Here is a 72,089-nt window from a genome sequence, read left to right on the forward strand (position 1 = left end):
GTGATTGTATGTGCTTATTGCCTAGTTTTTTATTCATATATATGTGATTTTTGTTTGAAGCTTGTGGCTTTGCACCCCGAGGGTGTGCATTCTCAGGTATGAAGTTTAAATACCTTCCAAGTTATTTGGTTAGCATATATTGTTATGCTTATTTGATTTGTATGTTCTTAGAGTGGGAAATCACTCTTATATAAGTAGAATTTGCCTGTAGAGTATTATCATGCCTCCAAGAAGGTCTATTGAAAATCAAGATGCTCCGGAGAATGACGTCCCTACTAGCGCTGAGTTGGCTCGAGCTGTGACGCAATTGGCTCAGCTGACCCAGGCGTTGGGGGATCGGATGCTTCAAGATCCTCCTGTGAATGGCAACCGAAATGGTGGTGATATGGCCAAGTTAGTGGCAGGGTGAAACCCTCCCGTGTTCGCAGGACAAGAGGATCCGTTGGTCTTGGAAGAATGGATGCGGGTTTTCGATAAGCTGTTCGATGCTCTCGACTGCCCGGCTAACTGACGTGTGGATATAGCCGTCTACTACCTGCAGTAGCGAGCCGACATCTGGTAGGCTGCAGCCGGTCCTACCTTGCGTCAATCGCCAACTTTTGACTGGGAAGCTTTTAAGGACGCTCTGAGAGAGAAGTTCTATCCTGAGCATGTTAGGACAACCAAGTATGACGAATTTCTCCACCTGCGTCAAGGAAATCGTACTGTCCAAGAGTACTATGCTGACTTTATTAACCTAGCGAGATTTGCGCCTGCGTTGGTCCCTGACGAGCGTGTCAAGGCGGGCAAGTTCATTCAAGGACTCAATTTTGAGACTCAGAAGAGCCTGAGCGTGTTCAGATGCCAGACGTTGGATGAGGCATATGACAAAGCTGCCAGTCATTGTCTGGTGCAGCAGCTTCAGAGGGAGGTCACTGAGAAGGGCTAGAGGAGAAATGAGGAAAATCAGCAGTAGGGTGAGAAGAAGCCTAAGTATTCTCATCCTAGGCAGAACCGAAACTTCTAAGGGAAAGGAGGACCTAGGAACCACAATGGTTACCACGGTAAAAGGAATCAGAATCAAGGTCAGAGGAACCAGAAGGTGGACAGACACTACCATTGCAAGAGATGTGGCAAGGATCACCCCGGCGTGGATTGCCAGGGGAATGTGGTCAAGTGCTTTAACTGCAACAAGATAGGGCACCGTGCATTCGAGTGTTATGCCCGGAAGGACGGGAACGCTTCTGGTCAGAACCAGAACAAGAACGGAGGAAACAATGGGAAGAATGCTGGAGGATGAAATCAAGGCAACAACCAGAATGTAACAAGAATGGCGGGAACAACAAAGCTCCCAATGGCAATGGAGGAAATGGTGGACAGGGACGTATTTACGTCATGAACAAGGTCCAGACAGAGGCCAGTGACGTGGTCACATGTACCTTCTTTGTACACTTTGTACCTGCCTTAGTTTTATTCGATTGTGGAGCTACGAACTCCTTTGTATCAACTCCCTTTATAAAGAAAATAGGAGTGGTGCCGACCTCAGAAGTAAAAATAGTTGTTAAAACCCCTACCGGTAGTGTAGTGGCTTGTAAGTACGTACATAAGGACGTGCCAATAGATATCAATGGAGTGAACTTTCCTTGTAACTTGATTGAGTTCGAGTTGAAGGACCTCGACGTAGTATTGGGGATGGATTGGCTGAGTGCTTACAAGGCCAAAATCATCTATGATAAGCAGCAAGTTACCTTAAGCAGTGCTGAAGGTGATAGGGTGATCTATCGAGGAATCATCTCTAAACCTGGAATCAAGTTGGTGTCTATGCTGAAGGTTAAGAAGTACGTGATGAATAATCACGAAGCCTACTTGTGCATGGTTTGAGATCTTGACTCGATGGAGGAAACGCTTGATCAAATAGCGGTGGTGAGAGATTTTCCTAACGTCTTTCCAGAAGAGATACCCGGCATGCCACCAGAAAGGGAGATAGAATTTGCTATCGACTTAGTGCTTGGAACTGCACCAATCTCAAAGACGCCTTACAGGATGGCACCGAAGGAGATGCAAGAATTGAAAGAGCAGCTGCAAGAGTTGCTGGATAAGGGCTACATCCGAACGAGTGTTCTCCGTGGGGCGCGCCAGTGTTATTCGTTAAGAAGAAAGATGGTAGTTTAAGGCTTTGCATTGACTATTGGGAACTTAACCAAGTGACGGTGAAAAACATATACCCTTTGCCTAGAATTGAGGATTTGTTTGATCAACTAAAAGAAGCTGGAACTTTCTCGAAGATCGACCTAAGGTCTAGATATCATCAGTTGAAGGTAGCTGAGAAGGATATACCTAAGACTGCTTTTAGGACAAGATATGGACATTATGAGTTCACGGTGATGCCGTTTGGGTTAACTAATGCACCAGCGGTATTCATGGATCTCATGAACCGTGTTTTCCGACCGTATTTGGATCAGTTTGTGGTTGTCTTCATCGACGACATTTTAATCTACTCAAGGACCCCTGAAGATCATGAAGAGCATTTGAGAGTGGTTTTGCAAACATTAAGGGAAAAAAAGTTTTATGCGAAATTATCCAAGTGTGAGTTTTGGCAGGATAAGATTGCATTTCTTGGGCATGTAATCACCAAGGAAGGAGTAGCTGTTGATCCTTCAAAGATCCAAGCAGTAATGGATTGGCGAGCACCGACTTCAGTAACCAAAGTTCGAAGCTTTTTGGGATTGGTCGGTTACTATAGGAGATTTGTGAAAGATTTCTCCAAGATTGCAAGACCGATGACAAACCTAATGACGAAAATAGCTAAATTTTTGTGGGATGCGAGCTGTGAAGAAGCTTTTCAGGAGCTGAAGAAAAGGCTAACAACTGCACCGGTGTTGACTCTACCGTCCGGAACAGAAGGGTTTGAAATCTACAGTGATGCCTCGAAGAAAGGGTTGGGTTGTGTGCTAATGCAGAATAGAAAGGTCGTTGCTTACGCATCAAGACAATTAAGGACTCATGAGGTGAACTATCCTACTCACGATTTAGAATTGGCCGTCTTCTCCGGTCGGGGGCTCGGGTGAGTTGGGTGAGATTGAGGTCCTCGGGCTAGGTCTAAACCGGATGGATGGCCAGACTGGATACCCTAAGCTGCCAATCGATCGCCGAAGAAGCTCTGGAAGGATAACATAGGAAGATGAAAACTTGAGAGTGCCAATAGACATCTGTATTTAACGTCTCCAATTATGTGTATTAATTGTGTTTTATGAGTCATTACCCGTAGCATTAACTAGAGGATTTAATGTGTAACGATCCAGGAGCTTAGTATAAGAAGTTGTACGGATCATTTGAGGAGGATAGATTCAAACGGACGACTAATACTAAAAAATTGAGAAGTTTCGAGAGATTGAATTTTTTCCTTTTTTCTTGTTATTTTCCGGTTGTGTTGGCTCGCCGACCGATCACCTTAAGATCGGAAAACCATCACAACCGAAAGAAATAGATGAAGCTCTAAGTGATTTAAGCTGGATTGAAGCCATGCAAGAAGAGCTAAATCAGTTTACTAGAAATGACGTATGGGAACTTGTTCCTAGACCAAAAGATCACAACGTTATTGGAACGAAATGGGTCTTTAGGAACAAAGCAAATGAAGATGGAATCATTGTTAGGAATAAAGCGAGGCTAGTTGCAAAGGGCTATTCACAAGAAGAATGAATTGATTTTTGATGAAATATTCGCCCTAGTTGAACGACTCGAAGCAATCCGAATTTTTCTAGCCTATGCAACGCACAAGAATTTCACGGTCTACCAAATGGACGTGAAAAGTGCATTCCTAAATGGCCTATTTGAAGAGGAAGTCTACGTTGAACAACCACCCGGTTTCGAGGTAAAAGGTGATGTTGATAAGGTTTATAAGCTAAAGAAGGCATTATATGGGTTAAAACAAGCACCCCGAGCTTGGTTTGACACCCTATCAATGTTCTTAATTAGTTGTGGTTTTACCAAAGGCCTTGTTGACAAAACCTTATTTAGAATTCAAGAAAATAATCATATTTTATTGGTACAAATTTATGTTGGATGATATTATCTTTGGAAGTACTGATAAATCTTTGTGTGAGAAATTTTCTAAGATTATGCAGAACAGATTCGAAATGAGCATGATGGGTGAATTAAATTACTTCCTTGGACTACAAGTCAATCAATTAAAGGAATAAATTTTTATCAACCAAGCCAAATACACAAAAGATCTCATCAAGAAATTTGGCATGGAAGGAAAAGGTTCAGTCAAAATACCAATGAGTACTGCACTTAGACTGGACAAAGATGAAGAAGGCAAAGAAGTTGAACAAATGAAATATCGAGGAATGATTGAATCTCTATTATACCTCACTGCGAGTAGACCCGATATATCTTGCTCAGTGGGTGTATGTGCTAGATTTCAATCACAGCCAAAAGAAAGTCATTTTCAAGCTACCAAGCAAGATGATTATCCGTTATCTCAAAGGAACTATTAATGTAGGATTATGGTATCCCAAAGAAGGTAATTTTGAACTAACAGGATTTTCAGATGCAGATTTTGCAGGGTGCAAAATAGCCAGAAAAAGTACCTCAGGAACGTGCCAGTTCTTAGGGGGAAGATTGGTCTCTTGGTTTAGCAACAAACAAAACTTCATTGCTATAAGCACAACCCAATTGAAGTAGAATATATCACGGCAGGGAGTTGTTGTGCGCAAATTTTATGGATGAAGCAACAATTAAAGGATTACGGGATCAATTGCGATAACGTTAGTATTTTCTGTGATAATACTAGTGCAATTGCGATTACCCAAAATCCAGTGCTTCACTCACGTACCAAACACATCGACGTGAGACATCATTTTATTTGAGACCATATTGAAAAGAAGGATCTAAAGATTGAGTATATACCCACGGAAAGTCAAATTGCTGATATTCTCATGAAGCCTTTATGTGAATCAAGATTCATTACTTTAAGGCACAAGATGGGTATGATCGGAATGAGCTAAGTATCAAATTCTCTATCTCCTAAGCTCATTATTTATTTTAATTATTGTTGGTTAGACATGTTTTATTTTTCTACGTGATTAAGCTTTATGACTTATGTGCTTAATTTCTTATTTACGTACGTATATATGTCTATGCATGAAACTTTTGTGTGTTTTATTTACATATATTGCATGCATTCATATCTTATTTGTTTTATTTTATTGCTTAGATAATTGTTTAGTCAACTTATCCAATTATGTCTAATTCACGTGATTCTCTTGAGATATTTGTCAGATTATTATCTATTGTTTTGTCTCATCTATCCATATCTTGCAAGGAATCTTTGTTGCATGCATATAATGCAACTTTTAACCAAAGAGAAAAACGACTTTTGAGGAGGGAAGGTTGGAAATTGTGAACCGCCCAAACCATTGAATGGGCATTCAATGCTGGAAAGTTTCAATACAACCTTTCCCAACTATAAAAAGAGAGGCCTTTCGGACTAACACTTCATGTAGAAAAAGTTTTGTTTTGTATAGTTTTGCAGGCAACCATGAAGCCGAAGAGACAAGAGGAGAAATCCGTGAGACGCACGTCTAGGAGAATTGTCGAACATGCAAGAATGGAGATGTTAAGAGCAAGACGCATTGCCAATAGTGGACACGAGATCGGTGACACCTCCACCGACCCGATTGTTTTGGAAGAGGAGCAGTCACTCCCGTCCGCCGAGCCAACCGAAGGAGAAAGGAAGACCGATTACCCAGACAGAGACTACGTCCTGTTCCTTTTGAAGAACAGTGAGCCTTTAGAATCCCCACCGCAAACATCCGGAGCCACACACTACACGAGCTCGCTCGGATTCTGAAGAATCTACCATTGCCAGTCGTGTCTGTACCTCTCGCACCAGGACTACAGCTAGCCCGGCCACCTCGAACCTCTCGCACCAGGACTACAGCTAGCCCGGCCACCTCGAAGAAGAAGAAGTGAAGGAAGAAAATCATGTGTGAAAAAGCCTTATGTAGCGAATGAATTATCTAAATAAAAGGCTTTTTATTGTGGCTTTAATCTATGAAATAATTATTTCAATCTTCAAATGGCCTTTGGAATTCAACTTATTACGGATTTTAAAACACTATCTTAAATTGGTGTAAAATCCGTAACAAAGTCTCACCAAAATTCAAACACAATATTGATGGTGACATTATTGTGGTTGAGGCTAACCAAGGAGTTGAATTTCGTCACAAAATGAAGGTGACACACGTGACTTTGGTGTTAAGGCTGACCATGATGGTGAAAATATTGTAAGTGACAATTTTGTGGCTAACTTGGAAGCTACAAATGAAGAAGTTGAGGCTAACCCACGTGATGATGAAGAAGGAGAAAATGTTGATATTGGACAGGCTAGTACATCTACACCTAGACCTGTGCCAATAAATGTTGAAGGCGAATGCAACAAAATAGGGCAATTTTGAATTTGGCAATGGAAAATTCGAATGAATTGATAATTGCAGCACTCAAGGAATTTAAGGAAGCGATAAGCAGTACAGACAATACACTGTATACCAATTTCTTAAAATTATTTGAACAAATTGTAGGCATGGAACGTGGCGTGCACAGATTAAATCCAGTGATCAAGGAGGAATTAAATGGTTTTATTGCCAAGATGATGATCACATTGGAGAAGGAAAGGAAAGTAGTTAGTTGTGATACCCAAGAATTTTGCTTCCATTTCCATCTAGTTGAAATTCCAAAATTATCCCTAATTCTCTTCCAATATTCATTTGGTCCCTAATCCATGTTCATTGAAGTCTACTCTCATGTTCATATCCATTGGAATTACAAACTCTATTCATTTGGACCAACTAGTTGTTAAACTACCTAGTATATTATTATAATTATAATATTTCTTTTCTTGAAATATGTGGTATATATGTATAAATTAATTATGTTTTATCACTATATATACTTATATACGTATGTATGGTATAATGTATATATATATACACTATATAATTATGCATGTATTATGATATATGTAATATATATATATATATATATATATATATATATATGATATATATATATATATATATATATATATATACACTATATAATTATGCATGTATTATGATATATGTAATATATATATATATATATATATATATATATATATATATATATATATTTAAGTGTGAACCTATATATTTGTATTAATTATACAATTAATCTATACAAACAATGATTTATTTATATATATATATGTGTGTGTGTGTTATTGATACATATATATATAATCCATATCAAATCAAGATTCTTTATCCTATCAAATTATTATCTTTATTATTATAAATCTCTAGATTGAAAGTTACAAGAGAGTGATTAGGAGTTTTCAAATTTGTGATTATATCCTATTTATTCTCATTCAAAGGGGGGGAGTATTTATCTTGTCTTCCTCTCTCCTCCTTCTCTTGGCCGAAAACATCACAAAGAAAAAAAAAATCTTCTTCTTCTTTCTTCTGATTGAAATCCATCCTGGGAAGCAAAGTCTTGATAGTAGAGGTGGTGAATCAAACCAACAAGGGTTAGAAGAGGATTTTCTAGGGTGTACCTACAGTTTCCAAGTAAGTGGGTTTGTTCTCCTTTGCTTGCCCTTAATTTTCATGTTTTAGTAGAAAAACTAAAACCTATGTATTTGAAGCATGAATTTGATGTGCATCTTATTTGTGAAATTGATTCATGAAAAGTGTTGTTTTATCCATGGACTTTGATTCAAGAAATTGTTGATATGGCTATATAGATTATTTATGAAAATTTATTTGTTTAATTATATGCTAGGTACGTATGTATCTTTCCTTTAGAAAAAAAAATAATTTTTTGAATTATTTATATAAGTATGATACGTACATAGGTGTACATTTTCTCTATAAAAATATATATTTCTATATCTATGTGGGCATATTATGTGTGTAGATTATCTAGTATATATACTTATATATTGTACGTAAATATGTATATATATAAGTATTCTATAAACTGTATGAATAAGTATATATATTATATACTTAATTAGTATTTGTGTCTACTTATTTCAAATTATATACCTATATAGTATATTTTATGTATACGTATATTTATTTATTCATATAACCCGTATGTATATATATATTATATACCGTACGTATAGATATTTATATATAATATTTATATTTATTCACTGCACGAATATAGTATTTTCTGTATAAATATATATATTGGTGTATAAATGTTGTATTTGATTCTCTCGTAGAGTATATATAATTTTATTACTCAAAATAGAAATCTCAATTTGCACGAATTTGTATGTATGATAACTTAAATAATGAATGTGTTTGTTGGAAAAGTTGTGATATGTGCATACGTTATAATAATAATAATAAAATTATTTATTGTGTTTCATTGCTAATGTCTTACATATTAAAATGTTTATAGGTATTGCTTACCTTGCTTACGTATATATTAGACCGTATGTATGTATATGGGCATTGTGGTGTATTTGTTTTCCCTACTTGTGTTATGGGATTCATACTTATAAAAAAAAAATTGAAATTTGTATTCAAATATTTCCTATGTGTATAATGGTATTTGATTTTTGGAGTACAATTGTGGTTTTGTGTACTTTATTATTGAAGAAGTGAATTTTGGAACTTAAGGGCCATGATTTAAATTATGAATCATTTTATTTATTTATGAAAAAATATATATTTGAGGTATACTTAATATTTGAACCCAAGTGTGAGATTTTTGATGAATTGATTTTGGATCAAATGTGATTAAAGGATCTTTTCAAAAATTTCATTTTTGTAAGATTGAGAATTCAGGATTAACAAAAATATTGCCTTGCCAATTTATTTATGAGCAAAAGAAAAAGTTTTCAATCATAATTATTTTCAAGTTATGGAAGCTATGTGAAATTTGTGAGAATTGTGAATATATGATGTGAATTATTTTATGTTGAGGAGTGCCCGCAAGGAAACAATCCTTGGGTACTAGGACACTATGGTGTGTTCTTTTGAGGTGGGTCTATGTACCCCAATTTCAGGAGTAATCAGTAGAAACCTTATCCTGGCTACTAGGGCTGGTAACTTCCCGTTGAGGCTTGGAATCCTCATTCGGGGGTGTGCACACTTAAGGTTAGAATCCGATTTCCATTAGAAATGGGAAATGTGTCGAGTGTTCGGTTGTGTGGGAAGCACCGTTCACTAGGGCCTAAGAATAAAGGACCCTGTCCCATTTATGTGTGATTGATGTGCTTCCATATGTATTTTGTGGTGTGCCGGTGTGGCATAAAAATAAAGTTATAAGAAAATTTTATAAGTGATGATATTGTGAAAAAGTTCTAAATGTTTTTACTTTACCTAATATTTTTATTGAATTTTCTGAATTATGGCATTGCAGCCAAGCTTTGAAAATGGTAAAGTATGATTTCAAAATATATATATATATATTACTTTCGGGGCAAGCAGTCCCTTACTTAGCATGTTATGCTAACCCCTTACTTTCTTGTTATGTTTTGAAATCTCTAAATGAGTAACAGGTGATGTAGAAATATGGTGAAGTATGCTGCTATGAGAGCGATAGAACGTGATGCTTTGGAGGATTTAGAAATAAATGTTATGAACATTAAGAACTTTAATATGTGTTATGTTGTTAAAGACTACGTTGAGGATTGTAATTCTCTTTTGTTTTGGTTTGATTTAACTTAGCCTTAGCACTTAGGTATTGTGGTTGCCTAAGTGTGGCGGTAATGCCCTCAATAAGATTTTGAAAAGCTTCCGCATTCTAAGTTTTGTTTTAAGAATTACTTAATTAATTGGTGAAAATAAGAAAAAAAAAATAGGCCGTTTTTGGGGGTGTTACATTAGTGAAGTTATAACTGCTCACAAGGATGCAAATGATAAGAATAACCGTGTGGTGGATCAAAAGCTAAGATATATTATGGCCCAAGTTGAAAGTTTGAGAAGTGTGACTACACGGAGCAACTTGTCACATGAAGCAAGTATGGATGTCTTGCAACGTTGCCTAAACACTCTAGTCAACACCATGCAAGGAATGGAAAAGAAAATGGAGGAGATGGATGCAAGACATAGGGCCGACTCAATTTTTATCAAGGAAATGAGATTGCAACAAAAGGGTGACATGGTGATGTTTAAGAAAATTTTTTATGCTACCAAAAAGGGGGAAGGAAGGATACCCTCTCATTTTGGTGGTGGATCAGGAGCATCTACTCAGGGGGAAGAAGAAGGGGTACCACCTACTTTTCAGTTTGTTATTGATTTTTCAGGTACACCCGTATGCATTGATGAAGATAGAGTGATTAAAATGTTCAAGAATCACCTACCCGAAGGAGCAATACTCACCGAAGGAAGGACTTTGAAGGAGTGTGCCACATGGTACACTAGAGGAGTGTTCCTCACTAGTGATCCAAAGGAAGTCATCGAACACTACATGGAAGGAAGAGTCAAGGAGAAGTTCATACACGATGACTGTAGAGGTAACTTTACGAAGCTTAGAGCTAGAATTAATCACATGATTGGGCTTTATTGATTTCTAGCTTCTAGTATGTTATGTACGTACCACTATTACAATTTTTCACTATGGTTTGTTATTTTGATGTTGAATTTTATGGTACGAATTGTTGATTTTAGTGGTTATTTCATTATTGTTTATTGCTTTATTAATTGTGGACACAAGTCTTAATTTTGTAACATGCAATTTGAGGGAGAAAAAGAATTATTGAATAAGGTTAAAATTGAAATCAAAACCTCAAATATTGCAATCTTCTGTACGTGTCTAATTATAAAGCATGTAGGTCCAAATTATTGTAAACTCGTCAAATTGGCTAGTCAAAATAAAATTAGAAAAATGAAAAATCAATTTTTGATTGGACTAAGCCAAAATGTTTGAGTATAGGTTTTGATATCATCAAAAAGGGGGAAATTGTTAGGAATATATCGTAATTGTTTTGATGAACAAAAAATTGTAATATTAGACCCCCAATTTTATTTTGGGACTAGTATAGGATTACGCCGAGTACAAGCCTAGTCGATTAAGTGGAAATTACAAGAGTATAAATTTTAATTTATACTTGTAAGTCGTTCGTTTCCACTTTACAAATCGAGAAGAATTTGGAAGATTGATCAAGTCTCGTAGACATCCCGGAACGTGACAACATGGTTCGAATTGCACTCGTAGACATCCCGGAACGTGACAACATGGTTCGAATTGCAAGAATTAATTCTTTGGAAGAATTAATTAAGGTTCGAATTGCAAGAATTAATTCTTTGGAAGAATTAATTAATTCTCGAATTGCAAGAATTAATTCTTTGGAAGAATTAATTAATTCAAGATGAGGATGTTGCAATTAAAAGTCAAAATTGAAGTCAACCTCAAATGGGTTCCTTCACAAACATTTTAAAAGCTAACTCATGCAAAAGAATTATTTTGGAGATGAGGATGACCTCTTGGAGCAAAATGGCGTGGGCTAACATTGAGTAAGTTGACCGTGTGGAAAAATCAAAATGGAGGATGACTTGCTTTAAGAATTATTTGGTGATGAGGATGACTTACATAAATAAAAGGGGAAGGATGACCTTGCTCTTTAACATTGGTGATGAGAATTACTAGCAACATTAAAAGGAGGTTTGATGTTGAGCATGATTTGCTTTTGAAGAGGCTGACCGTGTATGCTTTGAAAGGTAAGGATGACTTAGCCTTTGGATGTTAAAAATGAGGATGAGGATGACTTGGTTTCAAGACTAAACAAAGATCCATACAAAAAGGTCAACCACATTAATTTTATGAAGAGGATGACCGTGACTACAAGTTCAAAGAGGATGACTTGCTTTTTGGAAGATTAAAATTGAGGATGAGGATGACCTACTCTTTTATCTCATGCAAAGAGGTCAACCTATTATTTCATGCAAGGAGGCCAACTATAGGATGAATTACGTATCATCCAAAGGGGGAAGGAACAAATTCATTTTTGAGGCTAAGTATAACGTGATCAAATAAATAGGATGATCTATTTATTTCCAAAGGAGTCCAACACTGCCAACAACACTTCTAAAAAGGGAAAATATTATTTTCCTAAATAAGGCATGATGATGACTCCTAAAAGGTGATTTCAAATATTCTTCCTACATGGAGCTGAAGATCATTTTGAGAAAAGAGAATGTACTTTTCAGTGGCATTAATTATGCTCAAGCAAGAGTCACCAAACAGATATACTTCAGAGCAACCTGACTTATGGATTATGAACAAAGTCAAGTGTTCACATTACTAAAGTCAAGGATGGATCGCTACAAGTTACAAGGAAAATTATGTCAGTGATTGAAGAAGAACGTTGGAGGATTATGAGAAGCAAATATTCAAATTCATCTGACAGAGCCATCAAAGTTGACAAAGAACATCTGAAGGCATTAAATGTTCTGAATATTCATAACGGGCAAATAGCTAATTTAGCTATATAAACCCAAGAAGACTTGAAGACAAGCACGGCACTTGAAGCACTTAAACAGACAAGGGTTGAGAAGAAAACAACAAGTGATATCAGATTAAGTAAGTGCTTAGTATTGAGCTAAACACGAGAGAAATCAAGTCTTGAAAAGAAATACTTTTATTTCTTGAAAGAAATGGTAGGAATGTAGCTTTGTGCAAAACACTTTGTTGAAAAGCTTTGTGCGAAATACTTGAAAGAGTGCAGCTTTGTGCAGAACACTCGGGAAGACAAAGTGTAGCTGGGTGCAAAACACTTGGTTGATGAGCGTAGCTGGGTGCAAGACGCTCGTGAACATAGCTGGGTGCAAGACGTTCGGGTTTGAGTGTAGCTGTGTACAAAGAACACTCGGAGTAGTAGAGTGCTAGAAGGGCACTGATTCACTATTGTATCTGGGTGANTATATATATATATATATATATATATATATATATATATATATATATATATATATTTAAGTGTGAACCTATATATTTGTATTAATTATACAATTAATCTATACAAACAATGATTTATTTATATATATATATGTGTGTGTGTGTTATTGATACATATATATATAATCCATATCAAATCAAGATTCTTTATCCTATCAAATTATTATCTTTATTATTATAAATCTCTAGATTGAAAGTTACAAGAGAGTGATTAGGAGTTTTCAAATTTGTGATTATATCCTATTTATTCTCATTCAAAGGGGGGGAGTATTTATCTTGTCTTCCTCTCTCCTCCTTCTCTTGGCCGAAAACATCACAAAGAAAAAAAAAATCTTCTTCTTCTTTCTTCTGATTGAAATCCATCCTGGGAAGCAAAGTCTTGATAGTAGAGGTGGTGAATCAAACCAACAAGGGTTAGAAGAGGATTTTCTAGGGTGTACCTACAGTTTCCAAGTAAGTGGGTTTGTTCTCCTTTGCTTGCCCTTAATTTTCATGTTTTAGTAGAAAAACTAAAACCTATGTATTTGAAGCATGAATTTGATGTGCATCTTATTTGTGAAATTGATTCATGAAAAGTGTTGTTTTATCCATGGACTTTGATTCAAGAAATTGTTGATATGGCTATATAGATTATTTATGAAAATTTATTTGTTTAATTATATGCTAGGTACGTATGTATCTTTCCTTTAGAAAAAAAAATAATTTTTTGAATTATTTATATAAGTATGATACGTACATAGGTGTACATTTTCTCTATAAAAATATATATTTCTATATCTATGTGGGCATATTATGTGTGTAGATTATCTAGTATATATACTTATATATTGTACGTAAATATGTATATATATAAGTATTCTATAAACTGTATGAATAAGTATATATATTATATACTTAATTAGTATTTGTGTCTACTTATTTCAAATTATATACCTATATAGTATATTTTATGTATACGTATATTTATTTATTCATATAACCCGTATGTATATATATATTATATACCGTACGTATAGATATTTATATATAATATTTATATTTATTCACTGCACGAATATAGTATTTTCTGTATAAATATATATATTGGTGTATAAATGTTGTATTTGATTCTCTCGTAGAGTATATATAATTTTATTACTCAAAATAGAAATCTCAATTTGCACGAATTTGTATGTATGATAACTTAAATAATGAATGTGTTTGTTGGAAAAGTTGTGATATGTGCATACGTTATAATAATAATAATAAAATTATTTATTGTGTTTCATTGCTAATGTCTTACATATTAAAATGTTTATAGGTATTGCTTACCTTGCTTACGTATATATTAGACCGTATGTATGTATATGGGCATTGTGGTGTATTTGTTTTCCCTACTTGTGTTATGGGATTCATACTTATAAAAAAAAAATTGAAATTTGTATTCAAATATTTCCTATGTGTATAATGGTATTTGATTTTTGGAGTACAATTGTGGTTTTGTGTACTTTATTATTGAAGAAGTGAATTTTGGAACTTAAGGGCCATGATTTAAATTATGAATCATTTTATTTATTTATGAAAAAATATATATTTGAGGTATACTTAATATTTGAACCCAAGTGTGAGATTTTTGATGAATTGATTTTGGATCAAATGTGATTAAAGGATCTTTTCAAAAATTTCATTTTTGTAAGATTGAGAATTCAGGATTAACAAAAATATTGCCTTGCCAATTTATTTATGAGCAAAAGAAAAAGTTTTCAATCATAATTATTTTCAAGTTATGGAAGCTATGTGAAATTTGTGAGAATTGTGAATATATGATGTGAATTATTTTATGTTGAGGAGTGCCCGCAAGGAAACAATCCTTGGGTACTAGGACACTATGGTGTGTTCTTTTGAGGTGGGTCTATGTACCCCAATTTCAGGAGTAATCAGTAGAAACCTTATCCTGGCTACTAGGGCTGGTAACTTCCCGTTGAGGCTTGGAATCCTCATTCGGGGGTGTGCACACTTAAGGTTAGAATCCGATTTCCATTAGAAATGGGAAATGTGTCGAGTGTTCGGTTGTGTGGGAAGCACCGTTCACTAGGGCCTAAGAATAAAGGACCCTGTCCCATTTATGTGTGATTGATGTGCTTCCATATGTATTTTGTGGTGTGCCGGTGTGGCATAAAAATAAAGTTATAAGAAAATTTTATAAGTGATGATATTGTGAAAAAGTTCTAAATGTTTTTACTTTACCTAATATTTTTATTGAATTTTCTGAATTATGGCATTGCAGCCAAGCTTTGAAAATGGTAAAGTATGATTTCAAAATATATATATATATATTACTTTCGGGGCAAGCAGTCCCTTACTTAGCATGTTATGCTAACCCCTTACTTTCTTGTTATGTTTTGAAATCTCTAAATGAGTAACAGGTGATGTAGAAATATGGTGAAGTATGCTGCTATGAGAGCGATAGAACGTGATGCTTTGGAGGATTTAGAAATAAATGTTATGAACATTAAGAACTTTAATATGTGTTATGTTGTTAAAGACTACGTTGAGGATTGTAATTCTCTTTTGTTTTGGTTTGATTTAACTTAGCCTTAGCACTTAGGTATTGTGGTTGCCTAAGTGTGGCGGTAATGCCCTCAATAAGATTTTGAAAAGCTTCCGCATTCTAAGTTTTGTTTTAAGAATTACTTAATTAATTGGTGAAAATAAGAAAAAAAAAATAGGCCGTTTTTGGGGGTGTTACATTAGTGAAGTTATAACTGCTCACAAGGATGCAAATGATAAGAATAACCGTGTGGTGGATCAAAAGCTAAGATATATTATGGCCCAAGTTGAAAGTTTGAGAAGTGTGACTACACGGAGCAACTTGTCACATGAAGCAAGTATGGATGTCTTGCAACGTTGCCTAAACACTCTAGTCAACACCATGCAAGGAATGGAAAAGAAAATGGAGGAGATGGATGCAAGACATAGGGCCGACTCAATTTTTATCAAGGAAATGAGATTGCAACAAAAGGGTGACATGGTGATGTTTAAGAAAATTTTTTATGCTACCAAAAAGGGGGAAGGAAGGATACCCTCTCATTTTGGTGGTGGATCAGGAGCATCTACTCAGGGGGAAGAAGAAGGGGTACCACCTACTTTTCAGTTTGTTATTGATTTTTCAGGTACACCCGTATGCATTGATGAAGATAGAGTGATTAAAATGTTCAAGAATCACCTACCCGAAGGAGCAATACTCACCGAAGGAAGGACTTTGAAGGAGTGTGCCACATGGTACACTAGAGGAGTGTTCCTCACTAGTGATCCAAAGGAAGTCATCGAACACTACATGGAAGGAAGAGTCAAGGAGAAGTTCATACACGATGACTGTAGAGGTAACTTTACGAAGCTTAGAGCTAGAATTAATCACATGATTGGGCTTTATTGATTTCTAGCTTCTAGTATGTTATGTACGTACCACTATTACAATTTTTCACTATGGTTTGTTATTTTGATGTTGAATTTTATGGTACGAATTGTTGATTTTAGTGGTTATTTCATTATTGTTTATTGCTTTATTAATTGTGGACACAAGTCTTAATTTTGTAACATGCAATTTGAGGGAGAAAAAGAATTATTGAATAAGGTTAAAATTGAAATCAAAACCTCAAATATTGCAATCTTCTGTACGTGTCTAATTATAAAGCATGTAGGTCCAAATTATTGTAAACTCGTCAAATTGGCTAGTCAAAATAAAATTAGAAAAATGAAAAATCAATTTTTGATTGGACTAAGCCAAAATGTTTGAGTATAGGTTTTGATATCATCAAAAAGGGGGAAATTGTTAGGAATATATCGTAATTGTTTTGATGAACAAAAAATTGTAATATTAGACCCCCAATTTTATTTTGGGACTAGTATAGGATTACGCCGAGTACAAGCCTAGTCGATTAAGTGGAAATTACAAGAGTATAAATTTTAATTTATACTTGTAAGTCGTTCGTTTCCACTTTACAAATCGAGAAGAATTTGGAAGATTGATCAAGTCTCGTAGACATCCCGGAACGTGACAACATGGTTCGAATTGCAAGAATTAATTCTTTGGAAGAATTAATTAATTCAAGATGAGGATGTTGCAATTAAAAGTCAAAATTGAAGTCAACCTCAAATGGGTTCCTTCACAAACATTTTAAAAGCTAACTCATGCAAAAGAATTATTTTGGAGATGAGGATGACCTCTTGGAGCAAAATGGCGTGGGCTAACATTGAGTAAGTTGACCGTGTGGAAAAATCAAAATGGAGGATGACTTGCTTTAAGAATTATTTGGTGATGAGGATGACTTACATAAATAAAAGGGGAAGGATGACCTTGCTCTTTAACATTGGTGATGAGAATTACTAGCAACATTAAAAGGAGGTTTGATGTTGAGCATGATTTGCTTTTGAAGAGGCTGACCGTGTATGCTTTGAAAGGTAAGGATGACTTAGCCTTTGGATGTTAAAAATGAGGATGAGGATGACTTGGTTTCAAGACTAAACAAAGATCCATACAAAAAGGTCAACCACATTAATTTTATGAAGAGGATGACCGTGACTACAAGTTCAAAGAGGATGACTTGCTTTTTGGAAGATTAAAATTGAGGATGAGGATGACCTACTCTTTTATCTCATGCAAAGAGGTCAACCTATTATTTCATGCAAGGAGGCCAACTATAGGATGAATTACGTATCATCCAAAGGGGGAAGGAACAAATTCATTTTTGAGGCTAAGTATAACGTGATCAAATAAATAGGATGATCTATTTATTTCCAAAGGAGTCCAACACTGCCAACAACACTTCTAAAAAGGGAAAATATTATTTTCCTAAATAAGGCATGATGATGACTCCTAAAAGGTGATTTCAAATATTCTTCCTACATGGAGCTGAAGATCATTTTGAGAAAAGAGAATGTACTTTTCAGTGGCATTAATTATGCTCAAGCAAGAGTCACCAAACAGATATACTTCAGAGCAACCTGACTTATGGATTATGAACAAAGTCAAGTGTTCACATTACTAAAGTCAAGGATGGATCGCTACAAGTTACAAGGAAAATTATGTCAGTGATTGAAGAAGAACGTTGGAGGATTATGAGAAGCAAATATTCAAATTCATCTGACAGAGCCATCAAAGTTGACAAAGAACATCTGAAGGCATTAAATGTTCTGAATATTCATAACGGGCAAATAGCTAATTTAGCTATATAAACCCAAGAAGACTTGAAGACAAGCACGGCACTTGAAGCACTTAAACAGACAAGGGTTGAGAAGAAAACAACAAGTGATATCAGATTAAGTAAGTGCTTAGTATTGAGCTAAACACGAGAGAAATCAAGTCTTGAAAAGAAATACTTTTATTTCTTGAAAGAAATGGTAGGAATGTAGCTTTGTGCAAAACACTTTGTTGAAAAGCTTTGTGCGAAATACTTGAAAGAGTGCAGCTTTGTGCAGAACACTCGGGAAGACAAAGTGTAGCTGGGTGCAAAACACTTGGTTGATGAGCGTAGCTGGGTGCAAGACGCTCGTGAACATAGCTGGGTGCAAGACGTTCGGGTTTGAGTGTAGCTGTGTACAAAGAACACTCGGAGTAGTAGAGTGCTAGAAGGGCACTGATTCACTATTGTATCTGGGTGATTGAAGATAGTGGAATCTCTCCTTGGAGGAAGGAGAAAGTGGAGTAGGAGGATTACATCACCTCCGAACCACTATAAATCCCTGTGTCCATTTACTTTATCTGCTTACATATCTGCTTGCATATTTATCTATTTGATCATCACATGCATACTTTATCACATTAAATATCATTGCAGATTGATTCACGTGACATCATATTTTCATGCAAGACATATTCCAAGCTCAACCTCATCCTGATCAAGTATATTTGTTGTTATACTACGAACCCAACTATTCACTGCTTAAACTATTTCATCTGGGTTTGATAGTTCCCACGGTGGCAACAACAGCCCATCTCCGGCATCCTTGACCGCAACGCCGTGAAACAAAAAACAACAGCGGCGACTGAAACGCGGAGCAGCAGCAACTTGATGCCACCGGCGTCAACTGAAGGTGGGAATGGCACAGCGACATCGCCGGGGAGTCTAGCTCCGCCGCCGCCGCATCTCCTCTCCGCAACGTTAGTGACAGCCGCCGATCACTCGTGTTCGCAACGCCTCTGCCCGTTGACGACCTCACCAGAAGAAACGACGCCATAGTGATGGCTCATCCGAAGGGAGAACATGGAAGTGCCGTCACTCCAGCCATCTCCAATGGCCGTGAGTGTCGACGCAGAACCCACAAAACGCCAACGACGAACAGGGCAATGAAAAGGAACATTAGTGAAAATTGAAAAATTCAAATGTTTTTTATTTCATTTTTTTTTCTTAATGCATGATAAACCAAATTTCCTGCCCAATCAATTACAAATAATTTGTTCTTGATGTGGATTTAACTCCAGCAATCGATATATAATTCGTCTGAAATATACACCAATTATTATATCAAAAACCAAATAGATATATGGATATTTCAAAGAATTAATGTACAAAATATATACCAAGAACTTAATGTATATAAAACAAATTTATTGTTGATTTTAAGCATAATAATTAACCGGATAGAGATTATAAAGGCTCTTATACCAAATGTTAGATATAAATAATCTAACCATACAGAATAATTTATGAGAAACCTGACCTTGTAATAGCGGAAGCAGAAGCAGTGTTGATCTCCAACCACAGTTGATGTGATGCCTCTTGAACGGTAAATCATTAGCCATATTTGTCTCATACTTGACTCAGAACCCTAGATGGTGTATTGGTGTCTACTGAACAGTATGAGTACCGTGAACTGTATGTGATATACAATGTTTGTCCTGTATCCCATCAATACAGGTTTATATAAGCATAGAGTCTAGTTGAATAACAACTACTAGTTATTTAGTCCAACCAAACTACTTAATAAGTCTAGTCAACTTGCACCACTTAATTAAGGCCCTAATATATATATATATATATATATATATATATATATATATATATATATATATATATATTATTAGGGAAATTCTTACAATTTCTTCGAGGGTTGAAGTGATTCACCAAGCCTAGTAAGTTTTATCCTATTTTATTTATATTTTATTGGGTATCAAGAGAAATTGGTTTCATGATTTTATGTGCTTATTTGTATTATATTCTTATGTTTATATATTGATTGGATGATGAGTGATAGAGTAGGAGACATTGAACCCTTGAGGGATTAGAGAAAAATTTGAAGAACTTTGAGGAATAAGCTTTAACGGTAAGTGGATTGATTTTCTGCTTACCCTAAAAACTTTTTGTTTGATTGTAGAATATAAGTATCTGTTGTGGTATAAGTTGTACATATTGATGGTTAAATGAAATTTGGATTCAATAAATTATTTTTCTAGTTGTGGGTATTTGTATAAAAATTTGTATTTTAAATTTATAGATATATACAAGAAATATATGTATGAATGTTTAATAAGATACATGTATATATATACAAATTATTTTTATTATTATTTATGTATAGATAGGTATATCCTTATACGTATGTGAATCTATGTATAGTATATGTGGATTATATTTTATTGATGCATTGAAAAATGTGTGTATATGTATATGAGTTTAAATAAGATATGTATATTCCTTATACCTGTGCGTATATGTATCATAATTGTTTATGTATGTAATTCCTTTTCATTATGTATTTATATAAATACATGTATGTAATAATAAGGTATATATGTGTAAATTAGGTGAATTAATATTTAAGTTGTATAAATATATATATTTGTGTGTGTTGTACGTATGTATATAGATTATATATATATTACAACTCCTTATATTTATAATGTATATATTATATTTGTATATATACGTATGATTATGTACTGCATGTGCCGTATGTATTTTATAGTATTTACGTACATAATACCGTATAAATAACTCAATTATATTTATTTTATTTTAGTTCATATTACTAAATTGCCATATGTGACAATATGTATAAAATAAGATGTATTGGTAGTATTTATTGTTATGTATGTATTGTACCGTATGTAGTTCTCTTTTGCTAATTGATCTTAGATCAAGTATAATTAAAAGTTTTCTTTTAATAAAATATTATTTTATGAAATTAAGGATTCAAGAATTTTGAGCAAAGTAAAGTTTTTAATTGAAATATTTCTTTACAAATTTTCATGAGATTTATAGTATGGAAACAAAATGATTTAAGAAATTATATTTTTTCTTAAAAATTGGAACCTATGTGAAATTGAGAAAATTTTGATAAGTGGTTGAAAAATTATTTAATGTTGAGGAGTGCCCATAAGGAACAATCCTCGGGTACTAGGACACTATGGTGTGTTCTGTAGATGCGGGTCTGTGTACTCTAAATTACAGGGTAGTCAGTAGAAACGTTATCCTGACTACTAGGGCTGGTAACTTCCTGTAGGGGCTTGGAATCCTCATTCGAGGGTGTGCACACTTAAAGTTAGAGTCCAGTTTCCAATTGAGAATGAGAGCTTTGTGAAGCGTTCAGCATAAGTTCTGTTCGCTAGGGTCTAAGTATAAAGGACCATTTCCGAATATGTATGTTATGCTTCCATATTATTATTTTTAGTATGATATTATCTAATTTTCTGAGCAAAGGAAATGCAGCTGAATTTTTCTGAAGTTGGTAAAATACTACTACCCCTTTTCCAAATTATTTAAAAGTATTATTATTATTTTCTTTAAGGGGTAGGCAATTCCCTTACTTAGCATGTTTGCTAACCCCATTTTCTTTGTTATGTTATTGTTGTTGCTTGTGTAAGTAGCAGGAAGTGATTGATGAGAGCTGCAGTGGCAAGAGCTGTAGAATGAGTTTGTTGAAGGCTTGGGGATTTAGCAAATAAAATTTATGTAGTTAAGACTTGTTAAGATTTCTTATTATTTTGAGGACTTGTGAGAACTTTGTTATTTTATTTTGATTGGTTTAGCCTTAGTACTTAGGTTTTGTGGTTGCCTAAGTGTGGCGGTAATACCCTCGTATAAATTTTGTATGCTTCTGTAATGATCTTAGTGAATTATTAAGAAAGAAAAAAAATTTAAGCAAAATTTGGTCTTGAAAAATGGGGGTGTTACATAAGCTAAATGATGCCTTGTGGGCCTTCCGCACCATTTACAAAGCTCCTACCGACACCACCCCGTACCAACTTGTTTATGGAAAGGCGTATCGTCTACCGGTAGAGGTTGAACATCGGGCATATTGGGCGATTAAGAAGCTTAATGAGGATCTATCTATAGCTGGAAGGGAAAGAACGCTCCAACTCAACGAGCTTGAAGAGTGGTGTTTGCTCGCATATGAGACTTTAAAAGCTTACAAAGAGAGGTCTAAGCTCTACCACGACATGCATATTAAGATAAACAAGGAATTCGTGGTAGGAGAAAGCTAAAGTCTAGATAGACCGGTCCTTACATGGTCACGAGAGTCTTTCCCTGTGGTACTTTAGAAATCTTGCATCCCGAGAAAGGAAACCTCAAGGTGAATGGGCATCAAGTCAAGAAGTATTTTGGGACGGACGATGTGCAAGGAGTGGTTAATTCTTGTGGTTTGGAGCCATGGGATGAGGAGCGATGAAAGGAGTGATAAAAGAAAAAGTGTAAAAGAATGAAAAAAAGAAAAAGAGAGAGAAAAATCAAAAAGATGGTCAAATTCGTCGAGCTAAAGACATTAAACGTAGCACTACTCGGGAGGCAACACGATGTTTTTATTGCTTTTGTTTTAATTTGGCATATTGTTTTGATAGTGGTTAGTTTTTTATTCCATGTTTGTTGATTTTGTACCCTTATTTGGTAGGTTTTGTAGCTCTAATTTGCAGGTTTTAAAAGTGCACAAGGCAAAATGAAGCAATTTTGAACCGAAGAAGGAAAGTGACCAAAAGACTGGTCCATGCGTGGACGCAGGAGTGGGACGTCTCTAAAGTTTTCCCACGCCTGTCCCACGCGTGGACGCCGGCGTGTGCAGACCAAGGACAAATTTTTTTCTCGGAACAACGGCATAGATGCTTGGAAGCTAAAGTGTTGAAATTCGGGATGCTTACTAGGTTATATACCTCTTATCCCTTGTTATATTGTTATTTATACCCCATTTTCTAATTCTAAAAGTGTGGAAAGGCGCTCAATGTGATCTTTATTAGACCTGTGCTTTCTTTTCCACCAATCTTCATGACAATATCGAGGACGATGTTTGGTCTAAAGTGTGAAAAGAACACATTGTGCTTTGAAATTGTTTGTGATGCTTAATTAATTGATTAATTGATTGGTTTTGTTGAATGGGTGTGTTCGATCTTTGGAGAGTGCGTCATTGTTCACATTATCTATGAAGAATGCTAAGTATGTGCCAAAAAGTTTTACTTTGTGAATAGCCATGGGAAGTACCCCTCTTATACCAAATTTTGTAAAAATTTTGTGTGCTTGCATGATGTTCACCTCTCATTTTGTGAAGACCTTAGTCAATGATCTCTCGAAGTGGGAGTGTGCACCTCTTAATTTTAGAAAGATAATTGTAAGCGAAGCGCATAATTGAACTAATCTTGGTAGGGCATGGGGCAAAAGGTGAGCCTTTGGTGAGAAATGTGAGTAAATCCAGATCCCTAAATAAAAGGCATGAGGGGTTGTAATGAAGAAGTTTGAAAAAAGGCTAGTTTTGGCCACTCCTAGAGATAAGATCCGAGGTGAGCCGTCTTGCTAGGATTTAGGGCAACCATTGCACCGTCTTCGAACAAGTGTAGAGCTCTGCGTGAAGTCGGTTATCCCAAAGGCGTAATCCTAGAAGACAAGAAAACAAGAGAGGAGGTGTGCACATCATTGCCACTAGGGGGCTCGGCTCGAAGGCCTTTGCACAATGAGAGGTAAATCAAAATTTGGATTGCATGCTTGATAATGTGAAAAATGAGTTTTGATTAACCAAAATGTGACCTCGGGGGTTTTGCTTCGTTTGTATATTCTTAGAGTGTATGGCACATAATTATCATCCTTTGTAAATATTGTGGCAGATATCACCCTCTCCGGTTGGTTACACCCTAGGCCTACTTGACCAATTAGTTGACTGGGTAGCATAGATACCTTTGGCACTTAAATGATATTTGGGTTCAATTGTGAATTGCTCGAGTACGAGCAACCTAAAGTGTGGAAACTTTGATAGGTGCCAAAAGTACCTATGTCTAGGGTCTATTAAGGGGTTGTTTAACATCGATTAATGCCTTTGTGTGAAACAATTTGTGGTATTTATGCTTTGATGTGCTAACACCTGTGAGAATGCTATCTTTAGAATGTTTTTTAGAGGAATCTAATAGGTTCGGGATCACGAAGAGGTCACGAGATGAGGTAAAGGATCAATTGGACGATGGACCGACCGTGGCACACTCAAAACCAAACCGCGCAAGTGAAAAAGCAAAAGGAGAAGGGTAACACCTTGTCCACACCTATCCCACGCGTGGAGACAAGCGTGGGACGTTCCCATAATGGATCAACGCCTGTGTCCACGCGTGGACGGGCCACTTAAAGGAGAGCGCGTTAGGGAGTTCCAATTCAGTTCAAATTTAGTTCAAAAGGGGGACAATTCAGCAAGTTAGGGAGTTCCAATTCAGTTCCAAACTTTAGATTTTGAGCTTAGAGAGCTTTAGGTTAGATTTTTAGAGAGAGAAAGGAGAAGAAAACAAGGATTGAAGGAGATCTTGAGAGGAATCAAGCTTAGATTGGATTGTAAACTTCAATTGGTAACACTTTTCATTTCCAAATTTTTAATCCTTTTCATTTCCTACATTGCAATTTCAATTACTACATTGAAGCTTTATCTTGAATAGTTTTCTTCTTGCCAGTTTACTTTTGGAATTGAAGTTGAGGTAATGTTAGTCTTGTTCATGAATGGTAGTGGCTAATTAGCTAGGATTGGATTGGGAGACCTAAACTCTTGCACTTATGAATTAATTTGTTGAAATTAGAGATCGAATTGACTTTGTTCTATCTTTGTGGTGAGTATATATGCTCATGCTTGATCTTGATGAATTGAGAGCCCTGATTGCACCAAGAGTTAGAGGTCACACACTTGGCGAGATATCACAAGTGTGTGAGAACCTAGATGCTCACAACTCCGGCCCTCTATGGGAGGATGACGTCCGGAGGAAACTCGTAGACAAGATATTTGATGAAATTTTTCAACTGAATGAGGATTGGGAGTCCGAGTGTGACGCCACTCGGTATGGTGCATATAGTTTCCTTAGGTAGACCAATTGTCATTTCGACTTCTACCATAGCCCGTAGAGTGCAAGAGTCAAGGAACCCTAATCTAACTCATTTACCTTACGCGTGTTTTAGTTGAATTGAATCACTTCCCGAACCAATGCCTTGTGACTACTTTATTCCCGAATTGTTTTAGTAGTTAAAGGTAGTTTCTCTAAACTCTCCAATTTGACATCCTTCGAGAACACGATACTCGGGGATTCCCTCTCCGTTTTATCACCTTCCACATCACCGCTAAAACTACTATTTCACTTTTCTATAAGGAAAAATATTAGAACATCTTTCCATATAAAAAGGGAGAGTCAATAAAGGATTTCTCTCTTGACATAAAGAAGAAGAACTACTATAAGAAAGGAGATTTTGTGAGTGATTTTGGAATGCTAAGAATAAGAAATGAGTAAGGTATTTATAGGTGAAGCTTAGGGTTAATCTTGTAAATAACCTCAAGTTCAAGGTATAATTAAAATCTACCCATTATTTTGTCATCCCATAACCTAACACACCATTGGTGTGGATATTATGTCATCCCTATATCACACACCATATATTTTATTCCAATAATAATCTCGATTGAACCATAATCCTGACTGGATTGCGTATATGAACTGGGCTACCATATTATCTTTATGGCCGTAATGCCATATCCAAAAGGCATATTCCAAATGAATTCGCAATGGCTTCAAATCCCATTCATTCTTTCCCTCATCATTTTTTTCTCTCCCACTCATTCACAATATTTTTCTCTTCCTCCTTTTCGAAGTCACCATTTTTCTCTCCCTCAAATTTATCCTCACTTTCCACACTACTTTTGTCAAACACAATGTAACCCTTTCATCACCACCCATTTCCTCTTCAACTTGGCCAAAAGATTGCACATTATCAAGGCACAATTTATCACACAATTCATCGATCACATTTTTCCAAGCAAGTATCCATGTATTTCAAATTCACATGCGGTTATTCATCTCATGTTCAACTTTATCTATTTCATGATCATCGTCACCTTGTGAGCATTCAAATCAAAACATTCATATAGGTTAATGTCCAATGTTTATATTTAAATAAATATTTGAAAGTATATCAATGCAAGATTATATAGGAAAAGTTTATACATGGGTAATTGAATGTCGAATTTTTTTACTTAAATATCTAACTCAAAGTATATGAATCCAAGATAATATAGAAAATTCGTTATAATTATTACTAAAATAAATGTTTGGAACCTTGTAAAATCGATAGTCTAAATATTTGGTCTAAAAATGATAGTCTAAATAAATACTACTTTTAATTTGAATTTTTCTAAGTGTTCGTAATTCTCTTTTGAGTAACATTGTCATTGTCTTCATCTTTACTATTTGTTCTCTTCCTTTTTGTTGGTAGTGTGTTATTTGCAATTCGGTTATTGTTGGTAGCATATAAGATAACGTCATGCAATGAGATTATGATATAGGAGCTATGGACATTCCTTTAGGTGTTCTTTTTATTGGGGTTCATTTGGTTCAACCATTATTGTTGAATGAGTTATTGTAGATAAAGAAACCCATAGTTTAAGAAAAAAGATTAAATAAATTAATAAAAATTTGAAAATTTAAAATATTATGTATTCCAAAGATATTAAAAGATAGTTTCTCGCTTCAATTTGCTGGGTAATGGGTTATTTGAGTACTTTCATTGTCAACAAATCCCCCAAGTAGTTAATATGATTGGTTTCAAACTATTCTTTTTTATTTTTTCATGGTATTAAAGAAATACATATGTATCATTTTTTTTGTGTAACTACTAATTCATTTAATTCAATAAGAGTAAAATAGAGTGACTCCGCTTCAATTTGTTGGGTTATTATTTGAGTACTCTCTTTGTCAACCAATCCCCAATTAGTTAATATAATTAGCTTCAAATTATTTTAAAATTTTTTTTCATAGTATTAATAAAATACTTGGTAACTAAATACATAACATTATTTTGTACTATAACTTTGATAACTCATTACCCGATAAACTACCTTTTAATATCTTTGGAATACATAATATTTTAAATTTTCAAATTTTTATTAAATTATTTAATCTTTTTTCTTAAACTAGGGACTTTTTTATCCACAATAACTCATTCAACAATAATGGTTGAACCAAATGAACCCCAAGCAGAACACCTAAAGGAAAGTTCATAGCTCTTATATCATAATCTCATTGTATGACGTTGCCATCTATGCTACCAACAATATCCGAATTGCAAATAACACACTACCACAAAAAGGAAGAGAACAAATAGTAAAGATGAAGACAATGACAATGTTACTCAAAAGAGAATTAAGAACACTTAGAAAAATTCAAATTAAAAGTACGTAGTAGTATTTATTTAGACTATCATTTTTAGACCAAATATTTAGACTATTGATTTACAAGGTTGCAAACATTTATTTTAGTAATAATTATAATGAATTTTCTATATTATCTTGGATTCATATACTTTGAATTAGATATTTAAATAAAAAAATTCGCCATTCAATTACCCATATATAAATTTCTCCTATATAATCTTGCATTGATATACTCTCAAATATTTATTTAAATATAAACATTGGGCATTAACCATTCGCACAATGCGCGTATAAAACTAGTTTTTATAATAACTATTATGATTTCTATCATAAGTAACAAAACTATCCTAGATTCGACCCGTCTCATATATTAAGATCCTTGAGACGCTCACACACAAGTATGATTCCATGAATATTTGTTTGAGTTCATTAAAAACAAAAACAAAAACGAAAACAAACAAACAAACAAAAACAAAACAAAAAGGGAAAAAAAATCCTGCCGACAGACCATAGTGAACAAATGAACATGAGAGCAAGTGTGTTATTATTATTTGCTCAAAATGTTTGTATTATATCCATTTTGTTACATATATAATATCTTTAAAATATGTCACGAGATTTTAAAGTACGGAGTACATGTTAACACTTGGTGGATGCGGTATTGACTCTTTGTGTTTCAATAAGTTGAGAAAGTATAGACAAACAGATACTACATACAATTTAAGTGTATATACCATTTATTAATTATGGAGGCATTTCCATTTTTGGTCCTATTGTTATTGGGGCATTGCCAATTTTAGTCCACTTCATTAATTTTTGCCACAATGCGGCCAGTCTTATTTAGTCCTTGCCAGTTTTAGTCCACCGTTAAAATTTTCGTCAAATGGCCATCCAAAACAGAGGTATTTTTGGTCTTTTCATGCTTTGGTCATCTCCTTGACCCCTTGTAGTGGTTTTCCTTACACATTTTCATCCAATGAAGAAGTCCGACGAAAGCCATGTGAGCCACATTACAAACCCATGGCATTTGAATGATTCACAATCAATATACTTACTCATACTGAAACTTACAAAGTCATCTTTTTGAAGATCGAAGAAATTCCGGGACTTGGATAAAACTTTGTAATCCGCTTTTGTTCTTTTAATTGACATAGACCCCGAACCTCTTCATTGGATGAAAATGTATAAGGAAAACCACTACAAAGGGTAAAGGAAATGATCAAAGCATGAAAATATCAAAATACCCATGTTTTGGACAATTATTTGACAAAAATTTTAATGGTGGACTAAAAGTGATAAGGACTAAATAAGACTGGCTGCAATGTGACAAAAATTAATGAAGTGGACTAAAATTCGCAATGCCCCAATAACAGTAAGACCAAAAATGAAAATGACTCTTAATTATGTTATATTAGATGCATTATTATCCTATTAACGTGATATACTATAATTGATCCAAATATAAATTAATCGTAATTCAAATTTTACTCTTATGGGACACAAGTGTTTGAAACGCACAAATGGTCCTCCCTAAAATATGCCAACAAGTATTTCGATGGTCGCATAATTCACTAGTATTCTTATACTTGAGAAGTCTGATTCAAAGGTGACGAAGAAAATTCACACCTTAGGTATCGACTAGGTAAACCAAAGTCTAATTCATTGTTCTATTGTTACCACATATAAACGACTACACCATTTTGTGCACAAGGTTCTTGTGTCCCAATTTTCCCACCCACCAACCACAAGACTCTCAAAGCATTCAGACTGGGAAAAATACAAGGTCAGCTAATACAGAACTAAACTGGGAAAAGCACCAATACACAACTTTGTTTTTACTAATAGTAAAAGATAAAACAGTGAAGTTTACATGTGAATATGTGATAGCCTAGTACAGCTCTGATATGAAGGAGTAAAACAGCAAGACAATGAATAAAAAGGATTGAAGAGCACGCAAACAGATAGCTTCCGGAATTCTAGCCCCTAACAGGGGAAAACAGTGTCTAAAACCATATCATGAGTTTAGAAAGCTATGAGCAGCATCTGAACTCAGTTCTTCATAAACCTGAAAGCAACAAATAAGAGGTTGAGTCACTTACTGAGGTAATTATGTCCAAAGATTCCATAGTCAACCAAATAGCAAAAGCGCTATCATGGAGTATACTTACAAGTTTCATGTAAACTTGCTGAAATGCCTTGCAAAACTTTTCTGCTTCCACTGTGCCAACCTGTAAATTGCAAGGACAACTGCAGTTAAAGAGCCATTACATCTTCATCACATCATTTCAGTTCCATTGCCAATCAATGGAGAGCTTGAATAGGTGTTTCTACAATAGACAATATGGATGCAAAGCAAAAGCAAGAGGGAAGGAAATCAGGAAAATATTGCTTTTAGGTCGGGTGCCAGTGTTCTGTGTTCCTGCTACAATGAAGAGTGCATATGCACTATGTTCTGGTCTACTGCTAAGGAAGATAGAGTTGGGGTGTGTCTAATTTGATTCTTCTAGGGGTTTCACTAGTTTTAAGTTTCAATGGTCATTTCTTGTACGGATCATGATGGGTTCTCTTCTTTGCAGGTACACCTCCATCTATGATTGTAGTAGATGGGTTTCACCTCAGTTTTGTGTTTTTAATGAAATCACATTACCATATCAGAATCTATGGAAGTATTCGTTAAACATGATACAATAGAAAGACAATTCTGAGTTGACATAAGGAAATGGCTACATAGAATTAAGATATCATTTATAATTTTTTGCACCCACCCATTTCTCTTAGATGCCAAAAAGTAACACCCTGCTCATCAACGTTTATCTTTTCTCTGAATTAGAGGTGGTAGCATTGACTATTCAAGTGGGAAAAAGAAAAAAGGAATCTATCCCTGATTTACAACAAAGTATAACACAAATTGGAAAATCATAGAACACAAAGTAGCAGATCATGATAACAAACAGAACTCATATCATCTGGTGGAATGCCTATAAATGAACAAGTGATTCATAACCATAAGAGTGGAATATGTTCTGTATACTAGACAGCAAAAAGTGATGCATTCCCCTATTTGCTAGTGAATGTTGGGTTAGCCTGTATTCCATAAAGACATAATTCCATTCATCAACCAAGGAATAAAAATAATGAGTAATAAGACAAACCTTTTGCTCTGCAACTGCCTTCAGTTTGTTCCAAAATGCATCTGTATCATGTCAATACATCTAGTTAACAAAAATTTCCAATTCAAATGATTAAGAATACATACTAAACTACTGTCTAATCCCTTAGAGGTTCATGTCACCATATCATTTTCAACTACAGCTCCGCACCGAATCTCAACAATCGTTCAATCTACCAAGTAAATTGTAGCAGAACAAAAAGAAACCTTATGATTCAAAGAGAAAAAACAGTGCTCATGTAAGCATTTTCAGTATGTATTCGAATCCAAAGCAACAACAAAAATGCAAATACTTCAGGTTTCTCTAATTTAGAAACATAGTGCATGCATTTTCCATAAAAAGAAATTGAACCCTTAATGGTTTACAAAAGTACCATGGTAGTCAATTTCCCGAGTCTTAGAACTACCTCCATCAGCTCCATTCCCTTCATTGAGTAGTTTCCTTCCCTAATGGTGAAAATTTTGGAATCAGATGCTATAAAGCTATAATTTAACCAAGCTCCATACCGAAAGCATTCTATGTTTATCTACCTCCAAATTTCGCACCGACTGAGAAGCTGATTGCCTCGTCTCAGATTCAAGCTGAAAGTAAAAAAATAAATAAATAAATAATTGTTTCAAGCAACTAAATATATCAATTACTTCAGCAACTAATTCTTTTCTCTATAATCTAAACCTAAACTTTAACTTAAATTCCTGGAAAGTTAATATCAGCTAGCAGAGGCAAATCAAAGAATATGGAAAAAGAGAACAGATAATAAAATATAGTGTAGTCTCGGAGAAATTTGTGTATATACGGTTGTATCTATCAGAGAGTTGGGAGGTTTACGTGAAAATCGCGAGATCTGACGACCGGGAAGAGCTCAAGAAAACGTCGGAATTCAAGCTCATCCATGGCCGGAACTCCTGCCTTCTCCGAGTTGAACGCTCAACGTCGTCTGGTGCAAGAATTTCAAGTCAATACTCAATAGTCCTTGTCCTTTCAAATTGCTTTCTTTTAAAATTTTTTTTTCTTCCATGGGTGATGAAAATGTTTAACTTTTAGTCCCTTAAGTAGTATTTCACTTATAGTTACAGTAAAATTAAAAAGGAGTTAATTCCATTTTTGGTCCTAGATCTATAGGCGTCATTCCACTTTTAGTCTTTTTTTTCAAAACATTTCATTTTGGTCCTAGTATTATTGTGGCATGACTATTTTTGGTCCTTTATCAACAAAATTGTTAAAATTCTCATAAATGCAAGGGCATTTCGGTCTCAAATAGGGATTTTTTTTAAAAAAAATAAAATATAAAATATAGCGGATCAACTTACTTTGTAAAAAAAAAGATCAAAATGTCATTGTATTTAACGTCATTTTAACGATTTTGTTGAAGGAGGACCAAAAATGGTCATGTCACAATAATACTAGGACCAAATGTGGATATTTTAATAAAAAGGGACTAAAAGTGGACTACTACCTATAAATCTAGGATCAAAAATAGAATTAACTCAATTAAAAAGGGAAAATTGCTATTTGGCTCTTGTGACTATTGATCTTGTTAATTGCACTTCACTATTTTTAAAGTTGTTAATTGAATACCTTAACTAATTAATTTTTATTAATTTTGATCGCTCCGGTCAAATTATCGACGAAAAGTGGCCAAAAAATTTGAATTTTTATTAATTTTGATCGCTCCGGTCAAATTATCGACGAAAAGTGGCCAAAAAATTTGAATGGATAAAATCTTGAGGGAAATTTAGTCATTAGCTTCTCCTCTTTTCTTCTTCTCCGTTTCTTATCTTCTACGCCGCCGAATTTTTTTTCTTCTTCTCCTTTTCTTCTCTTATTCTCTATTGCTCAACATTCGATTGGACATTAACATAATAAAATGACCCACTACTCGGCGCTACAAAATTCACATATCAAAACGAACATCATCATCCGAACTAGTCAAACTGTACTATCAATGATAAGAAGAAGGCGAATTCTGAAGATGAAGGAATCAATCTCTTTGTCGAGAGCTCTGTTCGGCGAATTAATTTGTGGTGCAGTGGTGGTTGGAGGTACTCCAGTCGGCGTTCGTAGGTACGACGAGTTCTGGCAGTTGCCTGGAAATTTCTCCGGAGCAACAGCACGGACTACTCTAGCTCTTTCTTTTGTTTTCTTAATTTGCATTGTGTTGCAATATGATTCTATGTACTCGTAATTAGCAGTCTCTCAAATCTCAATTCCAATTTATGAGGTTAGGGCCTAAGTATAACACTAATTGCAGGGCTTAATTATGATACTCATTCGGAAGTTGAGAATGGCGTCTAAGCTTTAACAAGTTTCAGCAAAAAAATTTCGGCTTCAACAAAAACATTTCGACGACATAGAAGAAAAGAAACAGTGGAGAAGAAAAGATGATGGGCAAATGACTAAATTGCCCTCAAGATTTTATCCATTCAAATTTTCTAGCCACTTTTTGCCGGCAAATTGACTGGAGCGACCAAAATTGATAAAAATTGAGTAGTTAAGGTATTCAATTAACAATTTTGAAACTCGTGAGCAATTAAAAAGACCCAATAGTCACATGACCAAAATAGCAATTTACCCTTTTTAATTTTACAGTATAAGTGATGCGTTGGTGTTAAGGCCTCGATGTTTTAAGGTACCCCAAGGAAGTAAATTTGGTTCATAAGGTCGCTAAATCATGTGATGGAAAGAATAGATGATAGACTGAATCTCTAGAAGAAAAAGGAGATATTGCTAAAAGTTTTGCCTATTAAAGGAATGATGGGGATTTGTAAGAAGGATAAGTCAAGCTAGGGGTTCTTTGTTCATAAAAAGGTCTTGGAGATGTATGATGATGTGAATTGAATATCTATACTACGAAGATGCTATGGTATGGCTAACGAAGATTGAATGACATAGACGTCAATAACGCTACTAACGTAAAGGTGATTAGTGTTTATAATAATAACGATAGTTGCAAGTTAATTGGATGAGGATATTATGGTCCGATGATATGGTAATCATGAATGGGATGAATTACCAATAATGTCAATGATAAGTAATCTCGGTGTTAATAGTTGAATGAGGAATGATTGAGAAGTGGCTTCTAGGTCGGCTTTGCCAACTAAATTGGACAAGAATTTATAAGCGTATTGAAGAAGGATATTCGTGATTCGTCGTATGTAGCTCCTCCTGCAGAAGTAAAGATGAATGAGGCTTTAGCTTATGAAGTAAATCTGGTAAGAATTTCGGATTCGAGACGCGTGAGAAGCCAAGGCAAGAACCGTCAATCGGTCAACGTGTTGTGATCGAATCGTTTGACCGAAGAGACCCACCGCTTGAAGTTGAAATTCCTTATTCTTTTATTGTCTTCTTCTTGAAATGATTATGTGCAAGATGACAACCTTATTTCCTAAGTTGTAGCCTTGATAACCTTAATTCTATTCTTAACCAACGATGTCCTTGAATTAGAAGCCTAAACCCCTCATTATCTTTTTCTTATCTGACCGAATTCTTCAAAACTAAGCGTATATTCTATACATATTTTTCTCTATCTACTACCGTACCAATTTTAGACTCTTTATCCCCAAAATCATTTTGAGCTTCGGGGACAAAGCTCATTTTAAGGGGGTAGAGTGTGACACCGCGCATTTTCCTATATTATTATTATTTTATAATTATAAATATTTTGAAAAAGAATTATTTTCTTATTATTAAATATTTTAATAAATATTTTTAAATCTAATTACTTTGTTATGGGCTTTGGTTAATTTATTTTTATAATTACTATTTTACTAACCACATATCCTAAGCCCATAATATATAATTTCTATTATATGTATATGAACCCAATAAATCATTCTTGAGCTCAAATGATTCTTATCTCCTAGAATTCTTCTAAGCCCAAATATATATAACGGTGGAGCTCGGCGGTGAAGTCCAGCAGCCTCCCTACCAACAATGAAGCAGTAGGCGTGAGGCAGCGAAAATTCAGGCGGTGGAGTAACGACGAGAAGACCAGCGACCTCCTCTCTCTCGCTCTCTCTCTATTTCGGTTCGATAGCATCGTTGTCTTCTCTGTTCTAGCAACCCCCTCTATTTTCGACGAACTTGTGGCGGCGTACTCAAGCATCGACGTGGTTGATCTGGCTTTGACTACGATGTCTAGTTCTCCCTTTGGCCCAACAGTAGGTCCAGCGTGCAGAACAGGCGACGTCCAATGATTGGCTCCCTTGTTTTCCAGGCGTGGTGTTCGAATGGCAGCAAATCAGGCGTGGCGTTTCCTTCGGCCATCCCTCTCCTCCGGCGATCGTAGGTAAGCTCCAGATGTTGACGATGATGATTTTGTTGCGTACTGATGTTATGGGTGTTATTTTGAAAATAATGAGGATGGGTTAAATAAAGATGTTATGGTATTATGAGGGATTAATGTTAATAGGGATTAAAGAATAATTAATGGTGATGGATGATAATACAAAGACTATAAATAAGAGGTTTATGAGCTGAAGAGGTGGATTAATACTATTATTAGTATTAATAATTTTGGTAATTAAGTGTGGACTCAATTTGGTTCTTAGGTTCCCTATCGTAGACTATTAATGCGTTGAGCTTGTGATTTAAGTTGCTTGGATTGAATAGCTTAAGAGGTAATCCCAACGTTCAATAAAACCTATTTTCCACTCTTATATAATAATATGTGTATTCTTGTATTCTTGAGCTATTGTAGTGGTATATCTTCGATATTGTGTTTTGATCTTAAAGTTTCTTATATTTTTGAAATGTCATTTATTCTACTCATGATAGCCTATTGTTGTTGGTATATTCTGTTCTGGAAAATCTTAGTATAGTTGCCTATTTCGTCTGTTGAGTGTTGTTTCTGGAAATGTTCTGTCTCGTTGCATTCTTTACCTAGAGGGACTGACCCACGGGACTGGCACGCCCGTGAGCCAGCATGGCAAGGCTACTGGTGGAACCAAGTGGCGGAAGACTCTCTTTCATTACCCTCTTCTATTTGTTCTTGCGGTAGTGAGTGGCGGACTCTCTGGTCCCGCCGAGCTGTTCCGTTGGTTCAGTGTTGTTCACTGTTCTAGTGTGGTTTATTCCAGTATGATCATTTCTTTTGTTGTTTCCGTTGATGTTGAATCCTATCTTTTGATAATCCTTATATCTTGTGAGTATTGGAATTCTATGCTTTTGTTGATATCGTTAACTCTATTGAGTATTTGTTACCCCGTTGTATTCTTGTATCATTTCCTTGGATTGATTATGATTCTTTTGGAATTCTTATTCTTGGATTGAGTTTGAGTTACTACCTTTGATTCTCATTTGTATATATGTTCCCTTGGAATCCTATATGTTATGTATTCCTTGTTGAGAGAAATTCTTTGTTGAGAGCTATATTCCTTGTTATTAAATCTTTCTTGATATCATTAAGCTGGCATGTGGAACCGTGTGGGGCTTATTATGACACTATTGGTTTGAGATTTGTGGGCCTTTGGCTCTGGTGGATTTTGGGCACCTAGTAGAAAAGAATCCTGGGTCTAAGAGATAGTAACTAACCCGTTGGACTCGGAATCCCAATAGGGGGTGTATACACTTAAAGTTCTATATTTATTTCTATTGTTGTAAGGTCCGCTTATTGGGCGGAGGTGACAGTTGTTGTGTGGGGAACACCGTTCACTAAGGACGTAGCTGCGGTGAAATTCTGCGTTACCTGGTTCACTTGATACTATTTGTGGCATTGATGTTTGGTGGGGAGCCCTCCACACTAGTTCCACGACGTTTGTATTTGGTGGATTGTACTTATATCGATTATGCCTTGATTGGCTCTTTGGTGGATTACGTGGTCGATTGGTATATTGTGGATTGAATCTCCCTTGCTTCTATCTTACTAACTAAGTACTCTTTGTTACCTATCATGATTATGACTTATCTTGATGTTCTTGTGAGTGAGGTATTGAGTTTGTGCTTCATTGTGGTCTAATAACCTTTCGTGAGTCATTATCGTTATCATTATTATGGTGGTGTAAGTGTTTTTTGAAAACATTCCTTAGTGTTGGCTAGTGGGTCAGTATATATTCTATATATTAGTCTCAAAACCTATGGTGGATATTGAAATGTATACTATGTAGTTTTACATGTTGGAGTGGGGTTTTACTTAGCAATCTTCGCTAATTATTTTAACTTATGATTTCAAGTATGGAGTAGAGCTGTCATGAGCGTGTTTAGCATGCTAGTAATTCTACCTCCCTCTCTTGTAGTTAGTTTGTGTAGTTTCGTTGAGACAACTTTGGGATGTAATACTTTTAGATTTCAAACTTATGACTTTGATGGATTTTGAGTTTGTGGTTCTAGCCTTAGCATATAGCTTAGCATAAATTAGATGTGGCATAACACCCTAGATATTTGGTTATTGTTTCCGCTGTGACTAGAGTTAATTATTATCTTTTGGTTGAATTTTAAGCTTAAATTGCCTTAAATATTGTCTTAAGTTTGGGGTTTTACAGTTGGTATCAAAGCCTAGAGTTAGGCCTAGGACATGACCTTAAGGTTGGAACCTTAATACTTTAAGAGTTGACCTTAAGCAGCTTAAGATAATCTGGATGCCTAGTCTGTGAGATTTCCTAGGCTCCGTGGTGAGGTTGTGTGTTTCCTTGTTAGTTTAAATTGATGTTGTAATATCTTGTTGCCTTTAGTTTGCGTCTGTGGCTGTTACACCCTGAGGGTGCATGTCCATCTCTTCGGTAAGTTCATATCCGTTATAACGTAGTTGCTTCGTTTTGAACTTGCTAAAGAACCTAACTAGGATTAAGAAAAATGAGCTAGCATGTCTATTGATGCAAAGTAGTAAGGTAGTGGTGTGTGCATCTAGACAATCATATTATTGGGCAATTGAATTAAGATGGCTACTCTACTTGTGGTTTGGAATCAGCTGCAGTAGTTCCCGTTCGAAGGATGTAGAGTATTCTCTCGCGCGATACCCTTTACAAAATTACGCTAACCCGGGAAGCTAAAGTGTACCTCCACGTGACTGAAGTCAAATACGAGACGAAGAAAGCGATTGGAGCTCGAAGATTAAAGACTAGAAGACCCTCGATCGTAAGGTACGACAGGAGTGGATGCTGACACAATAAGAATGAGTCAAATCACGCCAAGTAAATGCTTTTGGATCGACGGTGAAGAGTCTCACACGAGCTAAGCTTAGAAATGATGGAGCATGAAGAATTGGAACATGGGGTCGGGATGTGTGGACATTAAGGTAGTCCCATCTACCTCTGAAGAGACAAAGAAGGGATAAGTTGGGAGATGTGAATTTGAGAGTAATGAAGATTAAGGCGAGTAGAAAGGAAAAAACTTGGACCTTTAAGATGCACGAAGACAAGAAGAAACGTTATAAGTAAATCGTTTGATATTATCATGTGTGAGGAGATTAAGAGGAGAATTATGAAGTAAGGACATTATACGACCTATTCAGTATACCTTGAAAGTAATAACTTGTATAAGGAATTAAAGAAGGAATTTTGGTGGTGAGAATGGAACAAGAAGTATCTGAGCTTATGAGTAGAAGATTGGATTATCAAACGATTAAGTCTGGTAGGAGTGGACCTAAGGACTAGCTCAATCATTGGATTTTCCTAAGTAGAGTGGGATTGTGTATCAACGGATTCTTGTAGAAGACTTGTCATTACCTAAGACAAGAAAGAACAAAGCTGGATTATAGTTGATTGATTTATGAAGATAGCAAGATCGTTAGTCGTGAACAATATTTGGTCTACTAAGCAATTAGCAAAGGCATATGAGGAACATGTAGCAACTTACCATGGAGCGCTTCAAGGCGTTGATTCTAGGAGAAGTTTTAGCTTATATCACGCTCTTGGAAAATATTGTTGATCGCGCTAGCGCAAGGTCGAAGTTGAGTATTGCGTTTCCCTAACTATGGGTGACAAACAAGAAGAACCATTAAAGTCTGAGACGATGAGTTAAGAATTCACACAATTTGACCTACAAGGATCGCAAGATGAACACTAAGGTTCAACCGGATCTTCTTACAAGGACAGTTGCCAGTAAAATATACGAGGGGTCCCTTATAAGGTTTTGTATGATCAGAAGAGCAAGAATTCATGGTGCTAAAGAAGATATAAGTGATGTGTTGGTGTTAAGGACTCGATGTTTTAAGGTACCCCAAGGAAGTAAATTTGGTTCATAAGGTCACTAAAATCATGTGATGGAAAAAATAGATGACCGACCGAATCTCTTGAAGAAAAGGGAGATATTGCTAAAAGTTTTGCTTATTAAAGGAATGACGAGGATTGGTAAGAAGTATAAGTCAAGCTAAGGGTTCTTGGTTCATAAAAATGTCTTGGAGATGTATGATGATGTGAATTGAAGATCTATACTACGAAGATGCTATGGTGTTATGGCTAATGAAGATTGAATGGCATAGACGTCGATAACGCAACTAACGTAAAGGTGATTAGTGTTTATAATAATAACGATAGTTGCAAGTTAATTGGATGAGGATATTATGGTCTAATGATATGGTAATCATGAATGGGATGCATTACCAATAATGTCGATTATGAGTAATCTCGGTGTTAACAGTTGAATGAGGAATGATTGAAAAGTGGCTTCTAGGTCGGCTTTGCCAACTAAATTGGACAAGAATTTAGAAGCGTATTGAAGAAGGATATTCGTGATTCGTCGTATGCGACTCCTCCTGCAAAAGTAAAGATGAATGAGGGTTTAGCTTATAAAGTAAATCTGATAAGAATTTCAGATTCACTATTCATGGGTTGAGATTTCATAAGGGATGAAATCTCATGGGATGAGATTTCAAAATTGGTCATGGGACAAGATTTCGGAATTGAGCTTGGGATGCAATTCACTATGGGATGAAATTTGCAATGGGATGAGATTCCATAAGAAGAAATTCGAAAAATTCAAAGGGCTACAAACTAAAGGGCTGAAGTTTCATAGCATTAATTAAGGGATGAAATTGCAAGGGCTGAAGTTTCATAGCATTAATTAAGGGATGAAATTGCAAGGGCTGAAATTCACAAGGGGTCCAATTTCAGAAGGAAATTAATTTGGAGATGCAATTCAATGGATTCAATTACAGAAGCAATTTCACAAGATCTCAAATTGAGATGGCCGAATCATATAAATTCCTAAGGGATTAATTATGAGCTCAAGTTATATTTAGAAAGTAACTAATCCAAAATAAAAAGGGACAAGGTTGGAGCAATATTTGAAGATTAATTCACAAGGATTGGCGTGAACATCATCAGGCAATATTGAAGATCAATTATGCATGGACTTGGAGCTCAGTGAAAAGGCCAGAATATTTTTAATGTCTCACATAACATTAAAAATATTAAATTTTATTCATAGACTGAAAGGGCTATGAATCTAGCTGACAAAGATTCAAAATTGGGAGCGTCTTTTTCCAACGGACAAACTCTCAATATCTATAAATAGATGAAGATATAAAGCACCTGAAGATATAGAAGTTACACACAAGCAATACACAAGAAGCGAACAAGTGAAATACACAAGTGAAAAATCTAGACTACTAATCTTCATCAAAGAGAGACTTGATCTACATTGAAGCATCTACTGAAGAGTCTCAAAGTTGGAAGAAAACAAATCTTGTTTTTGCAAACAAGAGGTTTCTCTACCGAAGTGTAGAAAGGGGATTGTCACAAAGGAGTGTGAAATCCCGGTGCAACTAGTGTGGGCTTAGTGATCAAAGCGCTAGTTGGGGCCTGATTAGTATGGGCTTGGCGATCAAAGCACTAGATCACGAGGCGTAGCTAGTGTGGGCTTGGTGATCAAAACACTAGGTTACGGAAGGGCACGATTAGTGTTGGCTTGGTGATCAAAGCACTAGATCGCGGAAATTCATTGAATCTTGTAACCAAGGAGTGGTGGATATAGTGAATTCCTCCTGGAGATAGGAGAAAGTGGAGTAGGAGGATTACATACACCTCTGAACCACTATAAATTTCTTGTGTCCTTTATTGCTTTACTTTATTTATTTATGCATGCATGATCTACACGTGAAACACACACTACACAATTATTTATTATTTCGCTGCGTACAAGACACTAACAATATGTTAAGTGTTTTGCTTTGATTTTATATTTGGCTTAGCAATTCGAATTGGGAGAAAAAGTCTATTCCCCCCCCCCCCCTAGACTTTTCCTGATCTCTTTTGGGACCAACACTTTTGTTGAGAAATCCTTTCTGCCTTCTCAAAACCTCATTCTTATCTTCTTCTTGAAATAATTTTGTGCAAGGTGACAACCTTATTTCCTAAGTTGTAGTCTTGATAACCTTGATTCTATTCTTAACCAACGATGTCCTTGAATTAGAAGCCTAAACCCCTCATTATCTTTTCCTTATCTTTTCTTTGTAATATCAATCATAATAGTAATAAAATTTATAATTATTTCTACAACAAAAATAATAATAAAGGTGATGAGAGTTGAAATTACTCGATCTAAAAAGAGAAGAGTGATAATTCGGAAAAGAGAAAGTAGAGAAGTTGGGTATCATATATAAATTGTGAGTTGTCTTTTGTTCTATTTTGCAGATAAGAATGGATTCAATGAACAAATTTGGAAAAAGCACTGAGAGACGCTTTTCAAAGCGTCTGGCTGAAATGGCGAGGTAGGATGATGGTTGCTGTGGTATCTGGTGAGGTGAATGTGGAATAGAAGGTGTTAAAACGAAGAGTCAAAACTTCCTGAGTGTCGTGTCTCTCAAGGATGACAAATTGGAACGAATGTGTGTTGGCATTTAAGAAGTTGAAAGGGAAGAGTTACGGGAATGGCTAAAGGTAGGATTCATTTTGTAAGAAAGTAGAAGGTTAAAAGTGGTTGTGTACAAGGAAAGGAAAGACGGAGATTGGGGCTTGAGGCTATCCTACGTGGTCTACCGTCTTATGGTTTTGCGAGCAAATGACGTGGATCTGACTAGAGAGTTCATGGCACTTTACCAAGTGGCGTCACACTTTGGACTCCCACATCCTCATTCGGTTGGGGTATTTCATCGAACACCTTGTCTACCACTCCTCTTGGACCTCGTCCTTTCAGACTAAGGGCGGAGATATGGGTGAGTTGGACTCGTAAGTGGCCGCTATCGCGCATACACTCACTTTCTCTGGGTTTGCTACCTAATGTGGTCACACTTAGGCACAAAGCTTAAAGAACATCAACCACACAAGTTTATCATCCAACATTCAAAGAGCTCACATTTCTACAAGCAATTTCATATCAAATCAACCACATAGTTTAGCTTTGGGGCCACCAATCCCCTTTCTAATCTACTCTAGCATAATAAAGAAACAAGAAGAAGAAATGAAAATCTCAAAGAAAACAAGCATTAAATTAAGACATTTAGAGAGAAGAGTTACCACCCATAAGAATGGATCCTTTACATCTTGTTCTTGAAATTTCAATCCTCTATCTTGCTCTTGAATCTAATCTAATCTAAAAGGCAAGGAATTTTCCCCCAAGAGGGGAGAAAACCCTAAGGAATTTTTGGATCTAATCTATTCTATGAATCTCCCATGGCTGCCTACTTAGGTTTAGGGAAAAAGGGGTTTATATAGGTGACAAAAAGACAAATTTCCGGAAATGGCCCTTTGGCCCGACCACACATGCCACCACGCGTGGTGGAGGGCGTGGACGGCTACTGGAAATGTTCCACGCCCCTCCACACGCGTGTTGGGCTGCGTGGGAAGATTCTGCTATGTGGCTTCGTTTGTCTTTTGCTCTGTTTTGCCTCAAATCCCTTTCCGACCTGTAAAATACCTCAAAACTTTTCCTAAAATTAATATTAGAAGATTTTGATGACATCCGAGCTAAAAATGCATGAGATTGTTATGATCGGATGGCAAAACTTTACACTTCTATTCCGTTTTAGACCCTTTTTATGTACTATTCTTGGTGCTTATCAGAGGAACTCAAGGCAAGACGTGCAGCGAATGGAGGTCATTTGGTTGGGGACACTCCCACTGATCCTGTCATTATATCACCGGTGAAAAAGATGTACAACAACCCCCTCCACACGTGTATTCGTCACCTCCGCGCATTCTTGTGTTTATTTAGTATGAACAAGAGACACAACCACCCCAAGATGTTTCACCACCTCGTCATTCTACATAGTATCAAGATTTACCCAACTTTCTCGAAATCGTGGATTATTGAAAGATGTAGTTTATGGTGAGGTGGATGAAAGTTAAAACGAAGAGTCAAGACTCCCCGAGTGTCGATCTCGAAGGAGGTAATGCGGAAGATTGCTTAGCTTTTATTCAAAAAAATGCATAATGGAACATGTGAGATTGTTGAAGTGCGTAGAGTAACATTTGCAATTGGGGAGTGTAATCAAGTGAAGTGAACAAATATGAAATGACAAATTGTAGTAAACAAGAGAGTGAATTGTGCTAGTTATGTTGCCTCACGGTGCGTCTTAAGTAATGGAATATTGATTCACTTATGTTGGCTATTCAAGAGTGTGATCTCATAGTCTTCTTCCACATTAGTGTACTAAGGTTTCTTAGGCTTAAGAGTACTTGTTTAGTAACCAAAAGCCCTAAGAGACATTTTATCGAACACATAAACTTCACACATTCCTACTATTCCAAACATGGAATTTCATAGGATCTAAGGTTGCAAAAGCTATTTCTTAACGCAAACCAATCATGATAGAATCAAGAGCTCAAACTCCTAAGGGATTGGCCAAATCAACTTATGATCAAATTAATTCAACAATCAAAGACAAGGATAGATCTCCAACACAGAATGAGTCAAATTCCACAATTAGAAATGAGAAATCACACTAGGCAAGCATAACTTCACACAATTCAATCCCTAGGAACAATTAGCTACTCATATTCATAGATTCAAAATCATAAAACCTAATTCAATCTAGAAGAATGTAAATTGCAATAGGAATTGAAATTAAAATGAGATTAAAAGTAGAATTCACCTAGGAAATATGAATTATAATCTTCAAATCAACTTTGATCTTCAATCCTTCAACAAAATTGGAACTCTAAGTGTTTCTCTCTCTAAATTGCTCTCTACTCCAATTGTAAATCTAAAAAATGTAAATATCTAAAATGATCCAACTTCCAGGAAATTTCTAACTAACTTCCTTAAATAGCCTTCCCAAAATTGCCCTCTTTAATTTTCTTTTCGCATTCCCTGTCCACGTGCATATCCATGCGTGGAGTGCCGCTTGGACACACACTGGATTTGTTCCATGTTGGCTCCAAGCGTGGATGTGTCATCCGGCCGTCCCGGGACTTCTTCTTTGCTCCAAATGCTCGTTATGTCCTTATACCTTCCCGAGTGCCTCCCGAGACTTGTAAAACATTCTAAAACACACAAGAGATAGCTTTGCACGCGGTCTACACATTAGAGCATAAAATGCCATAGGTTAATCACAAAAGGACACTAATTGCTATCAATTCACCCCGATATAGACCTTAATTCCTAGTTATCTTGGGAGCTTATCAATTATCAGCACTATGGTATCCACCACGATAGGGATGAGAGGGCACACATTTTGTGGCGTAGGGATCTTGAGAAATGGAAGAGGAATTCATGATTGTGTTTAAAGCTGGGGTGTACTGTGCCTTTGTTGTTTCATGAATATAATATAAAATGCCTTATATTTTCGCAGTTGAATTTGTTTAAATATTTATTAACGCACCTTACGCTTCAATATTACGCACTTTATATTGTAAGTTTACACACCTTAAGAAGAAAAAATATGCACATTAAACTTTCCGGATAAGTGACACATTCCGCATATGAGTGCACCTTCCGCATTTAAACTACACACATTAAGGTTCAAAACAACGCACCCTAAGAACTGAAATCACTCACCTTAAACAATTAGTTGACGCACTCTACAATATTAATCCACACACCAATATTATTAGGCACTTCCAACTTTTCCCTCTTTTTCTTTTTTAAAGTATTAATCGAATTGTGACAGCTGTATTCACTATCAGCACCTTAAAACTTTCTCGTGAATCAAATCAGATGCTTTAAATGTGCGAGTTTCAAGGGATTTGGAGTTTAAGAAAAAGACAACCCTTGAATGGTCATTCCGCACTTTATTTCTTCATACTACGCACCTTGTATTGTTATTTCGCGCACCTAATAGGTTTAATCAACGCACCTAAAATAATAAAATGGCGCACCTTGAAGTATTAATACAATTATATCTGCATATGTGACACGTCTATTAATTGTCAGCACCTTATAAAGCTTTCCCGTGAAGGAAGCTAGAAGCTTTAAATGTGTCAACTTCAATGCATTTGGAGTTTGTGAAAATGGACATCATTGAATGGTCATTCGCAACAGCAAAAATCATTGCATGTGACAAAGGTAATCGCACCTTGATAAGCACAAAAAATAGCTAGAATCAAGGGTTTAAGTTGGGGTAATTTAGGAACATTTTAGCATCATTTTGTGAATTATTTATGGAGATTCTATGCTCTAATGCGTAAGTCTATTGCAAAACTCTATTTTGGTATGTTTGGATGATTTTATAGGTCTCGGGAGTCAATTGGCAAAGCATGTAGACTTGGAGAACAAAACAAATCTAAGGAAAAAAGCCAGAGCACCCTGCAGACCTCTCCACGCACGGAAAATTTCCAGTGATGATCCACGCCAGCCTCCATGCGTGGAGGCGTGCGTGGACAGGAGGTCCGGAATTCATTAAATACAAGGGCAATTTTGGGGAAGCTATTTAAAGGCTTAGTTAGGAAATTTTAGGGGGAGTTGGACAAAAGTTAGATCATAATTTTAGATTACAATTTTTACTTTCAAAGCATTGTAGAGAGAATGAAGAGAAAACCTAGAGAGATTTGATCTTTGATTTCAAGTTTGAAGAAGACATTTACATTGAAGCTTTGATATTGAATTCTTCTAGGTAATCTACATTTCTATTCTTGTTTCTATTTCAATTTAGATTGTAATTTCAATTCCTTGCATGAATTTAGATTTTGTGATTTCAATTCCTAGTTATGAGTAGCTAATTTCTCAATAGGGATTGAATTGTGCAAAGTTATGATGTTAGGTGTAGATCTCTAGTTCCTAATTGTGGAGATTGATCTATTCTAGTTGGAACTCTTATTCTTGTTCATGATTGTTGTTTTGTATGAATTCTATGAGATTTGGCCAATCTCTTAAATGTTTAAGGCTTTGATCTAGGCATGTTAGTGACTAGAGTTAATGCAAGCTCCTTTCAATCATTGATTCCTACGTAGATCTTAAAACTAGGTTAGTGGGGAGGTTTTGTAGGCTATGTGTTTGATTCAATGCCGCTAATGCTCTTGGTTGCCTAATAAGCACTCCAATGCTAGGGAGCTTTAGTACACTAATTGTGGAAAGGGATTAAGTTCAAACACCCTTGAATAACCAACTTTGAAGATCAATTCTCCCTTGCAATAGTCACACCATGAAGCATCATAACTAAACACAATTCATTCCTTAGCTTTCTATTTGATTTGATTCTTTAATTGTTTGCATTATGATAGATGCCAGAAGTACCTACCTTTTTGGACTAATTGAGGGAGGTTAATGTTAAGTAAATGATTTTAAATGAATCGATGTGTGGTGTTTATGCGTCGATATGCTAACAATTGCAAGATTACCATGTGTAGTATGTTTTGAAAGGTTTTGACAGGTTCGAGAGCATGGAATAACCGAGGAATGATATATATGATGAAAGAGAAACGAAACCAACCTTGGCACACGCAAAGGACGGTTCAAGCCAGCAAAGGAGGAGAGAAAAGGGAAAATCTCCCCGTCCACGCCAACCCCACGCGTGGAGTTGGCGTGGATTCGTTCCAGTAGCCATCCACGCGTGGAGGCAACATGGACGGGTCATTTAAAGACTTGCGCGGAAATTGTTTAAAAGGGGGGGTATTTTCAGCTTGGAAAGGGGGACTTCATAATTTTTCACATTCCCAATTTTAGATTAGGAGCTTAGGTTAGAATTCTAGAGAGAGGAAGAAAATTGGAAGAAGATTGAAGGATTGATTGTGTTGGTCCCGGTGGTAGAGATGTGAGTCTAGAAGGGGGGGGGGGTTGAATAGACTCACAAGAGGTTTTTTGAAAACTTTTTGTCTAAAGAGATAAACGCAGCGGAAAGAATATATCAAGTTTTATCTTAACTTTGCACTTTGATTATTCTTGTAAAAGATATTAGATTTGAGTGATATATGCAATGCAAGACGTAAAGTAAATATAGAGAGAGAGAGAGAGAGAGTTTTTATAGTGGTTCGGCTGTTAACTAAGCCTACTCCACTCTTCTTCACAACGCGTGAAGGTTTGCACTATATTCCCCGTTATAGTATAAATTCCGTTACAACAAGCTCCTTTGATCACTAAGCCCGGCAGCCTTGTTGTTGTAGGTTTTTCAACTTCTTCCAAGTTTACTCCGCCTCTTTCTACTTCACTTGTAGAGATGGTTGAAAGATTGTGATGATTCTCCAACTTGAACTTCTTGTGCTTTTCTTCCTTGATCAACTTCTTAATCACACAAGAACTTCTAAAGAAATCTGAATATCACTTGTAAGCTTATGAATATCACACTGAAAGTTTTTCACTTGATAGACAATATTTCGCGTATTTTCAACCTTGTCAAAGTGAGATTGGACAAGGGTATCTATAGGTGAAATTTCAGATCCGTTGGAGGGAAAATGAAATTCAAAACCTATTGTCCAGTGTGTAATATCCAATGGGTAGTGTTTTCTTCTTTTTAAGAATGTGAGTACTTTCTAGCCGTTTGTCCACTTTTGTGCAAGGACAATTTGTCTTTTGTCCCTCAAAAAGGTGACAATCATTAAATGCTCCTAGGGATCGTTGCATAGAACCCAAAGTGACATTCAGTTACACCCATTCTCAAGGCAGTAGACAAGACGACTTATCAGAGAATGTCTTTGCCTTGGTTGAGAGAGAGAATAATTGACCTTATCATTTCTCTTAATCTCCTCGAGTCAATCACACTCTTGATTGCTCGGTCATAAAAGCTTGGCCCTTCCGTGTTTTGACCTAAGATCCCAGTCTTTGGTTCTCCAAGTCTTCGTTTCTTCGCATCTTCAACTCTTCGGATAAATTACTCTTCGGTTTAAGTCTTTATATCTTCGGTACATGAGACTAAGATCCTTAGTGTTCGAAAAATACTAAGGATTCGGTTATCTTGTAGACAAAGATACAGAGCATAATCTATTCAAAAGACTTACACAAAAGTTAGGGGTCTCCTCGTATAGTTCGATATCATCAAAATCAATAACTCGGGGTTCCTAACAATTTTCCCCTTTTTGATGATGCCAACACCCTAAGTTCATTCTATTCGGCTTTCTTTATCCTCAAAAGGATTTTCATTAAGTGTGCCAGAATAGTTGAAGTTTTACATTTGAGACGAGGAGTAAAACAAAGCTAGATAACACACACACGCTAATCCCAAACGAAAGAAGACTTTTATTTATAAGAAGTTTCATACATCATTACAAAAAGCAAAACTGACAAAATTTAAAGACAGAAAGAAAAAATTCTTCTTATTTTGAGCTTTCACCAGTCTTCTTCTTCTTCTCTCTTTCCCAAATTTCATGCTCTTGGAGTTGGATCATATCGTTGATTTCTTTCCTTGCTTTCACAGTGTCGAGTCCTTTAATCTTGAAAGCATATTTATGGTGTAGCCTCAGCATCAGATAAATCTTGAAAGCATATTTATGGTGTAGCCTCAGCATCAGATAAATCTTGAAAGCATATTTATGGTGTAGCCTCAGCATCAGATAATTTTGGACTACTTATTTATGGTGTAGCCTCAGCATCAGATAATTTTGGACTACTTCACCAAGATTTTCTCCCCTTATAACTCCCCAGTCCCACCAAGCTATTAGTTCGGGGGCATTCATTCCATCGGAGAAACTTTGTTGCATGGCAGTCAAAATTTGAGCAATGCCATTCATTTTGGTTCGTCCTTCAGCTGCTTTGGTTATCTTGTTTGCTTCTTCAAGTTCTTTCATAACTTTCTCAAATCTCTTTTGTTCTTCCTGCTGAGTTCGAAAAATTTCTTCATCTTTCTTTCTTTGCTCAAAGATTCTTTCATTATGATCTCTCAAGAAGATCATTCTGTCCATGGGTTTCTTGTTGTTCCAGAAGGGTGGGATGTTGCATTCTTCATATTTCTTTCCAGATCCTTCTTTGTATGGAACATAGTCAATCATTTCTCCATTGACTCTCCGAGTCATTTGCTTCGTTTCTTTGCCTTGTTTCTTTTGCCTTTTAGAACTCGGTTCACCACCTGTAGGTTTATTTTGCGTTCTCTTCGGAGATGGTGAAGGAGATGGAGTTTTTCTAAGATTCAGGATGGCCTTTCTTTGTCGTGAAATATCATCATTGTCCTGATCATCATTCCTTAGAACAATTTCCTTTCCTTTGCAAGTGTTCGGAGGCGTTCCTTTCATCTCTTCCCCCTTGTTGGCATCATTGACTTCTATGAGAGTATCCACCTTGTTACTCAGACGATTGATGCAAACTTGCAATTCTTTAAGAGTCCACTCGAACTCACAGATAAGGGATGGTGTTGCATGTTGATTTCCAGAGACAGTTTCAAGCTTTGAACAGGATAAGTCGAGACGTTCCTTAATAAATGCATGCTTCGTAACCAAATCACGCTGTATTTTCGTGATTTCAGTTACCGAGTCCTTCAAGGATCCAAGAGAAATAAGATTCTCAGAGAACACATTATCGATCTTCTTCTCAAGAGCAGTAAGTCTTTCATCGGTGGTAGATTTAGAGGACTTCTTTTTCTGCCTTCTGATAAGTGCAAAATATACCACTTTTATAAGGTTATTCATGGATCGTTTAGTATACAAGTTAAAGCTTTTATGAATGTTTTAGTATTAAATTGCGTTAGAATGCTTTGTATTGTCTTAGTACCCGTTCCACACATTACCGTTTGTTTTGTAGGTAAAAAGAAGTGTTTAAAGGCAGGAAATGGCTAGATTTCGAAGAAGGATTCACGAGTCGAAGTTGGAGTGCGAAATACACCATGGACGCCCAGTGGACGCCCCAGTGGGCGCGCGTCCACCAGGCGTCCACCCCTGCGTCCAATTTTTCACTCTCTGAAGTTTGAAGTCTGTGCAGCAGTCTGCTGTGGACGCGTAGTGGACGCGCGCGTCCACCCGGGCGTCCATCAGAACCCTCTCTGAAGTTGAAGTCTGGACGCAACTAACACTGTGGACGCACCCGTGGACGCGCGTCCACCCGTGCGTCCATCGCGGAAAATTGGCGGTTGGGCGAGATTTAAAAGGGGAATTGAGCCATTTTTCAGAGATCCATCACATTTTCATTTTAAATCAGTTTAGAATATTTCTCTCTCTAGGATTAGCCTAGAGAGATCTCCCCCAATTCACTCCACATTCCCAATTCACTCCACATTGCAATTCTTAGTTTAGATTAGAATTAGAGAAGAATTCCATTGTTGCAAGATTGAGATCTACATTCAATTTCAAGTTCAAGGTTTAATTTCAAGCTAAGTCTTCCTTTTAATTTCTTGTCATTACTTTTGCTTTTGCTATTTCAATTTCAAGTATGATTAGATAGATCTTTGTGGATTTGGATTGAGCAATGTTGTATGGATATTCTTGAGCTTTGAATTGATTAATTAGGTTTTGCAATTGCTTTGATTATGAGTTTGATTGTGTGAATGGTGATCTTCTTTGACTCTTGTGTGGGAATGATCAACCTATATGAGAGGTGTTTGGAGAAGGAGTCTCACCTACGAGAGTAGGGATACTCCTTAGCCTAGCCTAGCACGTTTCCTTCCCACCTTTGAGAAAAGGGGGATTGGAAGGCAAATAGCACACCATGTGTTCGATAATTTGCCTCACCTAGCCTAGTTGCCATGAGAATGGGACTATGGACTAGATGATAGGCCAATGACCACGAGAGTGGCGTTGGCATAGTTGTCTTGCCTCATTTTCATTATCTAAGTGTTGCTAGCCTAGTATCTTAGGAAATCAAGGATACCTATATGAGTTGCAATATCCAAATCCTCCTTTCCACTTAATTGTTTCCTTTGTTTGTTCCTTATTTTCCTTATGTTTCATGCACCTTTCTTACCTATGTTTGGGTTAGCTTTCAAACACTAAACACTCTTGTGCTTAATCCCCTTACCGCTTGAATTCCCTCCTTGCCATCCTTTGAGAACGATACTCGGGAACTTCTTCCCGTTTTACCACCTATTACTTTCCATCCACCGCGAAAACTACACCCTTCACCTTCTCACATCCTTCTTGATTTTAGTGATGGACTCGTTGAGAGATTTAAACTGTGCATCTTGAGTCCTCGCTAATCCTGTATGGCATTTAATAGAGAAGTGAAAGCAGAAGAGGTATCAAGGATTACCTCAGAAGAGTCCGAGCTCTTGGATGCGTCAGCAGATGGACCATGACTGTCCTTGGAAGGCGCTTCCATGTTTTCACCTTGAACTAGGACGAGTTCTTGTCCTTTTGCAAGATTTAATTCGTCGATTGGAGAGGGTAAGTTTTCGGGACTTGCACTTTTAGATGCTTCCAGGTTTCCATCCGAAGTGTAGTCAGGAAAGACTTCTACCTCAACATCAACTAAGTTAAGATCTGATGTAATCATCTTTTCATCAAGTAGCTGCAAGCTATCATGATTCGCACCTCGAGATGCTTCCATTGTTTCATCTCGGGCTGAACTAGGACTTAACAGGATCTGTGTTTCCATAGATTCGGTGGGAGCAGACCTCGGCTCATTGATATGGTTCTGATTAGATTCATCATTGGCACGAGTTATCTGTACTCTTGTGTTTGGAATGTTAACAGCTCGGGAAGGAGGAGCATGACTTCCAGATGGATCATCGTTGTCATCATCATCATCCTTCTTATGATGTTGATCACGGCATCTGTGATTTTGATTAGAATCCGAATCCTCAGCATCATCTTCATCTTGTTGACGACTCGGCCCAACATCTGGTCTAAGATCTCTTATCTCTGTTTGTGCTCGAGAGATGTTGTGGATTTTGGCAATCTGCATGTCTTCTAGCATAAGGCGTTCCCGAGGAGTTCGGTAGCCAACATTCAAATCTACAGATTTGCCAAACCGAGTTGTTCTTCCTTGGAGTTTTTCAGCAAAAACTCTTTCAATTTCATCGGGCCGTGTGGCGTCAAAAATAGATCGTGTGCCCATCCAATCCAGTGCCCATTCTTCTTCTTCGGCCATTTCGCTAATTGTACTTGCTATAACCCGAAGACTTGACATCCGCCATTCCTGCCAATTGTAAATACGAGCAAGTTCTCGTCTCAGTATCTCCTCATGAGAAGATTCAGCAATCAATGCTTCGGCAGGAGGTATTTCAGCCTCAAATTCCTCATATGCCATCTGCTGAGCCAAGGCTGCGTCGGCATTAATCTGTTGAGTGACGGAATCAGGATGGAGGATAAGTTGCTGAGCTGACTCAGGAATTTCAGATTCGGTTGTTGCAGGTGGAATCTCCTCAACCCGAATAGTTGACACACGCGGCCATTTCAAAAGGAGGTGTCGATGCATGTAATCAAGAGTGAGCATTATACGGGCCATGGAAGGAGACAAATGTTCTGTGATTTGTCGTTGAACTATTGCAGACATTGGTCGATAAGATTGATCACAGACCTCATCACTATCTTCCCTGGAAAGATCAAGAGGAGGGGGAAGAACTCGGTGACAATCTTCAAGTTGAGCTTCCCTCGGTTCCTCTTCTGCTGGTAAGACAGCAGTTGATTGGGTTTCATGTTCAACTTCAACTTCGTCAATTTGATCAGTCCTTTGTTTCTTTTTCGGACGTCTAAGCTGTTTTGCCTTCCTCTTCTTAGTGACCTCTTCTGATGCCTTCGCCTCCTCCTCATGAGAGGATTCGGCTCGCTTTCCTTTAGCCTTGCGACCTTCTGAGACTTCGGTGAGATCCTTCTCATGCGATCCCTTAGAACGTTTAGATTTATGCTTCTTTAACTTCTTCTTCTGGGCAGCTTCCAGACTTCCTGCCTTGCGCTTCTTAGAAGACTTTTCTGGCTCTTCCTCAAATGAGGATTCGGTGCGCTTCGAGGATTCAGCATGTTTGGAGGCTTTTGGTTTTGAGGGCTCGGGTTGTATCTTTGGTTGGTGTGTAGAGCCTTCCGAACCATGGCCTTTAGCCATCTCAGATTCCCCATGTCCAACTGAGCTTTTGGACGATTTGGATTGTGATTTCTTCTGTTCCTTTCTCAAGGCAGCTTCCAGTTCATCTGTCTTTCTCTTGAGGTAATTAGGTGGATTTGAGGTCATGTGATGATGAGTTCTATGTGAGGCAGTTCCCATGCGCAACTTCACCTTCTTATCTCTCAGAATAGTACTGAGCATGAATCCATAGCCAAGAACCTTAACAATCCATCTGGTCGTAGGACTAGCACCTATTTGAACATTATCTACTAAAGAGTCAAATATCACCCTTGACCAATCAACAGGGTAATTTTCCAAAAGTGCACACAACATCCGCATCTTTTTGTCAGATATGTCATCAGTTCCAGATTGTTTGCTCTCAACAATCTTATTCAAGATGTCTACGACAAATTCATACTCCAGTTTCAACATCTTTTTCTTCAAAATAGATGGAAAGGATGAGGGTTGTGAATGACCCTTCATCTTTTTCCACATCTTCTTTCTGCTATATTTCTTCTCAGAGTAGTCTGGATGGAAACCATCCCCACAGATAGGAAAGTCAAAAACTCTCCTAATGTCTTCATGAGTAATCACAACCTCAGTGCCATTAACTATTGAGTGAATTTCATGAACACCATTGACAGTTTGTATTTCAGCATTTATATAGAACTGTGTCACATCAATAGGATACCAGGCTTTATGTTTGAAAGTAACAAACTTGTAAAGATTACCATCCTCAAGGCACTTCACAACGTGATTTCCAAACTCTTTGTCAAGCACTTTATCAAGAAAACCGTCAACATCAAGCATCGAACCGGCCTTAACCATGCAATGGTTTGACTTCTGACCTTTAACAACGGTAGAGAAGAACTTGAAAACTTCCACATCTTCACATGGACGGGTTATAATCTGTGGAGGTCTGAAAGGTTCTTGAGTGGCTGGTGTCTTTTCCGGCGAGGGTAAGGGTTTTGGCGGTGGACCATGAGCATTAGCAACGTCATCGGAAGATGAACTTGAACTTTCAGACGAAGAACTTGATCCAGATGATGACATGATTCTCAACTTTTGGTATTTTTAGAGGGGTTTTAGGGTTAAGAGGGTAACGGTGCTTTTGGGAGGGTAAAAGGTAAAAAGTGAGAGGTACAAGAGGTTATATATGGTGAGAGATGGTGGATCGGGTGGATCGGGTCATTTTGCAGAAAGTGGAGCGAATTTAAGAGCAAGAGACAAAAACCCTTAAATGCCCTTTAATGAGAGGACAAAAATGGCATAAAGCCGTGGTCGAGGTTTGTACTGATAAGAGTAGTTTCCCATAAGATGAAATAGCTATTTAATGAGGAGAGAGAAATGCACTCATTTTACCATCACATCTTGATGGCCCGTCCTTTCATGTCAGACGGTTCAGAGAAGTTGGAGCGCATGCTTCGACATTTTCCTCGAATATGGCATTGACATGTGTACCATCATGATCCCACGTTCTCAAGTTGAACGGTTATAAGTGAGTTCCACCCTGAGACTTGTTCAGCACGATACATATTTGACCAATCGATCACACGAATCACACAGAGAGTCCTCGGGGTTAAGGATTCGGTGGTTCAATCCTTCGGTCAATATGAATTCGGTCATCACATGTGTTGTGTGCTTCTTCGGTACTGATAGATGTTTAGCCATTGAGTTTGTCACCCTTCGGGAAGATTTAACACTTCGGAAAAGAGAATGACAGACTACGCAATTAAAAGATAGTTTCATTCATTTGAAAGATAACAAGTGACATCCAAGATAACATATTAGACTGGCCAACCCAACCCTGATTTTGCTACAAGGCATGACAACTACTTTCTTGCCTTGCCTTTGCCCTTATTCTTTGCATGCCTACTGTTAGCAGTTGACATAAGGCTTTGTCCTTGGCTGCTCTCCGTGGTAGGAAGGCTTGGAGCTGGTAGAGCACTTGGGGCAGCATCAGGGATCCAAGATGGGGCCATAGGTCCATAACCAGGTTCATTTTCAAGCACCGAGGACTTGTCAGATACATCATCTGGCTCAAGCATCGCAAGGTAGCGAAGATAGTCCTCGTCATAGTCTTGCATTTGCTGGCTGGTTTGGAGCCTGATCCTACTGATACCATCTTTGGATGTCATTCCAGGCATCATCTCCAGTATAGTTCATGGAGGGTGGAGGAGTTGGCCTTGGCACAAGGTCTGGATCCGGCCAGTAGGGTTCCTCGTTAGGTGGAGCTATACCTCCGGAATAGAAGCCTGGGACAGACATGGTAGGTGGCTTGGGCACGTAATCCTCAGAGTCCGAATCAGAGAGTTCTAGAGGATGTGCAGATGTGTCCCCTTGGAGAGGTTCTCCCTTTTCTTCTCTCAACTTGTTGAGTTTTCTTGTTCCTTCTTTCAACAACAGCCGAAAAGAGAACCTTTTCTTGATGGGTTTCTCTTCAGAACACGCCTTCTTGCCTTTCCCTTTATCCATTCCTGCAAAATAGAAGACAACACAAAGGATTAGGAGTTAGGATACCTCTCCCTTCCTCGGTTGTGATCTATTTATAGAGAGATTGTGGCGCTGTGATTGGCTGAGATCCGTTTGACGTGACCAATCAAAGTTGCAACCATCCAAGAGTTTTGAGCTTATCCATTAATATGAATCCGTGAACTTCTTATTCTGAGGAGCATTAAATTCAAGGTGTCATAACTGATAAGTCCTTTCAGTTTTGGATCGATTCATTTGTCTCTCCATCAATTCATCTCTATCATACCGAGCTCATGCCTCAAGGTAGAGAATCTTGCTTCGGCAAGCGGTTTAGTGAGAATATCCGCAAGCTGGTCTTCGGTATTCACATACTCAAGTTTGATATTCTTTTTCTCCACATGATCTCGAATGAAGTGATATTTTATAACAATATGCTTGGTTCTTGAGTGTAATACAGGATTTTGAGTTATGGCGATCGCACTTGTGTTGTCACACATAATGCTTACTTCTTTGGCAGATACACCATAGTCTTTGAGTTGTTGCATCATCCATAGTATTTGTGCACAACAACTGCCAGCCGTTATGTATTCGGCTTCAGCAGTGCTTGTTGCAATGGAATTTTGCTTTTTACTAAACCAAGAGACAAGCCTTCCCCCTAAGAATTGGCAAGTCCCTGATGTGATTTTTCGTTCAATTTTGCAACCAGCAAAATCTGCGTCAGAATATCCAACTAGATCAAAAGTGTCACTCCTCGGGTACCAAAGTCCCACACTTTGAGTCCCTTTTAGATATCTTAGTTTTTGGCAGCACTCAAATGACTTTCCTTCGGATTGGCTTGAAACCGAGCACATACTCCTACAGCAAACGATATGTCTGGTCGACTAGCCGTAAGATATAATAGAGAACCGATGATTCCTCTATACTTCGTCTGATCCACATCCTTTCCTTCGTTATCGATATCCATTCGTAACGAAGTGTTCATGGGTATTTTGACTGAGGACTTCCCATCAGCTCCAAATTTCTTTATGAGATCCTTGGTGTATTTTGCTTGATTTATAAAGATCCCATTTCGTTCTTGTTTGACTTGAAGACCCAAAAAGTAGTTTAATTTTCCCATCATGCTCATCTCAAATTTTCCTTGCATGAGTTTTGAGAATTTCTCACATAGATCCGAATCGGTACTTCCAAAAATGATGTCATCTACATATATTTGTACTAGTAGAATATGGTCTCCATTCTTGATTCTGAAAAGGGTTTTGTCAACTATCCCTTTCGTGAATCCACAGCTTATAAGAAAGCATGATAAGGTGTCATACCAAGCCCTTGGAGCTTGTTTTAAACCATATAAAGCCTTTTTGAGTTTATAGACTTTATCCATCCCTACTTCAGAAATAAAACCTGGGGGCTGCTCAACATATACTTCTTCTTCCAAAAGTCCGTTCAAGAAGGCACTTTTGACATCCATTTGATAGACTTTAAAGTCTTTCCGTGCAGCATATGCTATAAAGATTCTTATGGCTTCGAGTCTAGCAACAGGAGCAAAGGTTTCATCAAAATCGATCCCTTCTTCCTGACAGTATCCTTTTGCGACTAACCGAGCCTTGTTCCTAACAATGGCTCCTTGCTCATTCATCTTGTTTCTGAAAACCCATTTAGTTCCAATGACGTTTTGATGAGTTGGTCGTGGAACTAGTTCCCAAACATCGTTTCTCTCAAATTGATGTAGTTCATCTTGCATGGCAATGACCCAATCTGAGTCATTTAGTGCTTCTTCTATGGTTTTCGGTTCAATTTGAGATATGAAACATGCCATCATGCATTCCCGAATGGATGCACGAGTTCGTACATTATCATGTACATCACCGATGATTTGATCTTGAGGATGATTTCTCAACCATTTTAGATCCGGTTGAAAAGTGGTAGGAGGTGCTCCTTCATCGATAGAGGGTTCGCCTTGATTGCTTCCATCTTGTTGAATTATTGGCTCATTTCCATCATTCGGTAATACTTCGGTTTGAGATGAAGCATTTGGTAGAAGATTTGGAAAGAGTGGATAATCGTCGTCTTCTGATTCTGATCCTTCGAATAGTTCTTCAATTTCTCTATCTTTCGTTTCTTCATCAGTTTGTTTCTCAGAGATCACCACTCCCTCTTTTGATGATTCGTCGAAGACTACATGTATTGATTCTTCTATCACCATTGTTCGCTTGTTCAATACTCGAAAAGCTTTACTCTTTTCAGAATATCCCATAAATATTCCTTCATCGGCACGTTCATCAAAAGCCTTTAGATGTGATTTCCCGTTGTTATGAATGAAGCATTTACTTCCAAATATGTGAAAGTATTTTACAACAGGTTTTTTGCCTTTCCACAGTTCGTAGGGTGTGGCTCCATGATCTTTATGAATAAGAGATAGTTCGTAGGGTGTGGCTCCATGATCTTTATGAATAAGAGATCTGTTTTGAGTGTAGCATGCTGTGTTTATTGCTTCGGCCCATCTGTTTTGAGTGTAGCATGCTGTGTTTATTGCTTCGGCCCAAAAGTTTTGAGTGTAGCATGCTGTGTTTATTGCTTCGGCCCAAAAACGTTTCGGCAGGCCTGAGAAAGCAATCATGGATCTTGCTGCTTCCTTGAGGGTTCTGTTGCGTCTTTCAGCTACACCATTCTGTTGAGGAGTTCTTACTGCTGAAAGCTGATGCAGTATACCGTGTTGTCCACAGAAATCCTGGATGACTTTGTTTACAAATTCAGTTCCTTGATCAGACCGAATTTTGACAATACTTAGATCCTTTTCGGTTTGAAGTCTTCGAAGCAAGTCTGGAAGAACTTTCTCTGTTTCATTCTTCTTTCTTAGAAAAGATGTACATGTATATCTTGTGTAGTCATCTACTACCACAAGAGTGTATTTTCTCCCGCTTAGACTAACTGGATCAACTGGTCCAAATAAGTCCATATGGAGTAGACTTAATGGCCTTGCATTGGTGTTAAGAGATTTCGTTTTGAACGAAGACTTGATCTGCTTTCCCTTTTGACATGCTTCACATACTTTATCCTTGTCATAAATTACATTCGGTAATCCTTCAACCAGTTCCTTTCTTGCAAGCTTGTTGATGGCCTTGAAGTTGAGATGATTGAGTTTATGGTGACATTCCCAACTTAGATCTTTCTTGCTTTTGGCGATTAGACAAGTATTCGGTCTTACTGTTTCCCACGTGACAACATACATATTCTTTCTTCGTTTTGCTGTTAAGACAACTTCATGAGATAGTTCTGAGATAACTTGACATACATCTCGTGAGAATATAACTTTGTATCCTTTGTCACAAAACTGACTTGTGCTCAAAAGATTGAACTTTAATCCTTCAACATAAGAGACTTCTTGGATGATTAAACCATTCTTCATGACATCTCCGGTACCCATGGTTCGTCCACTTGAGTTCCCACCGAAAACTACTTTAGGACCATTCTTTGCTTTATAGTTACTCAATTCTGATTTATCTCCAGTCATGTGTCTCGAGCAACCACTATCTACATACCAGATGGTCCTATTTCCCTGCATTCAAAGATTAAGTGTTTTTAGGTACCCATACCTTCTTGGGTCCTTATCGGTTAGCAGTGAGCTTGGGCATCCATGCATACCTAGAACTCGTAAGGTTCATCCTCGGTCCACGATACCCGTTAAACACGCGATAATCATAAGGGATAGCATAGTAGGCTTGAGGTGACTTCGGTGAATAAACCTTTTGAAGAGGAGGTGTTGGTTTATTCGTGTTGACTCTAGTGTATGAGGTTTGTTTATGTCTATGATGGAGCAGAAATTTTGCTCTTGTCATTGGTTCATAGTCCATAATCCAGTCCTCATCACTAGGATATAGAGTACCTTCCCCACCTCTATGCTTGCTAGGAAACTTTTTGAAATTCTTGACATTACTCGGCTAAGAGTTCGGTCTTCCCTGAGGCATACCCTTGCGTTGCCTCTGTGAGTAATGTTGCCTCTTATTGCCTTGGAATTTCCCTTTAGATTGGTTATTCCCAAGTGGTTGACCATTTGCGATACGACCATGATGGTTCGGTACACGAGGTCTATACCGAGGGGTCTGATGACTTCTCGGGTTACCGTTTTGGAAATTTGGGGTACAAGTCTAGAGGGGGGGATGAATAGACTTGTATAAGATTTTGCAAATCTTTTCGACCTCTCGTGTGTATTGAACTTAGGATGTTTAGGTTCGATACCTCACGAGGTGAAGACAAAGTTTTATGCGCAGCGGAAATGTTATCCCCTTTTAGTTAGCACAAGTTTGAGTTAGTTCGAGAGGTGTGTTTATATGTAGTGCATTCGAGAGGTTAGCGAGAGATAAAAGCAGCAAGTAAATGCAAGAGAGATTTTTAAGTGGTTCGGCCAACCCGCCTACGTCCACTCTTCTTCCAGAAACTCCCTGGAAGGATTGCACTAAAACTTTCCTTTTTAGTACAATATCGAGCGCTTGAGCTTTGATCACGAAGCCCGCCTCAAGCCTCAGGTTTTTCGCCCCGCTTCTTGTTACTCCACCTCTCGAGCACTTGACCTTTGATCACCAAGCCCGCGTCAAGCCTCAGGATCTTCACAAGACAGCTCCCAGGTTACTCCGCCTCTCCAAGGTCTTTCTCCCCGCTTCCAGCTACTCCACCTCTCGAGCACTTGACCTTTGATCACCAAGCCCGCGTCAAGCCTCAGGTTTCTTTCACTCGGACAGCTGCCAGGTTACTCCACCTCTCTTGCTTAATCCAAAGCAAGGTGTTTTTGGTTGTCACAGTTGAATGTAACAGACTCCAATCTGACCACAAGCTATCGTTGAATCAACTTCGATGTAGAGCAGCTTCGGTCACCTTCTAGATGTATAACAGTTTAAGCTTTGTAACTCTCTTAAACACTAAGATGTGTTTTCTCGCTGTTTTGAATATCAGGATGATATTCCAAGTTAAGCACTTGCACTTGAACGTTTTAGACAGACACCTCTTAAGAATTTCGGACTGGTTAACCCCGAACACATCTTCTCTTCTGTGTCTTCACGTCCTTATATATGAGAGTAGAGGAATAATTCCGTTGGAGGGAAAATTATTCCGTTTGAAATTTGTCTCCCATGCTGATCATGGGTCTTGCATATTTTCAGCATATTTCATGGAGTGGTGATCTTGTAACTTGAACCTCTTTGTCTTGTAGTGAATATTCCATAATTCACTTTCTTGAGTCCATGCTCCACTTTCGTCTTTTGGTAAAAGTTACTCTTTTTATATTCCCATTATTCCTTGTTTGTAGGGAATCAGACCACTTCAGCATTGGTGCACCTTTTGACCGTTTGTGGTGGAAATCTGACGTGTCATCCATTTCCGCCCATTTTGAAATCTTCACGTTCGGCACCTCTTCATTATTTTATCTCCATGATATTCTTCTTCTCCAAGCTTTAAGTATGCTTCCTGACCGTCATTCAGCTTTGTTGGAGAATTGTTAGTGTATCGAGACCAAGGTTGATATCTTGATTGCTTGATGTCTCGTACTCATATATCGAGAGGTCTATCTCTCGAACTCTGTTTATGTCTCGAACTAGATAGCTGTATCGAGAGGTCCTACCTCTCGAACTCTGCTTATGTCTCGAGACTTAGTTCATGTCTCGCAGACCCTTATTCCTCCAGTGTTGTCCCATGCTTACTTCTGATCTGTCTTATATGATTACAACACGAGACTTCTAAGATGTTCAAACATGTTTACCTTAAGCTTAAATATTTTCCGAGTTGAGCTCAAAGTTACCCGGTTGTATTTTCGCTCTTGGTTTACTTGTCGAACTTACAGCGTTTTGCCTATGTATCGAGACTTGGGGATTTCTACTTAACAGTTGGTATCATCAAAACCTATTACATGATGTTCCTAACAATTTCCTCTCGTAGGTTCCACAATACGTGTTTCAGTCGAATCATTAGATCGACTCGTTGATTGTGGTTCTGTTCCATTTGTGGCGTTAATCACTGGCTCAAGATTTTCAGTTTGTCCTTGGACAAAGACAGAACTTAAACCTCCACTAGTAGAAGGATCAGTTGGTCGTGTTAAGAGAACATGTTGATAAGAGCTGGAGCTATAACCAAGTCCGGTTCTACTCCCTGATGGTCTTTGATCATCTACCATTCGATCCATTAATCTGGATGAATTTGTAAATGTCGCAAGTACCGCACGCAAATTTTGCTCTCTATCATCCTTCGCTTTACACTCTTCCTCAAGAAGATGAACTTGCTTCTCAAGCTGGCTTATAGATTCAAGCATCTCAGCATTTTTTGATCTTAAGTCCTCGAGATCTTGTCTTTCTGCCAATAGCTTGGATCTTAAGTCCTCGAGATCTTGTCTTTCTGCCAATAGCTTGGCATTCTCTTCTTTGAGTCTGAGGTGTGAATCCTCAATACCAGCATTCTCTTCTTTGAGTCTGAGGTGTGAATCCTCAATACCATCAAAACCTTCTTTGAGTCTGAGGTGTGAATCCTCAATACCATCAAAACTCTTCATCATTCTGAGGTGTGAATCCTCAATACCATCAAAACTCTTCATCATTCTGAGGTGTGAATCCTCAATACCATCAAAACTCTTCATCATTCTTTCGAATGCTTCCCTAGGGTTTTCATGATATGTGGATTCGGAACTATAATTAGAATAGTGGTTTTGTGAAGTTACCTCTTCTTCATCTGCCATAAGGCACAACTCTTCATCCAAGTCCTCTTGACTAAAAAGACACAGTAGTCCTTTCTCATCTTCCGAACTGTCACTTTCTGAACTGGAGCTGGAAGTGCATGACTCGTCGTTCTTTTCTCCTGACTTCTCTTCTACAGCTAGAGCCTTCCTTCGCTTATCATTCTTCTGGTTTTTGTTTGGCTCTTCGTCAGCATCATTATCATTCTTCTGGTTTTTGTTTGGCTCTTCGTCAGCATCATTTGATGCACTCTTCGGGTTGTTTGGCTCTTCGTCAGCATCATTTGATGCACTCTTCGGGTTGTGATAATTTCCCGAAGCATCATTTGATGCACTCTTCGGGTTGTGATAATTTCCCGAATTCTTCTTGTAGTTGTGCTCATCCTGATGCTTCTTGACGATGGGATATGGACATTTAGCTTTGAAGTGTCCAGGTTTTTGGCAGTTATAACACAACACTTGTATTCCATCCTTCTCATGTGTTATAGATCCGCTAGCCTTGTCATTGTTTCGGTACTTCGTTCTTCTCGTCTTGTCAGAGTTATCATAGGATTGATTCTTTCGCATGAATCTTTTGAACCTTCTCATGAACAAAGCAAGCTGATCATCAGTGAAAAAATCAGATGAGGGATTAGTATTTGACCTTGGTGTTGATGATGAAGATTGATGATTTGCAACTAAGGCTATTTCCCGTCTCAAGTTCTTCATCATTTTGAGCTTCCTTCTCGAACTCGTAGGCTTTCAGATCACTAAAGATCGGAGTAGTACTCGTTGTCTTGAGGTCTCTATGATCACGCATAGACTTTCATTTCCTAGCTTTTGGGTAATCCTCGGAGAATCTTCAAGTTTATCTCCTTTTGTGTTAGCTTTTTCTCATCAAGATCATTGATTTCCATCAATAACTTTATTAACCGAGCTTCCATTTCAGTTATGGACTCCTTTGGATTGAGTTTGAAATCTTCAAACTTCTTCATGGCAATCGTCAGCTTGTTCTCCTTCTCTTGTTCGTCTCCATCACCTATGAGCATAAGTACATCCCAGATGTCTTTAGCATTCTTGCACTTTCTTACTCTCGGAAACAATGATTCGTCCAATGCCTTGTAGAGTATATCCTTGGCTATATTGTCGAGATTTACTCGGGTTCTCTCTTCGGTAGTTAGCAAGGATTTCTCCTTTGGAATCATTTCTGGTGATGTCCGATCGATAGCAACACGATTGGGGTTCACTTGTAGTATCTGGATGGGTCCATCAGTTATCACATCCCACATCTCATCATGCATGGCAGACAAGTGAGCCTGCATGCGCACTTTCCAATCATCAAACTTGTCCAAGTTAAACATAAGAAAATGCCTATGATGTTCCATTTTAGACATTGTGAAAAGTTTGGAAATGTTTTGATAAATTTTTCAAAAAGGATCACCAGGCAGTATACACAGAGTGTCCACCGTTCAAGGTAACTTGCTCTGATACCACTTGTTGGTCCCGGTGGTAGAGATGTGAGTCTAGAAGGGGGGGGGGGTTGAATAGACTCACAAGAGGTTTTTGAAAACTTTTTGTCTAAAGAGATAAACGCAGCGGAAAGAATATATCAAGTTTTATCTTAACTTTGCACTTTGATTATTCTTGTAAAAGATATTAGGTTTGAGTGATATATGCAATGCAAGACGTAAAGTAAATATAGAGAGAGAGAGAGAGAGTTTTTATAGTGGTTCGGCTGTTAACTAAGCCTACTCCACTCTTCTTCACAACGCGTGAAGGTTTGCACTATATTCCCCGTTATAGTACAAATTCCGTTACAACAAGCTCCTTTGATCACTAAGCCCGACAGCCTTGTTGTTGTAGGTTTTTCAACTTCTTCCAAGTTTACTCCGCCTCTTTCTACTTCACTTGTAGAGATGGTTGAAAGATTGTGATGATTCTCCAACTTGAACTTCTTGTGCTTTTCTTCCTTGATCAACTTCTTAATCAAACAAGAACTTCTAAAGAAATTTGAATATCACTTGTAAGCTTATGAATATCACACTGAAAGTTTTTCACTTGATAGACAATATTTCGCGTATTTTCAACCTTGTCAAAGTGAGATTTGACAGGGGTATTTATAGGTGAAATTTCAGATCCGTTGGAGGGAAAATGAAATTCAAAACTTATTGTCCAGTGTGTAATATCCAATGGGTAGTGTTTTCTTCTTTTTCAGAATGTCAGTACTTTCTAGCCGTTTGTCCACTTTTGTGCAAGGACAATTTGTCTTTTGTCCCTCAAAAAGGTGACAATCATTAAATGCTCCTAGGGATCGTTGCATAGAACCCAAAGTGACATTCAGTTACACCCATTCTCAAGGCAGTAGACAAGACGACTTATCAGAGAATGTCTTTGCCTTGGTTGAGAGAGAGAATAATTGACCTTATCATTTCTCTTAATCTCCTCGAGTCAATCACACTCTTGATTGCTCGGTCATAAAAGCTTGGCCCTTCCGTGTTTTGACCTAAGATCCCAGTCTTCGGTTCTCCAAGTCTTCGTTTCTTCGCATCTTCAACTCTTCGGATAAATTACTCTTCGGTTTAAGTCTTCATATCTTCGGTACATGAGACTAAGATCCTTAGTGTTCGAAAAATACTAAGGATTCGGTTATCCTATAGACTAAGATACAGAGCATAATCTATTCAAAAGACTTACACAAAAGTTAGGGGTCTCCTCGTATAGTTCGGTATCATCAAAATCATTAACTCGGGGTTCCTAACAGATTGTTGATTACTTGTCTTTTTCTTTGCATGCTTCGGTGGAAGTATATTAATATCTTAGATCTCTTTTGACCCACAAAGGGATTCTATAACAGCCTTCCTGCTATGCTGAGGTGATAACTTCTCTTTTCCTAATATGTCCAATTGTTTTTGTTCATCAATCACATGTGAAAATGTAGTCAATTGATCCATGTTTGATTCTGCAAGGCTGATACAACAGTATATATTATTAGCTCACAATTTGTTCAACAACACCTTTTTATCATCCTTTGTTCCACTTTGATCATAAATGACACCATCAATTTCAAAGGTAGACATTAAAGATGCGTCCTTAGTCCATCAATTAACCACATACCACAAAGGTATCTTTTAAAGGTTAAAGTCCTTAAAGATCACAAAAATGTGCCTACACAACAGTCCAACCATCTCAAACAGTTTGCAAGTACATGTAGCCTCTTGTTCACTCACATTGTGCATCACGCTGACAGTTTTATTTTCTACATCCTTAATCTCATAGTGCAATAATTTAGCTTCTTCTCTAACACTCAGCACTCTACAAGTGAAACAGGAGGCACATATCTCGGCCTGAATTTGGTAGCAAGTAGTAATTTTGTAGATAATTGATGCATGTTTTTCCGATCCCAACGGTATCTTCAACTCTGGAACATACCTTTCATTGTCGTTGTTGTTTTTTTTTTTTTGAGTTAATGTGGCGTTGTGAGTCTAAAGCACTGTTAAAGTTCATCAAAAATTCAACTAGGCTAGATTGTGAGCTGGTAAAACGACTGAATGCGTAGTTCTCTGATAGGTTGTTAGTATTGGGTGAGGTGGATAAGTGGTAAAACGAGAAAAAGTCCTCGAGTATCGTGTTTCTCAATGAAGGCAGGTTTGGAGTCGAGTTAATGCTAGCACATAGGAGGTTGGAAGAGAAGAGTTACGTGAATGACCAATTCTCGAAGGCATTTGTACAGGGTTTTGAGGTTTTAACAGGTGAGTTTAAAGAAAAGGTAAAATGGAGATTCGGGCTCGTGGCTAGCCTATGTGGTCTACTATCTAATGGTTTTGCAAGCAAATGATTTGGATTCAACTAGGGAGCTCATGGCACTTCACCAAGTGGCATCACACTTGGACTCCCACATCCTCATTCGGTTGGGGCATTTTATCAAACACCTTGTATACCACTCCTCCCGGACCTCTTCCTTTCGGACTAAGGGCGGGGATGTGGATGAGTTGGACTCGTGAGTGGCCGCTATCACGCACACACTCACTTTCACGGGGTTTGCTACCTAATGTGGCCACACTCGGGCACAAAACATATCAAACATCAACCACACAAGTATTCAAATCCAAGAACATAAAGCTAACAATTTTAAAGAAATTTCTTCAACATCTCAACCACATAGCTAGTTTCGAGGCCACCAATCCCCTCTCTAATCTAAGCAAACATTAAAATAAAGAAACAAAAAGAAGCAATGGAAGTTTCAAAGAAAGCAAAAACGAAATCAAAGTAGATATTGAAAAGAAGAGTTACCATCCATGGAGAATGGTTCCATTACATTTTTGTCTTCCAACTTCTACCCTTCTAGCTTGTTTCTTGAATCTATTCTAAGGAAAATGAAGTTTTCCCCAAGAGGGGAGAAAACCTAAAGGAACTTCAGATCTAAAACTATTTTCTAGCTGCTAGGTCTCTCAACTTTCGGAAAAAGGGGTTTAAATAGGCAACACGAAGCCAAAAATCCCGAAATGGCACCTGTGGCCAGACCACGCCAGCACCACGCGTGGTTGGGGGCGTGGACAGCTACTAGAATTGATCTACGCCACCCACACGCGTGTTGGCTGCGTGGATGGTTCCTGCTTGATGGCTTCCTTGCTTTCTGCTCTGTTTTGGCCTTGAATCCCTTTTCGATCTGTGGAAATAACTTCAAAACTTCTTCTAAAGTTATGTTAGAGATTTTTTATCACATCTGAGTTTAAAATGCAAGAAATTGTTATAAACGGGTGGCAAAACTTCCTATTCTATCCTACTTTTGACCCTTAACTTATACTATTCTTGGTGCTTATCAAAGTTTCCACACTTAAACCTTGCTTGTCCTCAAGCAAGCATACTATCTAAATTCTAATCACTTAAGCACAAGGATTAGTATGTACTCTTATTGGTTGATAAATCAAGTGATGTGCGGGCGTTTAGAACAGAGTGGGTGAAATTCGCTACACTATCCACCAAGACTACTAAGCTTATGCCCACCAAATGTAAGGGATATGCCAAGGAAGTGAAAGTCTCGTAAGATAGATTTGTGACAAGGAAAATTGTATTTACACCTTTCAAGCATGCGATCAATTGGGGTTCACCTTTCATTTTGTAGGGGCCTAAAAGCCGATCCCACTAGTGGGAACGATGTGCACACCCTAGTCAAATTTCTAACCATACGCCAAAGCCCCTTTACGCAAAAATAAGTGAGGGTAGAGACATAGACCGCTCATCGCCATGGCTTGGGCGATCCCCCTTTTCTTCTCACTTCCTAGGATAACGTCATCAGGCGACCCGAATTCACATGGAGCCCCATGCTTTTTCGAAGACAGTGCAATGGGTGCCTGAATCCTAGCGAAGCGGCTCACCTCCTCTCTATTTTCTCATCTCCTAGGAACATTTTATGTGAACAACCGACTCCAGATATAGCTTTTTTGCTTTTTGAAGCTTATGGTTGAACACAACCTAGCAAGATGGCTTCCCTTGGTTTTTATCTCTAGGATTGGCCTTTTTGCATTTTCTAATTTTCTCCGAACAACCCATCATGCCTTTTTCTAGGGATTAAGGGATTTTTTCACTCTAAGCTCACTTCAGGCTCACCTTTTGCCCCATTCCCTACCAAATTAGGTTCAGTTTCCGGGCTTCGCTAAGCTTATCTTTCTCAAACTAGAGGGTACACACTCCCACTTCGAGAGATCCTTGACCCAGGTCCCAAGCCTTAACAAAATCAAAGGTGAAAAGCATGCAATCACACAAGGATATCAACAATTAGGTTCAAAAATTTCAAATTTGGTGTAAATTGTACTTCCAAGGCATATTTCAAACATTCATTCGGCACAAGATTAAGAGCCCTTCTAGATAGTATCGACAATAATACGCTCTCTAATTCCTATACCCTAACACTCGATCAAACAACTAATTCAAGTAATATGCAGTACCCACCCTTTCCACACTTAAAAGATAACATCGTCCTCGATGTTGCAATGAGGATCAGTGGAAAAGAAGTACGATTCCTAGGGTGTCTCACACAAGCCCCTTTCCACACTTAAAAGTGTTTCCCGGGCTAGAACAATTCTACTAATAAAATCACACCCGATATGAACAAAATTATGCAACTCATCATTTGTGAATCAAGGCAAAGCAATGTATAACTATTTTCAATCAAAAATCAAACGGGGCATCGAATTCGAAGAAGTGATAGAGAGAAATACTCACAAAGCACATCCCTGTAAATAACCATATACATTCTTCGCTGCCCTTTCAAAAAGTTGGTTAAATCGAAGGTGAGAAATGAATAAGGAATTTAGAATTTACCTTTTAGCTTCTTTTGGGTGTAAGCCATTTGGTGGTCTCTTCTTCTTTTTCTTATGCTTGGGGTGCCTCCCAAGAGCGCCACGTTTAACGTCTTTGGCTAGACAAAACGTGCAGTTCATAAAGTAACATTCAAAAAGAAATATAAACAACAAAAATAAAGATAAAACGATTGTCCACAATCATAGTTTGTCAAAGAAACACTCCTCAAAATCATTTGAACAAAATTCCGCCAAATATCCTCACATCTTTTTCTTGGATGTGACGACCTCCTTTGCTATTTCTTCAAGTCTTTGCATCTGCTCCATGTGCAGCTGGTATTGGAATACCTGAAGAGATTTCCAATCTGTGACTGTTGTAAACCGGCTTGGAATTTCAAAGCTTGTAGACTAAGAATTTTGTTCCTTGGTGAGTGGTGAAGACGAAGATGGTGCTTCCTCGCGAGGCGGTGGGGAATACATCCATGATTCCAGAGGTGAGTATAATTCCGGAGGAATTGGGGAAAGGAATGACATCGGTGAGGATGAATGTCCGATTGGGGATGTCATCAGTGAGTCAGAATGGTCTCCGGCCATCTCCTCATCCTCCCTTGTTCGCGATAGATGTCTCAAGTTTAACCCTGCAATATCTCCCAAAGATAGAGGAACAATTTGTGCCCCCTGCACTCGGTATTCGAACTAGTTGATTTTCATTTGGTGACCTAGGGCAATGCACAGTCTTGTCACTAGTGGTCCTATGAAGATAGTCCTTGCTGATTCTTGCCGCTGAGCGAGAAGCCAATTCCTACAAATCATGCTCATGTTTACTGAGCTCCCCGTGTCCATGCTCCATAGCATAAATAAGTCTGCTTTGGAGACACGATCATATGTTGCCGGCCTTCCGCTCCATGAGTGTGTAATAATCTACCACAACACTTTCAAATCTTCCCTTACGATCTGAGATACTCTAACTCTTGACCCGACCTAATCAATTCCCGGCCTAGCAATCATGGCCCAGTATTTTCTAGGGATGTCCATGTCACCAAAGTCACATTTGAGCCTTCGGTACCAACGTTTTGCTTGATCTTCTTCCTCATAAAATCCCAGTAGGACTCGTAGTGTGTTAGCCGAGAATTTTTGGTCTTCATTAAAGAGTTGGAATCTGATTGTTGGGTTGTACAGTTCTCCCATCACTCCTGTGACTTGTAGGCTTGCAACGAATTCGTGGACCAACGGCGCGAACGTCTCTTGCCTCCAACTTAGCAAGTTGTTCCAATAGGGTTCGTGGATTAACCTCTCAAGTCCATACTTACATTCGTACGCTTCCAGCACAGATAGATCGACATACTTCCATTGCGTAATCGGAAGTTGAAGGAGTTGCCTATACCGGTCTCGCATCGAAGGTGTCATCAACAGTATTTGGTTTCCGATTGGTACCTCTACATATCTCATTCCTTCATGTATTCTACTATTTTCCCCCATTGGGGCCTTTCCTTTGTGGATTCTTTGAGAGTTAATTCCAGGAATGGTGGTCCTCCGACTATGTTAATTTTCCAAAATTAGTCCCCGACTTTTAATTTGGACAATTTAAGTCCCTTGACTTTCAAATTCTTTCCAATGTTGGTCCTTTCGTCAAATTTTGGTTAAATTGAGGTCAAATGAAGGGGTAAAATTGTCCGTTCACTTATATACGCGTATTTCTTCTGTCCTATATGCTATATATATGAATATAATATCAGTCAAAGAGACATCGACTGGGATTATATGGCTTCGATTGAGACTTCAACTGAGATTATATTCATATATACAGCGTATAGGACAGGAGAAATACGAGTAATAATACACTAAACAGGTGAAAGGATAATTTTACCCCTTCATTTGACCTCAACTTAACCAAAATTTGACGAAAGGACCAACATTGGAAAGAATTTGAAAGTCAGGGGACCTAAATTGTCCAAATTAAAAGTCGGGGACTAATTTTGAAAAATCAACATAGTCGGAGGACCATTGCTGGAATTAACTCATTCTTTGAGCATCTCTTTGTGCCATGGAGCTTTGGGATGACATATTCTTATAAGATAAGTAAACATACACATAATACAAGGAAAACATTTCCCATTCTTGATACAAACTTCATTAATATGGCACACATTATAAAATCAAATATCCTCATTGCATGCATCACTACTTCAACAATTTAACAACAACTTGATCTTTTCCATACAATGATCATATAGCAGCTTTTCATATTCTATAGGCAATTTCTACTCCAAAAAGTTAACATAAGAGTCAACTTCATCTTCTTCCTCAAGACTAGGTTGAGGTTGAAAAATGGAGTAAACATGAAAGCTCAAATTTCATCAAATAAAATGTTGGAAATGGCAATGTAACATTTAATGAGCAAGAAAGTTTCAAACTTTGTTATCTATGCTCTCTATTTCATCTTGAAATCCAACACAATAAGAATATGCCCAAATCACATAGGGTTTAAAAATCTAGGTACCAAGAGGTTCAAAGACATGAAATTTTCATCATTTAATAGCAATGTAAGCCTCACACAAGTCTTAGAAGTGATTTCATAACCAAATATCTCAAGAAAAACATCAAGCAATAAAGACCGATAGAGATATGCTTTAAGGAGAATAAGCTCTAGCATTTAAGCAAATAAAAGTAAGAGAAGATGTGTTTTACCTTTGGAATAGCTTTGGAAGATGAAGAAAGCTTGAAAAACTTGCAAAGAAATGTCTTGGAGTGAAGTATTTTTACCTTGGAGGAAGTTTGTGCTCCTGGATGTGAAGAAATGAGGTGGGGAAGGGTTTTAAACTACCTCGCGCGAAATTCCCGCGAAGTATCTGGTGCCCGTCCACGCCAGCGCCACGCGTGGTGGTGCGAGTGGACGGTTACTGGTTTTGCTCCACGCCATTGCCACGCATGGTGGTAGGCGTGGATGGCTACTGGAAAACGTGGTGTGCACTATCCTTCGAGACACACCGATTTCGGGACCTTACCAAGCGTCCCATGAACTCTAGCTTCAAGGTATGCCCGAAGGTGGGGTATATCCTTGAATTCGTAAGCTAAGGAGGGGAAAACAAATTCTATTGATAAGTAAACATGGGATACTACCCCAAATCGTTTAAGGATACCTTGCCCTTTTTCTCTCTCATTCTCATATATTCCATCCCCTAAAAATTTATCGTTAAAAACATTCCAATGAACAAACGCTCCTCCATATAGCCCGTCTAAAGTGTCTACACCATCTCTAGAATTATCAAATTCATAAAACTCACTTTCACAAGAATAGTAAGACTAGTTATCCTCACTCCCCAAATCATTATCACAAAATTCAAAGGAATCACGCTCCCAAGAGCAAAAAGAAGCTTTATCACACTCATCAAGATTATCATTATAAATCATAAAGGAGTCATCCTCACAAATATCATAAGTATTCTCAATAAGAGTTGTAGTGAAGGTATTACCTTGTGTGGGTTTTTCTTCTTCCCACACAATCTCAATGTGATCATCGTCTTCACTCTCACTCTCTTCCCATTGTTGTGTGTTCAACTCAAGAGTTTAAACTTCTTGAAGCACCGGGGTGTCAAGTTCTATTGATTCTTCTACACTCACCTCTTCGTAATTAATTCTTCTTTCCATCTCGCCATTAATCATCGGTTCCATTGTCGGGGAGTCATC

At 37.5% G+C, this 72,089-nt stretch overlaps 3 protein-coding genes across 4 annotated transcripts; 1 reads left to right on the forward strand and 2 right to left on the reverse strand.

Annotated features, from left to right (window-relative positions):
* Window positions 1–22,078: 22,078 nt before the first annotated feature.
* LOC116004019 lies at window positions 22,079–22,402 on the forward strand. The gene has a single exon (XM_031243959.1). The coding sequence runs from the start codon at window positions 22,079–22,081 to the stop codon at window positions 22,400–22,402; it is 324 nt and encodes a 107-aa protein (XP_031099819.1).
* Window positions 22,403–29,367: 6,965 nt separating this feature from the next.
* On the reverse strand, window positions 29,368–31,742 carry LOC116003791. 2 transcript variants are annotated; one of them, XM_031243718.1, is made up of 6 exons: window positions 31,566–31,742; window positions 31,268–31,318; window positions 31,144–31,183; window positions 30,720–30,760; window positions 29,736–29,795; window positions 29,368–29,632 (listed from the first exon to the last, which is right to left on the reverse strand). In XM_031243718.1, the coding sequence occupies exons 1-6, from the start codon at window positions 31,629–31,631 to the stop codon at window positions 29,582–29,584; spliced, it is 309 nt and encodes a 102-aa protein (XP_031099578.1). In that variant the 5' UTR covers window positions 31,632–31,742; the 3' UTR covers window positions 29,368–29,581. The 2 variants fall into 2 exon arrangements, with proteins under 2 accessions (XP_031099578.1, XP_031099577.1); XM_031243717.1 differs by having other exon boundaries at window positions 31,111–31,183; window positions 31,566–31,732.
* A 31,194-nt stretch (window positions 31,743–62,936) lies between these two features.
* On the reverse strand, window positions 62,937–63,404 carry LOC116004021. Its single transcript, XM_031243960.1, has one exon. It carries the CDS (start codon window positions 63,402–63,404, stop codon window positions 62,937–62,939), a length of 468 nt encoding a protein of 155 aa, XP_031099820.1.
* Window positions 63,405–72,089: the final 8,685 nt, after the last annotated feature.

This window comes from Ipomoea triloba, chromosome 14 (genome assembly GCF_003576645.1).
Source record: "Ipomoea triloba cultivar NCNSP0323 chromosome 14, ASM357664v1".
Classification (NCBI taxonomy): Eukaryota; Viridiplantae; Streptophyta; class Magnoliopsida; order Solanales; family Convolvulaceae; genus Ipomoea; species Ipomoea triloba.

What these genes read in the sequence shown, in the direction of transcription:
- LOC116003791 (XM_031243717.1), bottom strand. Translation starts at nt 31,631, where the DNA reads ATGGATGAGCTTGAATTCCGACGTTTTCTTGAGCTCTTCCCGGTCGTC. An exon ending in TCAGATCTCGCGATTTTCAC is followed by an intron (nt 31,319 to 31,565) that starts GTAAACCTCCCA and finishes TTTTACTTTCAG; the next exon opens with CTTGAATCTGAGACGAGGCA. An exon ending in AGTCGGTGCGAAATTTGGAG is followed by an intron (nt 31,184 to 31,267) that starts GTAGATAAACAT and finishes TTTCACCATTAG; the next exon opens with GGAAGGAAACTACTCAATGA.
- LOC116004021 (XM_031243960.1), bottom strand. Translation starts at nt 63,404, where the DNA reads ATGCATGATGAGATGTGGGATGTGATAACTGATGGACCCATCCAGATA.
- LOC116004019 (XM_031243959.1), top strand. Translation starts at nt 22,079, where the DNA reads ATGGGGGTGTTACATAAGCTAAATGATGCCTTGTGGGCCTTCCGCACC.